Raw genomic sequence first — 72,089 nt, 5'->3', positions numbered from 1 at the left:
GCTATCTAATGCAATCCAATACAACAGCTCTGCTGTAAATTCTACTTTTATGAAGCTTTGGTCATTGTCAGAAAGGTGATAATTCTACTTTATGTTTATTATTGAGGTATTAAGCTTGCTGTTGTATTGGATTGCATTAGATTGCACATGCTCCTAATAAAGTGCACAGTGAGTGTATACAACATTACAAAAAGAATTCAGGCACACAAAGCGTCCATTTTACAGACACACAAACACACTAAAAATGAACAAATATTAAAATTATCAACAAATTGAATTTTAAAGTTCCTCAGTGGATCACAGGTCTCTAATTTCAACAACACACAACGGTCTTATCGCTGCGTGGCTGCCATTCCAAGTATTTATACTGAAACTTTGCAAACTTATCTCAGATCACAAGGAAGTCAGTTCTCACTCAAGTTTCGGTTGAAACAAAGATTTCCGTTGATCAAGTACGAACATCAAACCTTGAGAATGAAGTACATTTAGTCTTTTTTGGATTTGCAAGGCATTATGTAATTCTACTGTTGACATAGAGGATAAAATGTAACTGCAGTACATCTCTATTTCATATTATCATAAACCCATGTGCAGTGTGTTGGTTTCTTCTTTCTTCTTTGGAGCTTAAAACTCATGGATGTCTTATTCAAACCGGTCACCCTTCATCACATTTCATCATCTCAGCAACATGGTCCCACCAACCCCTCGTGGCCCTTTCATGCAGTAGATGGTGATGTTATTCAGGCCGTTCATTGTTCAGGCTTAACCTGACGTACCAGATGGTTTGTTACACAGAACCGTCTGATAGGTCATCCTTGGAAACTGTTTGGAAAAAGGCAGGCACTTTCAAAAAATACTTGGCAGGTGATTGGACTCTCTATCACCGTCTATCACCATCTTATCTTGTGAGGCAGTTGGATTCCTAAGAATCCTCATAGGACGCTGATTGGTCTGAACCACCGGTGGTGTGTGTGGCATTGCGCAATACTGTTCTCACTGTCAACATGTTTGTGTCTATTAAAGCTCTCTCTGCTTTAATGTCTATCATTCATAATTCATGCCCTGTAGCCATTACTACAAGTCTGTAAAGCTCTAAATCTTAAATTGACTGTACTTATATAATACTTTTCTGATTTAATTGACAAGGCAGATTACAATTTGTTGTTTGCTGTCATTCATCAACTCTCACACACACACACACACACACAAGTTGAACACAGCTTTGTATGGAGGGTACATGGATCTCCGGTCCTCTTGCCGGTTAAAAACAACGAATTTGGTATTTGCAAACATAAATGATGTCTGCGTTTATTTGCATATAGAGCGGGGAAGTGCGAACCAATCACAAATGGTCACTCAAGATGCATGTGGAGGCGCATGTTAACGCCAGGTGTAAACAGGGCCAATGTTTTTTGGTTCACATAGGTAGTATATTATTATGGCACACAGAATGACAGAAATGAAAGGACACGCCCCCCCAACCGCAGAAAAATGTAATTTTTGCAGTGAGCTGTATTTCGCAGCTCTTTGGTGTGGTTTCAGTGTCAGGATTCAGCAAACAAGCAGATCAAGCAGTAGCATTATTTGAAACCTTTGCATGTTAGCATGAGCCCACCTTCCCTTATTTGTCTCTGTTCTTTTAATCCTATTTTTTTATGATGGTATGCATATTATTTCAAATCTATACTCACTCAGAAATAAAGGTGAGAAATCAAAGACAGGGTTGAGTTATCATACGTTGCCTTTAATCTGGTTCATCATCATTAAACACTCTGGTGAGCAGCACACACTGTGAGGCTGATCTTTGTCTATGGCAGTGTCTGCCTAATTCTGAATATCTGCTTTATGCATGACTACATTACACAACCATTCAAACAGAAAATATCCCGGAAATGTAATGTGATACTCTCTGTTTACCAAGCCGGTTGCTATCAGGGTACTATCTGACTTTCTGCTGAAGTTTGACAGAATTCACAGCACTTCCAACGAAATTAAGAAACCACATTTTCTCACCAATACCTCTAATAGTAGTAGCCCTGCAGACACTTAAAATAAAAACTATGGTTACATTTAAACAAGATGGTCTACAGCCATGCTAGCAGCTCTGTGAGGCTGTATAGCAGTACTTTGAGCTAAATGCTAATGTCAGAATGCTACGATGCTCACACACGCTCAAGCAGATAAAGATGATCTTATTTTATTATATTTATCCTTGTTTCACTGATTCTTTGCTCTAATGTTGAACACTTTGTGTTGCATTTTATGTATTAATTTGGATATAGAGATAAAGTTTATTATCATCATCATATTTACCATGGTCATCATCTTAGTTTAGTGTGTTAGCATGCTTACATTTGCTAATTATGACTCACATGTAGAGCTGAGGCTGATGGGAATGTTATTAGTTTTGCAGGTGTTTGGTCATAAACCAAAATATTGGACAAATTTAAATTTTGAGCAGATGGTGGATCCTCTGGGAGCCGTTAATGTTTGTACAAAATTTCATGGAAATCATTCCATAGTTGTCGTGATGTTTCAGTTTGGAAGTTTTGGATCGACTGCACGTTACTGCATGGCTAGACTCCAATAGAGATAAGTACAAGAACACTATATGTTGTTTTTTTTTTGTTTTTTTTAAATTTGGGTGACCTTTCAACACACCTGTTTCATGGCTTAAAATACTTATTGAAGTAGAGCTGCTCCAGGGCTGCTTTGGCTTTATTGCCTCCACCTCCTGGATTACTTGTACTGTGTAAGGACAGTTCAACATCAAGTTGTTGCATGTCTTACTGTTGGCAAAGACAGCAAGTGTCAAATGGAGCATTAGCTCTCTAATTTACATTTGGCATTGAACTTGGTGCAAATGAGCCATTCTAGGTTCACATGCCATTTAATATTCATCAATCCACACACTTTAATTTTCCCACAGAAATGCAAACCACAAAAATCAAACATCCTGTTTGGCCAATGTGTGTGTGTGTTTGTGAGTTTCTATCAGATAAGCTCTGTTCTCTGAAATGAGATGGGATGCCAAAGAGATGTCATCCTGCTAAAATGATAATTTTTTTCCTTGATAAGAGATTATTTGCAGCATGGAGAGAAACATCACTCTAGCTATTGCCCTGATGTACTTGAGGCGGTAACAGCACTGCTCTGCCCGTCGTGGGTGCATTCCCATCCTCCAGACCTGAGAGGATGAGTACTTCTTCCACCACTGCGTATCGGGTACAGTCTCCATTCCAAGAGAAACAGCAACTGCCATACCTTTTTTTCACCATAGTTTCCGATCAGCATATGTCGGGATCGTTGACTGTAGATAAATATTTATGTACTTAAAATTAATCTTTATCTACAGTCAATGGTTGAGGTGGCAACTGCTGCCATCATCCACCAGCTGTTGCAAGATGAGAGGACATCTTCCAGAGGGCGAAGACATTTTTTTTTAGTCTTTTTATTATCAAAAACACAAAATGCATTTCTTAGGTATAGACCACATCAGTACACTCCTTATATAGTGATCCTTTTGTACAAGTGCATCAAATATCCTGCGTTATATTGTCATTTGCCAAATTTCACAAGCAAATGGCAATACAATGCACAGTAACACTGCAAGTATTATTGAAAGCCTGTTGTGCATTAATAGAATGTATCTGTGGTAATTACATTTGTGTACAAACATTAATGAATGTTTTTCCACTGAAACAAAAAATGTGTTTACCTTTTCCTTTATAAGTCTGTAGTCATAAGTATAGTTAGCTCATTCCACTTATTGGGATATAACAACCAGAGGTTGTGAACACCCTTGTCTGGAGATATGAAGGATAACAATCTAAACAACTTATAGAAATTCCTGTCCAAAACAATTGGGCTGTTGAGCATATATATATATATATATATATATATATATATATATATATATATAGTCTTTGTAAATGTCTTCTCGTTTTGCATTCTTATGTTGAAGCTGCACGGTTTTAGCAACAATCCCACGCCATTTCCCCCTCATTCATTATCATCCTCCAGCCCTCTGCCCAGGGGCGGATTTAGTGATTTGGGGGCCCCCTCTCTCTAAATGGGAATGTTTGTATTGGCAATGGTAGAAGAACTACCAAAACCTTTCAGTAAGTAAGTTAGTAAAGTAAAACTATTAATACTGCATGGTAAAAATATTGTAAAAGTCCTGCATTCAAATTTTCACTTAAAAGTGAAGAGTGACAGAGAGGCATTATCCGTACAATGTACTTAAATGTACTTGCATTCAAGGTGGACTTCTTAATTCTAATATAATGCTGGATAGATTAATCAATAATAATGCATCATATATTATTTGTTATATTTGAACATAACTAGTAACATTTATGTCAGGTAAATGTGGTGGTACAATGTTTTCCTCTGAAGTAGAAGTATACAGTTTATTAAGTGCTTTGGGGGCCTTTTGTAAGTTATTTTGGGGTACAATGAGTTAGCATAGTTACATAATTCAGTTTGTCATATCTAAACATCATAATAAATCTAAAGGTGTTTGGGGCCCCTTTAGTTGGGAGCCCCAGACAGTTGAAACCTTGCCTAATGATAAAGGCTGCCCCTGCCTCTGCCCTGGACAGCTTCTCCACTGCTCCTTACACCTCCATTCCCCACATCCTGGCAATAAAAGCTTTTAATCATCTCCATCTTTCTCTGAGTCTGCATTTGGGTCCACCTTATAAAACCATAACAAACACGACTTAATGAACAAAGTTTGCTGCCTAAATCTACTCAGGCAGGTCATTCCAAAGTCTAGGAGCATTAACTTAAAAGTCAGACTCAGAGTCATCTTTGTGTCTAGAGAAGCATTTGAGGATGTGAGGGAGTATTGTGTAAGTGTGTTGTGTAACATACAACATTTACAAGATCCCTCAGGGCTGTGGAAGTAGTCAGTAAGATTTTGTCACCAGGGAACTTGTTTCTTCATTCTATGTGCTTAGTTTTGCATTAGCTGTAAAAAATTTTTGAGGCCTGATAGCAGAGAGTTACACTACTCCAGTCAGAAGGTGATGGTTCAAATTTTGAGACTCATTAAAACAGTACAGTGGACAAAACTAATGGGATGTCCATTTGAAAGTGAAGGGGCCTAAAAAGTTTAGTGTGACTTGAACCTTGTGCCCATTTTTTTATTGAACATTTCAAAAGATTTTCAGCAAAGGTTCTATATTCTTCTGTACATAATCAAACTTCATAATCACTATGTTTACAACTGATACAGACTTAAAATCTGTTTCCATCCAGCGGACCACCCGCTGTCACCATGTGAGAACAAATGTGTCTAACCAGTCGTCACCACCCCCACAGAGAATCCAAAAAATACTTTTGCCTCATTCTGTAAAAAATGTCTTTTCTAGTCGTGTGCCAATTAGCCTTTGTTCAACCTTCCGCAGAAGAAACTGAGACTTGTCACTGAACCCATATGTTTCTAATTTCAGTACCAGCCCTCAAACAAAGAGATATTTCTATTTGTGAATCCTTGAGTTGGATGACAACCAAAGAGGTTGAGCAAAAAAATACTATCTATGAAAAAGGTTTGATCATAGTGTGACCGCAGCAGACCACAAAATATGGTGAAGTCCGTCACATATGGACCCTAGAATCAAACTCATAAATTATGAACAGTATAAAATGAAACCAATATTTTTGACCATAGCTGACATTTTTTTTTACCAATATTTATCTATATGCAAAATACTGTATGTATCAAAATGTGGCAGTATTTGTACCAGAAAATTTCATATTCAATGTAGAATTGAACATTAAAACTTCAGACTGTATCACATTTGCAGATGGATCCACTGCAAATAAAAGTACCAGAAGTGTTTTTTTTACAAGAGTAACTGCTGATCTGGATAAATTCAATTTTTGCACAGGGCTATCTCTAGTTACTGTGATACAGTAACTGCCTGAGAGGGAGAAATATCTATATGAAACTGGTAGTCAGGTTCCAGTTGTTTTTCAGTACTCACTGTTGTTTGGACAAGATTTCTGTCAGTTAACAGCCTCATAAAACTGTACTGTCAGAGGCACATTAGTGGAGGAAAGACACGTACTCAAGTGGTCCGATCTTTGTGTGCCTTCCACGTAAGTATGAACATGCAGGGAGCCTCTAGATATGAAAACAGATAATAATGTCATTGCAGCTGAAATATCAACTTGTCTAGTTAGGTGAGAAAGGCAACTTTCCCAGTCCAACAACCCCTTGAACAGTTCACACAAACATCTTTTACTTTTACTTTTCAGCTTCCTCCAACACAACCGTCAACACAAGGACCTCCTGTGCAGTCACACGTCACTGTCTGTATATATGGTTTTTTGCCTGTCACGTACAGCTTTCAGTTCTTGCATTTAGTTCCCCTTTTCCCACAATCACTTCTTTAGAATTGGGGTCACCATGTATCATGCACTTCAGATAACCTTAATATTTCTTCTTTCCCAAGTTCTTATGTATGTATAATAAGAGCTGGATAGGGCGCCACCGCTGAGCCTTGCAGCCAATTTTTCCCAGTGGTCACTCACAGTTTTGCAGTGAAAAATCCCCTTGCGACCCAAAAAGCATTTTCCCCATAGACCATCATTGTAAAAAAGACGTCTGTAAAACTGTTGACAGGACACCTCGAACTGCAACAAGGTCAGTTATGACTCTTTCTATTATGAATTTTTGGTCCATGTAGGTTTTATATTTGTAAAACTTTCCTCGAGCTGAGAAAAGCGATTTAAAAATCTGTGAGTTAAACTAGTTAACAAGTTAAACTATTCCCAACTCTTAGTTTGGCCGCACTTCGTTGCAGAGGGTGGCGGCCGTTGCGAAGTACAGCTGCTGCAGGTTTTCCATAGAGATTGCATGGCAGCTCGCGGCAGGACGCACTTCGCCGCTCTTTGGTGTGGTTTCAGCCTTAGATAATCACATTTATTACTAATTGGACAGATCTGCTTGTCTCTTCTTTCTGTTCTTGATGGTTTGTGTGGGAGTGAGTGGAGACTATTGTCGAAGTCTCCACTCTGCAGCAGGGACATCGTTGTTGTGGGAGTTCAAGGGCAAAATTCAATTCCAATTTGTAAAACTTTCCTTGAGTTGAAGAAAGCGATTTAAGAAATCTGTGAAGTCATCACAACGTAAAGTCTATGGGCCGAGCGGGGACTTGTGGGCGAGACCAGCAGGGGAAACCCTACTGTGCATATTCAATGGGCTGTACAATGCAGAAGCAAAACCGGAAGCTAGAAACTTTTTTTGGTGCCAGCCGAGCAATTCTTATTGAGCTGAACGGGCACCATTTTCGGTTCGGTATCTAGCTCTTATAATACATCCATGGTAGTGCCTGGTTTTAAAAGTGAGGCCAATTCGGAAGTGCCTTAAACCTGCATTCTCTCTAATGGCCAGATGTCTGATCATATGGAAGTCCATGAGAAAATGACCCTGCTTCTCACTTAATTTATTACCCCAGTAAACACTTTGCTAATGAGTTTATGGTTCAATCTCTAGTTTCAAGTCTTCTTCAATACATCATGATGTTCATTTTGTAAATTATGGCCACATTTAAAGTAAAATAGAGATAAAGCAGTGTATGCTTTAGGATGTGGTTAACTTTTGATTGAGAAGTCGCTACCATGGCGAAAATCTTGATTATGTGACGTAACCAATGCATAACCCCAGATTCACAGAGTATAGGCATAGCCTGCTGCTATTTCACAGTGTTTTCAGTTCATGAAGGTTAATTGTAACATTTTGGTCACCTAAAAAAGTCTTGTTCAGTGTTTGGTTGTGATAAAAGACCCTCTAAGGAGTCGGATGTTCAGTTTTTCCAGTAAGTACATTTTGTTGTAATGGTTTTAGGCCTGTTTTTCAAAAGTGAAAATTGGCATTAGCATTATCACAGTTAACCATAGACTGTAAATGCTCTGTGCTAACCAAGTTAGCAGCTAGCTCTAGGGTCAACTCCACCCTCTTGTCCAAATATGGTCACTTCTGGCTCCAAAAATCAAAGATGGTGATGGTCAAACCCAAGATGGCGACGGTCAAATCGCTAAACTCGAGGCTTCAAAATGGCAGTCCACAAACCAGTGGGTGACGTCATAGTGACTACGTCCATAATTTTTACAGTCTATGCTCCTAACAGACACTTATTTCATCTACACAAACAAGGTGCAAGACATCTCGACAAAGTACATCTTACTTAAAACAGAACAATGTGGTTATAGCATATAAAAGCTCATAGATAAGGTCAAGAGTGTATCATGTTCTTTTAAAGGCAAAATTGATCTGTTGAATATACTTCTACACTGGATTAATGATTATCAAAGTATTAATACAATAATATAGTAATCATTTCTAATGTCATTTTTTCCTCCACAGGAGACACACCTGCAGGTAAGTGAACGAGCATAAGAAGTCAGGAGCAAGAACAGAGAAACGTGTTTATTTTTTTAATCTTATTTCTCTATGAAGTGCAGAGAGTTAAGTGTGATTTTGAGATAAAGCTGCAGAACAATAGTGAAAGCAAACTGATTCTAAAGAGACAGAGTTGTTTTTCTTGGAATGGAGACCCTTCCAAGAAAAACAACTCTGAAGAAAATAAAAGACATATTCCCACATGCAGGGCACAAGACTTGTGATGTTGTAGAGCAAACTGAACTGTAATTTTATACTGACTGAAATACAAGTGGCCAAAACAAAGCTCAATGTGGCTTAGTAAACTTTCTGTGACAGTAAATGAGAAATTTAGACTAGTTAGTTCATAGCTTTTATGACTTCTTTAGGTGTGGTGCCACTGCTGACCCTGTGCCCCTCTATGTACAGTATGGGTGTTGAACTGTGTATTCTATGATTTTACTGTGATGGTAGATGTACTTTGTCAGAAGTGAAAGTGCAGACACAGTTATGGTTGTGGTTCATCACCAAGTGTATAAAAATATTTATATACTACATAATAAATCTTTATCTACAGTCAATGGTCGGGAGCAGCAACGGCTGCCATCATCCACCAGCTGTTGCAGATCTTCCAGACGGCCAAGTCATTCTTTTTTTTTTTTTTTTTTTAATCTTTTTATCATCAAAAATACAAAAATGCATTCTTCTTTTTGTACAAACATTAATGAATGTTTTTCCACTGAAACAATAAATGTGTTTACCTTTTCCTTTGTAAGTCTGTAGTCAGAAGTATAGTTAGCTCATTCAAACTTTTTTTTTTTTTAATGTATCAATTTCCATTGTAAATCAATTAAACAACTTATAGAAGTTCCTGTCCAAACCAGTTATGTCTACATATAAAAAATGACACCACTTTAAAATATAGGTAGACTTATTACATATAGGTAGACTTCAACTCAAGTAGTGAGTTGTTTAGTAGGTATGTTAGCACCTTCTAACTTTGCTTCTAAGACGCTGGAGTTAATGACGCCCCTTCCACAAAATTGAACCTTTTACTGTCCAGAAATACAAACTGGCTTGGTTTGCCCCTGTACAGCACTCTGGCATGAAGAATGCAGTTAAATCAGAGGTTACTGCCACATTAAAGACTCTCACTTCCAGACTGAATGTTTTAAGGTGCATGCTAGTCTATGTTGTTGTGTGAGGCCACTTTCCATTTTAAAAAGGCTTGTGTGTATTAAAAAGGCTTGGGTGTATTCCAGAAAATGAGTTTAATGAAGACTCTGAATTTGTTAGCCATGAGATGAGGAAAACTCCAAATTTTCATTTCCAGAAAGAGAGGTAACTTAAACTCTGAGTCAGTTACAGTGGTAACTGACTCTGTGAACCTAACCTGCTCACTGGTACATTTTCTTCAACAAACCCTGAGTATCGTGTATCGAAGCACAATAATTAGCTAAGGTGTCAATCAAACTCCTGGTTATATATTAGTTTTTATTACTCAAGGACTATGTAAAGTTACCATTCAAATATTACACAGCGTGAATTCACCCTCAGCTCAGAATAAAACCTCTGCATGTCTTAGCTTTAGACATGTAGGATCAATGAATAGTTATTTCTGTCACTCATGATGGGATTGGTCGCAATGATAATACAGACTAGTCCTCTCAAGAAAAATGACAGTATAGCTTGTAAATTCAGTCACCAAAATGACCTATAGTTACGTTTGAGTGGCAGATGCCATCTAGCGGCTGTAGTAATTTTTATGGGTATAATGGTACACAAAATTCACAGTTCCTTATGAACCTTGATTTTGGTACCACAGGAAAATGAATTAAGGAAGAAAATAACATGTTGAACTTTTATTTTGAGAAATGTAAACATCCAACAATGGCTCATCGGCCAGAATTATTACTGAAACAGTTTAGTTGCGCTGCAGTGGAAAAGGAAAACAAGCTTTCTGTTTCTTCTGACAGCTGTTTTATGCTGATTTATGGTCTAGCTGTACATAAAGTAGTTCAAACTAGCACGTCCACTTACTGTGCACATTAGATTAAGTGGATTATCAAACTATTTTGACAGTGATTGTTTGGGTTATGGAGTGTATTCTTTGTATGACTGCATACCATAACGTCTGAACCTTGACATTTCGAGATGAATACACATACCATTACACACCCTTAGTAATTATGACCCAGACAAGTGATGCAGTTCAGATGACATCTACATAAGGTGACAAATTTCCATATTCAGAGGAGGCAGGTCTCATGGACTCATGGTTGGGACTCCTTGTGTTTTTGTTCTCTAGGTTACACTTCTGTTGTCCAGTCCTTTTGGCCATTTGGTTGTTCATGTTATTTGAGTTGTATCTCCGACTGTGTCGCATTATTAGTTAGCTTGTAGTGTTGTGTACTTAAGTTTATGTAATTCTGTGACAGTGTCATGTCTGTCTGTGTTCCTGCACTCCTCCCCAGCCCGTTTTTCAAGTTCATTAGCCCTGCCCTGCTCTCAATGTTTTCTCCAGCTTGCTGTCACCTTCACACCTGCCCTTTATCATGTTCGTTTGCCCTGCCCTGCTTTCTGTGTCCTCTTCCCAACCTGCCGTTGTGTCTTGGCACTTGTTCCTTGTTGTCTGATTAGTTATCTTATCAGTTTGTATTTAAGTCCAGTTTGATTTGTTCTGCTTAGTCTGCCTTGTTCCTGTGTCTCAGCTTCTTTTGACTTTTTCAATAAATATTCTGCGTTTAATCCCATCTGCCTGCTGTCTTTTGCATTTGGGTCCACCTGCTCTGCTCTCCTCGTGACAGTGGCTTGGGTGGCTGGTTAGATAGATAGATAGATGGCAAAAAGTGGACCTAATTGCAGGAGACCACTGTTCACTTCCTGTTTCCAACCATGAGTCAGGACAGTTTTTTAAAAACTGTGGTGTTTACTGTTGCAATGATGATGGAGGTTGCCTAATTTTAAGGAAGCAGTAACTTTAACCCAAACCCCAACCAAGTGTTTTTTGTGCCTAAACCTAACCAGACCTTAAAGACATATGTAACTTTCCTGCATTAAAATCTAAAAATGACTAAACCTATGTTATATATTTTGAGTTGTGTACTTACTTTATCCCAAATGTTTCCAACAATGTTCAAACCCAGACAAATCAGTAATTTTAGTCAAGGTAATTAATGGTCCATTTAATTTGGTCACCTGTCAATGGTGTCATATCCCCTTTATCCCCTCTACTTGCTATACCTTCCAGGGAAACATGGGAAAAACCAGATGATATGTCAGAGAGTGAGGAAGGAACTAGTTAGTTAGCCACTCTATTGTTAACTATTGTTTGTATTGCTCACTCGTGATGAAGCACGATTATCGTTGCCGCATGTTCTGTCGCCAAAGCACAAATGAACGGGTGAACCCAGCGACCCAACGACATCAAACTCCATCTTTTGTTGTTGTTTTGATTGAGAGACCTCTAGCGGCAGAAATTACCACAGCGTTGTCACACCACAAAGGATAGTTATTTTTAACAGTGATTTTGTTATGGTTTTGCACAGACAAATGATATTTCGTGGAGGAGTCGTTCTGGAGTGCATGGTACATTTAATTACGAGGACGTGTTGGATAGAACATAATTCCTATAACATTGGAGATTGTATATTAATTTTTCTGAGTGAGCAGGATCATGGTGCATAGTCTTAACGTGTTTTAACAGGATTTCAGTAACGATATTTAAGTTCACTACATTTGTTGAAGTAGTTGCTGACTGCTGTTGAGCCAAGATCTAAATAGATGTCTAAAACTTTAAAATCTACTGTATTTTAACCTTGACACCTTCAAGTGCAAATCATCAAACATTTTACTGGATCAGATTTTAAATCTTCAAATAAATTTTTTCATCTTCATTTGCTGCCTCCTGTGTTTTGTCACCCATCAGATTTAATCTGAATAAATATACAGTATTTAAGATGTAATGTAGGCTATAGCCTAATATACAGTAAGATTCCACCACTATCATCCATTAAAGAAGTTTAATTCTGGTAAATGATGAATAAATGGACTATACTGAATAAAACTTAATTGTGTTAACTTATTGACACTTTTCCTCACTATGACTCAGGCTTTTTTTTTAAGATAAATGTGCACAGTCTGCATACACATGCATTAATATCTCTACGTCCAATGGATTAAAATGGAGGCTCTGCCTTTTATTTATCTGTTGCCATGGTGAATAATAGTATCACAGCTCCATTGATGATGGCTTTTTTCATTCACCAGGGATTTAACTCATACTGAACATATTCAGTGTTCATTGAACAAACTCTAATCAGCTGTTGTGGACCTGAAAACTGAAAAAAGTTTCCAATCTCAGGGTTCATCAACTCAGGTTTCAGGGTCAGGCTCAGAGTTTCTGGAATGGACCCCTGCGGCTAAACATGTTGAGATTCAAACTACATGAAAAACATGTTAGGTTGACTCTTATTTTCATTTCGTTAGGAACCAGGAAGAAAAGGCCACATAATGATACATTAAGCATATAAAACATATTTATAGAATTCTTTGAGTACCCTAACAGTTGATGAGTAGCCCATAAATGTTTTAATTGCAGAAGTAGCTTATAGGCACTCAGCAATTATGCTCATTAGCTTTCCTTTCTGCCAGCCAGGGGCTCCAATTTATAGTGTAGTGATTTATAGATGGCAGCAATCATAAGGCCTGTATGTTAAGAAAGGAAGCTGCTATCATCAAACATACGTGATGTAATTACCACACTTCAAACTAATGAAAGTGAAAAGCAACCTTTTTCTATGCAAATACTTTTCTATCCAGCCAAACTGACTGTTGTATTTGTCAAATAGCAGTTCACTATTTAAAGGATAAAGCCTGAATCATTCTATATTTTTTTTATATTGCCACAAATACCATGAGACCAAACCAACAATGTGCTAGTCCATCTTTCAGTGCTTGTGGGACTCAGCCCTAAGCCCAATTTATTTTTATAATAAGCTCAGTAATTTCCTAAAACTGCTGGGCACTGCACTTTTTTAGCAACGGTTATTGAAACAGGAGTAAATGGTCTATATGTTGGGGACTAATTTCAGCCATGAATTAATACACATGTTGGGCTCTAGTAAGTATTTAAGGCAGCAGGAGGTCTATGCCTCTGGGGAATAATCAGGCTGTCTTTGCCATCTTTCCCCACTCCTCCTCACACTTGCAATAGATTAGATCCAAAGGTTTTAGGTGCTAATCCAAGTACATCAAAATAAACTCTGTTACATGTTTGTGCTATAGGATCACCGGCTGGATACCTTCCATTTATTTAAAACTATACATCACTTAATGCAAGGAAATAACTGAAACAGCACAGTGGCTCAGTGCATTGTTGCTTCATAGCAAGAAGGACGTGGACTTGGGCCTCTCTGTGTGAAATTTGCATGATGCATTTCTGTCTGGGCTTGTTTTTCAAGTGTTGGTTTCCTCCCACATTCTACAGACATGCAAATAGGGTATTAGGCATTCCTCTGCCATTGCCCTGGAGTAAGGCACTGGCCCCCAATCTGGAGTTTGCTCCTGGGTGCTCTATTGTGACACTTTGCATCTGTCTTAATGTGTCAAATGCAATTTCCCCATTGAGATGCATAAAATATAACTTACCTGATAAATCATATATCAAGTATGGCTACAATCCCAAGTATTTTCATGAAAAATGGGTGTAAAAGGTAAAGGAGGAGGTGATGCCTGGTTGGACTTGGATGTCACCTGATTTACAAGTGAGGAAAATGCCTTTAGTACAAACTACTGGTGTGCAGCTTTTAGCAGTTAAAGTGTCTCAGCTCTCAGCTGAAGCATTTAAAATTTCAAAAGCATTCTCAGACTCCAGTAAAAAACACCCTGCTATTTACTACATATACTATATAATTTAGTAGTTGTTTGTCATGTTTAGGAGGTGCTTTAGCTTTTCTATAGCATCAAGGACACATATGGTATAGCTAGAACACACTGTACATGAAGGCGGCAAGAAATCCCACAGGTCTCTGTATTCTTTCAGGAGGTGGCAGTGGCTTGGTTCAAACTCAATTTGGAACTGCTGCGTCTGTTTTTCATATCCTGCTTTCAGTCAGATGAAAACTGACAATTGATATTGTGGATACTGGCATTTTTCATAAACAAGTCTAACAGGGACTGAATAAAATGAAAGATTTAAGGTATTTAAGGTATATATCAAACTGTTGAAAAGGCAGGCTTTACCATCTTTAAAGGCTCTGCTGCTACTGGGCCAAAATGTTTTTCATGAACAGTAAAGCAGGAACTTTATCCTTACCACTCCCAAACAGATGTTCAGCAGCAGCTCATGCTATAGCCTGCTGCATTGGGCAACAATGATGGAGAAGGGAATAAAAGATTAAGTTGCTTCAGGGTTGAAACCTTTACCAAGATGTTTTTACATTGTTTTGTCCCAGTACAGTCATATGCACACTGTATTTGACTGACAATCTTATGTAGGGTGTAAGACTTCAACACAATTTAGAAAAACCATTAATTCCAGTTGCCATGCAATTACTGTTTAATAATCTTATGATGTTATGATATGAGGACTTCAGACAGTAGAATAAACAAAATGAAGGTATATATTGTGTTACTGCAAGAATATCTGCATCTGTGTGTATGTAACCTGAAACAATATGTGGCATTAGTGAGATTATTATGATGATGATTATTGTTATTATTTAGTAAATGTACTAACTATTAAAGCCAGCTTTGTCCACATGAGGCTGAAGCTGAGTGACCACATCTTCACAGCCCTTTATCATCAACCAGTTTTCTTCACATTTGACTATTTTACCATTAGATGACGTCAATACTTTGAATACAGAAGATACTGAGCATTTCAGATGGTGTGGGGGAGCTGATACTCATACTGTATGTGTATACTGCAGGCCCTCCCTCTGTGATGTGACTTTCATAATTTACATCAAAACATTTACATAATTTCCCCAAAATCTACTGTAGATAGCTTGTGTAAATACATGAACATCACCTTACATTTCATACTGCCTCCGCAATTAAGTTTAATAAACCTACCAGAAATTACATTTTAATGTGACACTGTTTTAATTCCACAACTTTAGCCCGTTGGATCAGAACAGATTAGTTCTTCACAAACACAAACAGGTGGCAGTCTAACAGAAATGGTGTGTTAATAAGTACAACACAGACCATTCACATATGAGTCATTTTTAGCCAAATCACTTTTAAAATAAACTGTAAGTCTGTTAGCACTCTCTTAGTAATGGGATAAAATATATCTGCCGTCAGATACAGTCCTAATAGTGTTGTAAATCAGCAGACCATAATTGGCATTGAATTATTAAAAACCTACTTTAATAATGCTTAGTTTTTTTAAATTGAATTTTTCATTTAAAATCTGAACTACAAATAAAATGCTAGCCCTTTATATTGTGCTACATTTAAATAATTATTAAATATCTTCAATTCGTTATGACATATTTGAAGCTGATCTGTGCACAGACATGCAGCTTGGTTCATGTTGGTGGCCATTGTCTCCAAAACTCTATACATTTGCACTGAGTCAGCTGTATGTAAGTAAACCAATCAATAGACAGAAGGACTTAAAAAGCAACATGTGCCCAGGCAGCTCGACCTAAATAAGCAGACCAGCAGAACGTCGTTTATGATGGATTTTGAGGTAGGATGTCTGAATACTTTACATCACAAGAAATCCATTTTAACACCTTATTGCTACTGCTGTGTTGTTTTTCAAAAGATCAACCTGCTGATCCGCTAATATATTGACACAGTTCTGACAGTTTATAAAGCCAGTGAGCTTGTATCAGGAATTTTCTTGCATTTAGTGTCATTGCATTGTTGATATGCAATGAAATGTTTTTACAGCTCCGGGCAGCTTACTTTTATGAGGGAGAAATCTTGTGCAAACAACCGCTCTGTGCTGAAAAAAAAAGGGCAGGAACCTGATCACACCAGTTACCAGCGATATCTCTCATGCTCAGTCTGTCACAGTGCCACCAAGAGAGTTTATTACTGGCTATATTACATATAATGTTCATTATATTGACTTCCATCTAGTTTAATGTGGCTGTTTATTTAGTGATAAGGCTTTATTACCATGGTACTGGGTCAAACTGCCGTTATGAAAAGGACTACAACTTTTCAAGTGAGTATTATGAAGCATGTGAGGCTACTTGAGCATTTCTAATGTATATTCATGCTTACTTTTGTTGCTCGTTTTAGTCCCTTAAAGTGTCACCCAGTGTGTTTGTGTGTTCTCAGGGAGCTGTGTGTGTCCTGAACAGCCTGCAGAATAATACCGCAGTGTTGAAGCGACTGCAAGAACGTCAAGACAAACCTGGCCTGCAGCTCCAGGCCATGCAAGGATTCCTCCATCGGACCGGCATCACTGTATGTACAAACGTCACACTAACAATCGTTTCATCATCATCATCCAAGTGTGGGTGGGATTGTTTCCTAATTGGGTTTGATTCCTGCACCAAAACAGACACACACATGTCCGGTGTATTTGTTATCATTGTGGTTTCTAAAGTTGGAATCTTGGTAATCTTGTTATTGAGGTAAACCTCAATGTGCAACATAAGATCCACATTTTAAGTCTGGAATTACACTCACTGGCACGCTTGGAATATCAGAAAGGAATGATGTAAATAAAAAGGCAATCTTCTGTTTTCATTAAAGCCCCTGAAAACGTATTTTCAAATTTTTATAATATATTTGTGACTAAATAAGTAACAATCAAACTTTTGTGGTTTTATCACATTTGTTTGACAGTGCTGCAATGAGCTTTGTGAACCCCGACAACTCTTTTCACATTTAGATTCAAATGCTGCTAGGCTTTGATTGGCGCACAGAAATTTGTGACATCATCTTGTGCCAAATGAGCCACACCCACTTAAATTCAGGGCAAAAATACAAAAATCTTTAATGTGAAATAACCAAAACTGTTGCAACACTGGCAGAAAATACTGTGTTCATATAGGACATCAACAAATGAAAAAAAGTAACTCAAAAGCAGTTTACTTAGTGAGGTGATGGATAATTCAGTGTTAGAAAAAGTATTTAGATCCTTATTTAAAGCTACAGTGCTGCAGTGCAGGACTTTCACATATAAATAAACGTCCGTTACCAAACATTCACACAATACTGATTCAGCCCATCACTGCCCGATAGCTGTGTGAGACCAATGTGTTGACATTGTTGTAATTATTTTTTTTATGGCCCTCCAAAGTGCTATGTTATTATAAATAATATATTATTTGGTTATTATTATAAATGCAGGGCTATATAGGCAGAATTGAATGTTGTAGCTGGTCCAGGTGGGGCTATTTTGAACTCTTTATATACTACTGGGTAGTTAAGTAAGTTAAGTGATCATAGGCAAATGTAATAGTTACAATATTTCAGAAATGTAATGAAATTGAAGTATAAAGTAGCGTGAAATGGAAATCCTCAAGTAAACTGTAATTGTAAAAGTTAATTTGCACCACTGCTTTATAGTATCCTCTCATGCTTCTTGCATTTTCTCAATGTAAACATGTTCACTGCTGTAACTGGACCTGTAACTTTCCTAACTGTTATTTAAATGTCTTTAGGTGGGTGAACTGGACAAACTCAACATTGTCCATGTTACTGGGACTAAAGGAAAGGTATGAAGCGCCAAACAAGTCTTCTATTGTATGAAAGTTCAACATCCAAACATCACCATGCATGTTAAAATGTTTTTTCCAGGGATCAACATGTGCTTTCACTGAGAGTATACTGAGGAATTATGGCTTTCGGACTGGATTTTACAGGTATTATAAATAAATGACAGTGATTGACAATGATTTTTAAAAATGTGAAATTCTTTAAGAATGAAAAGTTATAGGAATATTATAGTATCTGAGCAGAAATGCTATGAATTATACTCTTTATGTATAGACTCACAAATACCAGAGGAGCATCTATATTAATATTAGCAAGAAATATAATAACAATGCAATACAAAATGGAAAATTATCAAAACAAATATTATGAAATCATCATGAACTCACACTAATCCTAAGTCTTCATTGAATGTTATTGGAATGTGAAGTCTATTAAATGCTCGAAATAGAAAATATTTTTATCATTCCAGAGGGAAATTTGTTTTGTACATAAAAACCTTTATGATTACATTACAATCCAGTACAATCATATGATATAATATGTATTTATGATGGAGGGTAATGACCTCTAACAGCAACTGGAAGTCAAATGCAGACAGGTTTGCTCTTCAGTTTGGAGTCTGGACTTTTGCTCTCCAACCAATTAATGGTTAACCAACAATACTGTTACAAGCTTGACCCGTCTGAGAGATAGTAGAGTTTATCTCTAGTTTGCTTTGGGCAGGAACAGTAATGTCCATAGTCTTTCAACTTCAAAGACCCTGTGTGTGACAGGAACTGGCTGTGGAAAAATGACATTTGTCAGAATCACATATAAGGAATTTGCCTTGTTGTTGTGGTGCCTAAAATATTCACAAAATTATGTAATCTGAAATAAGATAAGAAAGAAATAATTTACAATAAAAAATATGTAAAATATATTCTAAGTGAGAAAAGCAATGTGACTAACGACTTTAAGGAGGGGCTTTGAGTAGAGACACGTGTAAACAGGTCCAGGGAGTTGCTGCACAGTCCTATGGCAACAGTTAGCTGAGCTGTTGTTGTAAAGTCCTTAAATGATCAAGATAACCACTGGTGAAGACCAGTCAGTTTGTGATTGGTGTGAAATGATGTGAAAATGATGCTCATGACTGTTACCCTGTTACTGTTCTGTGGGTTTTTTAGTGGCACATTAGCTGTATGTCTTTAACCTCATTGTTCAAACCCACAGAACTTTATTATAAATCCCAGCGGATTTTGGATTGAATTTTGGGGAAATCTGTATAAAATGATGCACAAGACATCATTATAGTAAAATAACATTATTTAACAACCTTTGATAGTTATTTATAATTTAAAAATGAATCATTTTAAAGACCTTTTTCACAACATACATTTTGGCATGTCCTAGAAGGACAAGCACAGGTGTTACTAATAACATTAATGATTACTGCATTACATGGGACCTTTAAATGGAAATGAGCAGTCATTAATGTCATTAATTACACATGTCTTTCTGACTTTGACAAACAGATTGACTCTGATAGTTGTACTCAATTACCTACACTGTATATGTCTAAAGATTATCAGTCATCCAGGTCATGGTTATTCAAGCAGGGTTGAATAGAGGGCAAATGGACTTGGTTGTAGATACTTGAAGGTGTTTCACCTCTCATCCAAGGGGCCTCTTCAGTTCTAACTGACTGGTGGGGAGTCCAAGGTATTTAACCTCTTTGGGGTCGTTATCAAGGTCATTGATACCTCTTGGTCTGCAGTGCTCCTGGCTCTTGTAACAACAGTCATCTGAGGCCAAGTGTAAATGATAGTCATTGGAGTTGTCACATGAGGCCAATGTGAATGGTTAAGTCTCCTTGGAAGAGATGAAAGGACAGCATTGTAGGTGGGGGATAAGTGGTGTTGTAGACCTCCTCCTCTGTTGACAGATGGTTTCTCTACTTTGACCAAGATGGTCTCCTTCACTCCTCTTTTAAACCCTCTGTCCTCTGTATCCAAAATAGGTACGTTGTTGTCCTCAGAAGAGTGTCCCTTATCTTTCAGGTGCAGGTAAACTGCAGAGTCTTGACCTGAAGAGTTGTTGAGTCATACATTTGTTTAATGGTTGTTCAGTTTTCCCGATATACAAGTCTGTGCATTCCTCACTGCACTGGACTGCATATACTTGATTGCTTTTCATGTGTTTGGGTGAGCAGTCTTTCAGGTGGACCAGCTTCTGCCTTGTGTTGCTGGGTTTAAAAAACACAGGGATGCGGTTTTTGTTGAAAATCTCAGATATTCCATACATGTATGGAATCTTTTCTTCACCACCTGCAGTCTTGGTGTTCCTCCTGGATCTTGTGTCTGTTTTTCACAAACGTCCAGTTAAAGTATCCACAGGCTTTAAGTGCATCCTTCAGGTGTTTGTGCTCCTTCTCTTGGGCCTGGGCACTTGTTGGTACATTATCAGCTTGGTGGTGCAGGGTTCTGATAACTGGTGAGAGACGGAAAGTATTGGTCTGTGTGTGTGGGTTTCCTGTATACTCCAAAGTGGAGGCTCCTGTCCTCTTCAGTGTGTACAGCACAGTCCGAAAAGGCCAAGCTGTTGTTCCTGATGTCCTCTCGTGTGAATTTGATGGTACTGCCCACTGAGTTAATGTGTTCTGTGAAGGCTTGCACTTCCTGGGTTTTAATTTTGACCAGTGTCATCCACATATCTAAACCAGTGGCTTGGTGCTGTTCCTCTGAAGGAGTTCAGGGCTCTGCTTTCTACTTCCATGTAGAAGTTGGCCGCAATGGGAGACCTGAAGAAACCTCTTGGATGAGAGGTGAAATGTCTTCAAGTATCTAAAACCAAGTCCAGTTGCCCTCAATTCAACCCTCCTTGGATCAATTACCTACATTCTCAATCGACATAAATTGAATGATTTGTAAATCAAGAAATTTATCCAAAAAATCAGTATTTAAACTGACTAGATCAGGCTCAGGAGATGTCAGTTCTACGGGTTCACAGTGAATTTTATTAGCATCAAATTTAAAATACTTTTCTTGGTGATCTTATTTCAACATGAGTTTAATTGGACAATTCAACTTTTGGTGCTTATAAAACCTTGAAAATGAACGTAAAAATAAAATATAAAACAGTCAAGGCTGTTTTTGGCATTCCTGGAAGTTCACACACTGTTTTTTTTTAGAGGTAAAATAACCCCAGTCTCTCTGCCCTCAGTTCTCCACACTTGGTTCATGTCAGAGAGAGAATTCGCATCAATGGATGGCCAATCAGCAAGAAGCTTTTCACCAAGTACTTTTGGGAGGTGTATGAGCGGTTAGAGGACACAAAGGTACATCAACTCATGGTTTCAAGTCACTGTAACTTAAACAAAAGATGGAAGCAGGATGGATTTGTTTAAAGTCTTTCTCTCTGGTTGTAGGTGTAGGTGTAGTTGTAGGTGGAGCGCTCCTTTTAAGGGGTGCCATCTGAGTTTGCATGCCATTTCTCTCACTTAATTTCCATCATAAACTGCTTCAAACTCCAATACCAATGACGGCCTAAACTCTGACAAAAAAGAAAACACACACACACACACACACACACACACACACACACACACACATACATATATATATATATATATGTATCAATCAGTGGAACCAGATCAGACCTTACTCATGATAAAGCCCATAAAGCACAAACTTATTGTTTCTTGATTTACAAGAACTAAATGTTATCAATAAAGATGTAATCATTTACTATGCATTCCATTATGTGTCATGTAAAAACATGATGGGTTAGGCAATTACTTGTATCTTGTTATCCACACCTATCAGCCACATACAGGATGTTTTAAATCATGGTCTAACTGTACCTGTTGATGATTTTGATCATTAAACAACAACATTTCAAATATGTAAAAAGTAAATACATTTTATCTTGATTTAAAATTATTGAAAATTTGAATTTCAATGCCAAGAACATTTTTTATATTCCTCAAATCAGCCGTTTTTTCCGATAATGTTTGCTAATTAAGCTAAAGATTTTGCTGAACATTCAGAGGTGAGGTGGCAGGATGCTGAGTCCTGTTAAGCTCATGTAAATCCTGTCGGCGGCACTTATATTGTAATATAGTTTTAAAAATTATAATAAATTGACTTCCGTGATTCCACAGGACGACCATGGAGGCAGCATGCCCTTCTATTTCCAGCTCCTGACTCTGCTGGCCTTTCATGTCTTCCTGCGAGAGCGGGTGAGCTGCAAACAAACACACCACTACAGCATACCATACATAACTCACTCCCAACCCACACACAACCACACACCCGCCCAGCCTTAACTGTTCTGAGCAGCACTTTTGTGAACACAGGTGGATTTGGCAGTTATTGAAGTAGGGATTGGAGGGGAGTATGACTGCACAAACATAATCAGGTAATACCAGCTGAGTGATGTAGAAATGGCTTCAAAAAACACAAAGTTTTCTATCCCTCCTTCAGTAGAATAACATCATATTGGATCCACAGGAAGCCATGGGTGTGCGGGATCACATCACTCGGTTTTGATCACTGCAGTCTGCTCGGAGACACCATGGAGAAGATAGCTTGGCAGAAAGCTGGGATATTCAAGGTGTGTTACAATTTATTAGGAGAAATAACAACATTAAAAATGACTTTTCTCACCTTACACAGACACACATCCTCTCTGTTTCCACCACTGCTTGCAGAAATCTTCTCTTCTGCACAAAAAAATCCAACTACAGTAAAAGTACATAAGTATTATGAGCTTGATGTAGTTAAAGTATTGCGGTAAAAGTAGTGGTTTGGTCCCTCTGACTGATATATTATTATATATGACATCATTAGATTATTAATACTGAAGCATCAGTGTGTAAGCAGCATGTTACGGTCGTAGCTGCTGGAGGTGAAGCTTCTTTATATACAGTTGGTTAGTTCAGTCCAGTGGTTCCCTGTGTTGTATTTTAAAAACTTGTTATATTATCCATTGTGTCAAATCTTCATCTGAAAAGTAACTAAAGCTGTCAAATAAATGTAGTGGAGTAGAAAGTGTAATATTTCCCTGTGAAATGTAGTAGAGTGGAAGTATAAAGTAGCACCAAATGGAAATACTCAAGTAAAATACAAGTAAAATTTTACTCGAAGAAACAGTTTTTGAATAAATGTACTTCAATCAGGAGAGACAAATGAATGGAGAAAAGATGATGTTTATTATACAACTCAAAATGATAGTCATAAGTCTTTGGACATCATCCCTGAGATCATAGAGCCTCCCATGGAGTCCAGCAGACACTGGTGGTGGTGGTGGCTGATGACTTCAGATGAGATTGATAGCCGATGAAGTGACGGGACTGATGATCCTGCGGAGACTGGGTGGAGATGGGGAGGTGGAGGGACACGCATGACAGCTGCATGCCAGACTAATGCACAGAGAGAGAGAGAGAGAGAGAGAGAGAGAGAGAGAGAGAGAGAGAGAGAGAGAGAGAGAGATACTTAAAAAGACAGCAACTAGATGATAGGCTAACAATGAATATGTGTCGCTGTGCTATTGGATTGAAGTGATCAGCTGGTGACAACTGAAACTGAAACTACGCCCCCGGGTATGACAGGTAGGAGATAGAGTGAGCAGGTGTAAGAGATGAGTATGACAGAGCAGTGTGACACCTGGCATGCAAAAGATAGTCTTCCTGAACTTTCTCTAAACTCCATTTAGTTACTTTCCACAACTGTACATGAAACATTAGTATGATTATGAGGCAACTGCTGAGGAAAATCCTGTACTATGCATAATAGCACAAAAGGGGGCGCTGTTTCTCCAAAGACAACGGGGCTAAAGCTCCTCCGACTTGGTGTAATCTCCTCCAAGGTTTTCATTCTCCTCACTGAAGCCCACAGCCTGATTTAGATGGTATTACACTTCTTATCCCCTCAAGACATGTGTAAGAATTGTTTATTGTTTATAAAAAAGACTGCTTTGAATAATTATATCCACGAATATGCAAATATTGTTCATTTCAAAAGTTTAACTGCAGGACACAAGATGTCTCCTACTTCACTGAAAAGTCCATTCTTAGTGAATGTGCACTGGAGGCTTTAAGTCTCTACATCACATTTGTGTAAGTTCCATAAACTGTAAGTGGACCATGATTGGCTTGATTTAATAATAAACATCATTCTGCACAATGAAGCTCAAACAGCCAAGTGAAGGAACAGTAGACAATAACTCATTCTGTACTGCAGGGGGACTTTAAAGAAGCAATAGAATTGACCATTGAGACTCTAATGTTGTTAGAAAAAAACTATTGTGTTTGTATTTCAAAGGACAATATGAAACTTTATACAGTCAGCTCTGAAGAGTAATTAAGTAATCTGAGGTACTTAAACTTAACTTGAGTATTTCCATTTTATGCTACTTTATAATTGTGAGTCCACAACATGTCAGAGGGAAATATTAGCTCCTGCTCCGCCAATCACAATATTAAAAGGCTGCTCTACATTTGATAATCAGTAATTATCTAATAAAACATCTCATAAACACTCTAAAAGAACCATTCTGCATAAGAACTGCTTTCACTTGATATTGAAGTACATTTTGTTGTTAATGCTTCTGTTTGAATATATGGAGTGGCTCTTAGTATTGTCACACTTTCTTTAAAGCTCAGAACATGGCACATTCACACTCCATACAGACATACGAGCTGCTGTAGAGGAGTGAACTCCAAACAGTGAGGCCAATATCTCTTTATCTGTTTCACACCAACCTCTAGGAATTGCTGTGACTACTCTATGCGTGATTATACCCAAACAGACATATCAGGATGTGTTTCTTTGTCCTTTGTTTCTCTTTCACACAAGAACATAATGTTTAGAAACACAAACATGATTTCTATGACTGTCACTAAGCATTTTAATCTTTCACAAGTTCACACAAGCATTTTATACATATTCATGCAACAATTTCCCTCATAAGCTCAAGACACTCGATCATTGGGTTCAGCACTTGGCCCTGCTGACTGCCACTTTCTAGGTCCAGAGATGCAAGAGGAAGGTCACAATTAATGGGGGGTCATGAGAGAAATTTGGAGATAAACGTGTACGAATGACACCACACTTCAGTATCATAACCAACTTGACAACACTTTAATGCCTGCCTCTCTCCTCCTCAGCCAGGTATCCCAGCGTTCACTGTCAGACAACAATCCGGCCCTCTGAGAGTCCTGCAGGACAGAGCTGAACAGACCGGGGTGAGGATGATAAGTGTCTAGCTCTAAATATGTAACTGAAGTAAGCAAAGCTGATTGGTAGCATTGAATGCAGACATGCAAATATCTCATGAAGCTGCACTTTCATCTTTTAATATACAAAACAATCCAAAACGTATGGGACAGAATGCATGGCTGGATTAACCAAAACCACCAGGCCCCTGCTGAAGACCAGAGACATGTTTCTGTTGTGTTTTTGTGTATTTGTGTTTCCAAGAAGTATTCAAGTTTTTAAGTCAACCACTAAAACCTTAATGGCTTCTTGGCTGTACTTGTGTAGCTGTAGGCTGGGACTGAGTGATTCCTTAACATTCATTGCATTCATCAATACAGCCAGCTTGGTTTTTGGATTACTAAAAAACATCTCCATTGTGTCTTAGCTGTGCTGGGGTCTTTATCTGGAGCATGAATTTGATGTTCTTTTGAATGATCTGTGTAATAAAAGACTGTGACTCATGAATTTCTATTCTCCGTCAGTGTCCTCTGTGGGTCTGTCCTGAGCTGGATCAGTATGAGGCTGCAGTTGGTCCTGTGAGTCTGGGACTGGCAGGGATACACCAGCAGTTAAACGCATCACTCGCCCTGCAGCTCAGCTACAGCTGGCTGCAACGCCACAAGGCTGCAGAGAGAGGAGGTAGGTGTATGGTTTCACTTTTAAAATGCAGTATGCAAGTAACAAGATGTCCTTCAAAATGTATAAGGCGGGCATATCAAACAAAAAAATACATAAGTTGGACATATAATTGTCAGTTGTCAGCTTGAAAATGTAAATATCATGTCTCATATCATGGGAAGGAGTGGAGAGCTGTGATTATAAGGATATTTTCTGATATTGATAAACAGTATATCATGATGTGTCAAATGGGTGGAAACTGACTTGTCACCAGTGTTTCAGCTTTTAGTCAAAGCTAGTTCAGAATGATCCATTTGGATTACAGATATTTGTAGAATGCTAACATGATGAGGCCATATATATCCTGTACATATCATCCAGATAGGATTCAGTTTAAGGTTGCTAAACGATAATGTTGAACGATCACCAAGCCTTAACTACACTACAATCCTTTCATTTTAACTTCTTTAGATCTGTGGGTGTGCTAACCTTCACTGCTCAATATCAGCAAAATTGAAAGCAGCAGCCTCCTCTAATTATCACTTGAGGCAGCAGAGGCTGCTGTTGCCACTACTCATTAAAAGTTACATAGCCTGGCTTCAAGTAAATGTATTTTATAGAGAATCAGATAGAAAGAATGAGGACATAAAAAGAGACAAAAAGAGAACTAGTTTGTGTGTAACCAAAGTTCTTTTGTTCCTTATATTTCGTTTCCACAGGGCCTTTTCCAACATTAAATCCAAGTCCATGAACCAAAAACACAACTATACATTCACAAAGCTAAATACTAATTATACAAACAAACAGATATTGATATGAATGAAATAATTTTATTGTTGGGAAGGGTGTGTGTAAGGTTTCCAGAGAGGCAAGTCTGACTTTGTTCACGTGCTGGTAATAAGTTTGACACTTGTTGGTTAGGAGGTACAACTTAGTTGGAAGGACTTGAAACTGAAGGACTATTGCACACTGGGGAAGGCATTGCTGAAATATCTGTGCGTTATTTTCTCCTTTGCTAAATTTTGACATTGAAAATTGAATAAAAGGAACAATTGGATTGATTTATATGCACTATAATCCGATGGCTATAATATGTCCACAAGAAATACTGTCCTACTGTTCCTGTAAAAAATACACACACAATTTTAAAATAAAGTACCACAAAGGCATAAATGATTATTGATGATTGTTATATATGTAAAAAAGAACCCACAATATCAATTATAAATGACAATTTATCAATTCCAACTGAACTCATAACCCATTACTGAAAAAGCCTGAGGTCAAATTCTACAAAGTTATTACTGAGCTGCCTCTCCCTCTTTCCTTTGATATCTAATTGTGAGCCAACACCTCACTGTGTTCTCTTTCACATCTACATTCTTTGGTGTGCAGATATTGCCTGTGTATTCTTAAAGACAATGTGGACTGTGGTGAAACCTTACAGATGTGACTTCTTACGGCCAGAGTTTAGCTGAAGCGGCCTGCAGACCAGGCTCCCAGGCAGTCACTTTTCAACCCAGCACAGCCATGCTGCAAGGCAAGTTTAAGAACAATATGTTCATCATTTGTTGATTTGCTGCTCTCTGATTTCACTCCCAAAGTGTCTCCAAAGCGGTGTGATCAAAAGTTTTTTTTTTCCCTCACCATAATATCATTAAGTTGATTCGTTCTCCCACATCATCATTATCATTATTTATGAAATACTTGCAGGAATATTGTTTATGCCCAACTCTCTCTATGTGCAACTTTTTTTTTTATCCACAATTACTTTTAACAGTGATTGAAACCTGACTGATGTCTTAATTCGACACTTGAAATGTCAAGTGTTATTAAGAGTATTACTTTGCTGACAATCTTTTTCTCGCCTCCAGGTCTCCAGGAGACAGAGTGGCTAGGACGAAACCAGTCACTGAGGCGTGGCTCTGTCACATATTACCTGGATGGGGCGCACACCACAGCCAGCATGCAGGCCTGTGTCTCCTGGTTCAGACAGGAGACACTGCAGACAGACCAGACTCGGTACGAGAGCACGAATAACCATCTCCATCTTCAACAGCCTTAAGATGGAGATACATTATGTAAACACACGAGCACATGATGCCAAACATAAGGTGCTGTTTTTTCCCCTGGCATCTACCACTATATCCATACCAACAGTTCTCACAGCTCTTGCAACACTGAACTCTGAAATGTGCGTTCATCAGTGTGATGAGCGATCATTTACTATAAACTCTAGCGTAACATCCCTCCTCATGTAGCTGTTGAGCTCAACTGGACCTGCTCATATAACCATTTCTAGCCATGCTAGTAGCATGCCTGCCTATCTGTTGGTTAAGTCCTCCCCTTTGGCCCAGACTGACATATTTCAACAACTATTGGATGAACTTCCATGAAATGTTGTACAGACCGTCATGACATCCTAATGATACATTTAGCCAAATGTCTGAGCAACTATTTGACGTATCTTCCATTAAATTTAATGCAGACAGTCATTACTCCCCCAAGGATGGCGATCCCTTCACTTTCCATATGGTGCCGTCATCAGATCAAATTTTCAATCATTTGGTTAATGACCAAAAATGAATGACATTCCCATCAGCCTCAGCCATGTCAGTTGCTTAGCTGAATCATGTATGGAAGCAGCTGCATTGGTTGTACAGCTTCTCCACTCATTTATTCAGGGTTTTCCTATAATTTGTCACCCATCCATTGTATCCAGAGTCAGTAGATAAAATAACAGCATCAGTGTATGTTGGTTTAGTACTGGCATTTATATTATAAAAGATTTGAAAATGAAACTGTGAGGGAGACATATTTTAGGGCATTCATGTGTTTAAGAGAGAACTGCATTGGATTTCCTTGTGTCTTACAGGGGCCCTGGGCTTAAAATCCTGCTCTTTAACACAACAGGAGAGAGGGACTCTGCTTCTCTACTCAGACTGCTGGCGGTGAGTAGAACAGACCCAACAGTGCTTTTGTAAAAATGAGCAAAAGCACTATAATTTCATGTGTGTTATTTTGACGTACATCCTTAAAGCAGAATATATGTGACTCTGTGTGACTTGCAGCCCTGCCAGTTTGACTACGCGCTGTTCTGCCCCAACATCACTGAAAAACCTACCAACAATACAGGTGAGATGAGGTGGCCTGATGTATCAAGGAACAATTTGTCAAGTTCAAGCTCATATGTACAGTGAAAGAGGTTTTCCTCACAGTTATCATTCCTCCTGTTCATACTGACTATTAAAAGATCCCCTTTAAATGTGCTTTCAATGTAAGTGATGGAGGCCAAAATCCAATTGCTTTGACTTTTCAACAAGTTTGTGAGGTTTACGTGGTGAGCTTATTTTAAAATGCTCTGCTGCTTCAGTTAGAGGAATAATTTTCACATGTGCTCGTGTTCTTCATGTGCTGCTGCTTTCTGCAGCTCATCACAGTGTCTGTGGGAGCGTGGAGCACATGTTGGCTCGCTGCAGAGCAAACCAGAGCTGCTGGCAGAGCCTGAATGCAACAGAAACAATACGTCGCCACCTGCTGACCAACTGCAGGAGTCACAGCCTGGTGTTCCTCTGCATCCTGAGCGCCCTCCAGTGGATCAGTCAGGGAACAGAGGCGTTGTCAGCCCCTGCTGGATCAAAGAGCTCCTGCAGGATCCATCCTTCTCAGTCCGATGACAGGCTGAGAGAGGCAGGTCACATTTCTGTGCTGGTGACTGGCAGCCTGTACCTGGTGGGAGGAGTACTGAAACACCTGGAGCCTTCACTCGACTCATAGTAGACCAATTGAAATGATTGATTATGGTGATTATGGTTATATTCCTATTTAATCAGAGAACTTTATAGTCACTATGAGCCTAATAGTGAGTATAGTTTTCCTTGTTTGGTTTTGTAAAACTTTTATACTCTAAAACAATATTCATCTTGTGAATTCAAGCATGTTTATGGTAACTACTGATTAAACATTTAACATTTTATGGTTAATATTTAATTATGTTTTTTTATGTCAGTAGCATCAATACAATATTTCTGGGAACTTTAGATGATCTTATCGTTTCTTCCCAGTAGTTGTTTTGTAGTGTCCTTATTGTGTTACTGTTACTTTATTATAATATTTCTACAATATCTCTCTATGCAGATATACTATGTTATGCGTAATAGTCAATATAGTAACAGTAACACTTTATCTTCTTACTGCCTTTGTAATTGCTATATTGTGATTATATATCACAATATAGCTATATTCCTATAGAGGCTATAGTGACTTTATAGTGACATGATTTTATATGGTAGAAGATCAAGTAAAATCTCCCAACATTATTGGAAGATTTTATCTGATATCAGATGTATCGGTATTGGATATATGGTGGCCAGTAATAATAATAATAACAAGAAATTCCAAAGATGTGTTTGAAGTATGTGTGTTTATGGTTTGCTATGTGTAGTTTATTATCCATGTCAACCGTAGTATTACTATTCCATCAATGAACCATAACAGTTTTTGAATATTTTCAATCAAAAGCTTTACACATGTGATTTTAAATATTTGCAATCTCTTTGCAAACATTTCCAACAGATTCTTCCCGTTCAGCTGAGCTGTGTGTCTTTATGTGTGTTTTATTTCCATTTCAAAAATAATGGTCACTACTTTAAAGTTGTGTCTGTTTGTTTATGTGACTGTTTATACACTGAACAAGTTATGATGAAATTGAATACATAAAAAATGACATTTACAGAACAATTAAATTCTTACTAGAAGGTATGTTGAACTCTTCAGTTGGAAGGAAACGAAAGGACAGATGCTTTTTGACAGATGCTTTTGATGCTTATTGATTCTTACTTAAGATTTCTCTCTGTGCCTTAAAGCACTTTGGATTAGCTGTGTTGTGTGTTAAGTGAAACATAAATAAAGTTGAGCTGAGTTAAACTAACGAGGAGAGAGGAAGGAATCTGGAGGTCATTAGGTGCCCACAGCTCCTGCACAAATGCCCCTACCAGGTTAATCCTGCCCCGAACAAAGAGCCAGAACGTTTGTTGCTCAGTCTTGTTGTTTCATCTGATATTCAAACTGGGTTGCCATTTGCTAACATCAGCATTCTAACCCACTCACAATGACAATGCCAACATGATGATGTTAAGCAGGTACTTAATATCTTCTTAGCATCTTCGTTTAGTGTGTTAACTGTTGCAAATCAACACCAGACACACAGGACTGTTGTGAATTTCATGTCAAGTCAAATTTGATTTATAAAGCCTAACATCACAAATTTGCCTCAAGGTGCTTTACAATCTGTACAAAAGCAACAACTTCTATCCTTACACCCTCAATATTGTAAAAAGGTTGTAAACCATGTGACAAATTGAAATTTGGACCTGATGATGGTGCTAGATGAAAAGTCAGTATTAGGTATTTATAATTCATCCTGAGGGGAACATGAACACCTGCACCAAATTTCAAGGCAATCCAACAATGAGTCATTTCACTCAAAACCTCTAATGTGAACCTCATGGTGGTGCCAGAAGAAAAGTCAGGGGTTAACGTTATAGTTAGTAGGATTCATCCTCGTCTGTACAAAACTTCATGGCATGGTTCACATATACCGACTGACTGATGACATCATCAGACTGATGACATCAGACTTGATACATAAAACACAACTGTTCTCTGATAAACTGACCTTTGCATGTAAAATCAGTAAAGTGCCTCTTTTGGTTAAGTATTACACACTTTTAATTTGTAAATGTATGCAATTTCCTATTTATGCTATGTTGCAATTAAACACAGCATTTGTTTATGAAAGATACTGTATAGAACAACTAGGGGTGTATCTCTACACATCCCTCATAACAACCACCACAAACCGAAGAGCTTCTGCTTCATAACACAGTAACATTTCTGCATCAGAACAGAAAAACATCTCTGTCTGGTCTGTCCTCCTTCCCCTGCTGTGAATTCCCTGTAGTAATGTCAGAGCTAAGCTGACAGACAGACACAATCTTAAAAGTTAACTGGAATGCAATGTTTTACTATTATATTTACCTTCCAAATATTACTGGAGGAAGTTCACTTTGATCCCTCACAGCTTTGTTCAAATCCCTTTCATTACTTGAGCATTTGAACAGACATCCTTGAGGCCAGGTTTGGGTGATGAAGGGTTAACGGGGGATGTTTTTGGAGGGTCGTGGGGCCCGCTGGGAGGGCTGCTACTGGGAGCCGCTGTCTCTCTGGCTTATTAGCCCCTCATCAAGATTACCCCAGACGAGAGGCCAGAGGACGGCACAACAGATTGAGGCCTGACAATCTCTTTATACCATACAGAAAAAATATCATTAGAGAAGAGGTCAGCTGTTTGTCTGAACCGCAGACATTCTCATGTTGAGCTCGGAGACTTAGCCATACATCCGCCTGCTTTATTGGAAAGTATATTGTACTGTATGTTTCAGATTCCAGTCAAGCACGGATGACATCTTAATAAGAGCCTGGGTAGAGCAAAGACCCTCAAACAGACAGGTACAGTAGAGCAACAGTTAGTGAGAAAGGCCCCAGTTGGCCTGTAAATCACTTTATTGTGCTAATCAGGTATTAGAGACAGCCGGAGTAATTAGTGAAGTCACAACAGAGATTTGTTTTGGTGAGCCACTGTCAGGTGACAACATTTCTCCCTGATTGAGAAACCTCAGGGATTTGGTCATGTATCTTGTGCTGCTGTTCTTTAAGATGCTTGAACTGCCCAGAATCCTCTTACTGGGACTCCCACTATCCCCACTAATTCCCCCCTTGGAGGAGGTGAACTGTAGTGCTGTAAGTTATCACAGTCTCTCATCATGGCTTCCACTGTCAGGCTCCTGCTTTCATTTAACCTATATTTGCAGAGGGAGGCCTTGCTGGGTAACATGCCCCTAATAAGCAACATTCATATGGTTACATGCAGTCACAGCTTTTTTTTTTTTTTTTGGTTATGCATGGTTATGTCTGTTGGTCTACCGAGTTTGAATATATGTGAAGAATAGCAAACATACAAATACATTTATGTAGCACAGAATAGATTTCTGTTCACTCCAATTTAAATATTATTTGTGTGACAACGATTCCACCACAAAATACATTTTATGTGCTTAAGATGTCCAATCACGCACTCAGGATTGAGGCACAATTACAGTTCCATTTCATACTGTATCTGATAATCTAACAGGCAGTCGAGGTGCAAATTATGGATCACTTTGCTGATTCAAATCATTTTGTGGTTAAAGACTCATTCATACATGTACTGAACACCTTAAATAGGCAGAAAAAATGTTCTGACCAGATTCCTAAGCAGGTAAAACCTTTTTAAGGGCCTCTCCAGAGGTTTTGTGTTGCCCCTCCATCAAATTTGGGGACTGACAATATACAGATTAAAAAACAGAAAGCAGCAGAGGCTGAGATACCCTGACTTTTAACTCCTTGTATGGATCTCCATAATGAATGCTGGATTTCCCATAATGCAACTCAATAGGGTTTTTTCATTAGAACCCTCCTACCTGGTAAATCTCCACATTTTTCAAACTCCATGCCCTCAATTTGTAACACAGGTTATTTGATGATGATTTTCTGTCTCTAGGCCCAAGTGGAGATGTGTAGAATCGGTGGAGTGCCTCTTTAATTTTATGACCTTTAGCCCGATGCTACTCTGTAATAAACATTTCTAGTATTTGCTGGTATCAAGGTTTGTTCAGACTGAGAGAGAACCTTGCCTCATACGTGCAGATTTGACCACTGGACCATTTGTATTTATCCTCCCAATGCAGCCAAAGCTGTAAGCGCTGGCAGAGCGTCAGGGGGTGTGAGGGGTGCAGTCATATCTCACTGTAACAATGATTGCATATACAGTTCCTTATATAATATAATATAATATTTATATATATCCCTGATATAATGCACCACCCATGGAGCACGCTAAGTGACCCAAATCAAACTCCTCCACCCACCAGCAGCCCACAGGTTCATTCACAAACGTAAAACTGAATGGAAAAACACCCAGTGCGTTCATCCAAAATGCTGCAACCTTACAAACACAAGGAATTTGGAGTTTCAAAATTGAAGAAATTAGATTTTTTCTGCTTGTTTTGCATGGTCATCAACCCACAGTGAAGTCTGCTCTGCCTTTCTACTTTTTATGACAATTCCTGTCACTGTGACTGCCCAGTGCCAGAGAACAGTCCCAATGAAAAACACTGAGCCAATTATTTAGACCAACAAATAAAAAAATCATTCGTGAATCATTTTTCCTGCTTATATTTATTATATTCACTGGTGAGCACAACTTTTTCCACCTCAATTTCTCACACCAGTTTAGGCCTCAGGGGATTAAATATATCCAAACAAACTCAAACAAATTCAGTTTGAGCTGTTGTGGTCATGTGAACATGGACGGGAGTAATGGTGGATCAGTTGTTATGTTGAGTTTGAATGCCTCCCCATCTGAACTCTAGCAGCATTCTTTGTTGGCAGAGTTTTAAAAAAAGAGGTTAGTGGGTGGGGGGGCGGGGGAGTGAGGGGGGTGAAGTTAAGGGTCACAAGGCAATTGGGGCTCTTTTGAGATGCCATTGTTGTGGAGGGCCAGACAGGAATGGATGTTAAGATGTGGAAGGGAGGGAAATGTATGTGTGTGTGTGCGGGGGAGAGAGTGACAGAGTGAGAGAGAGAGAGTACCCACAGCAAATCTCCCTTCTGGAACTTTATAAGGAGCTCCATAAATTATAAACACCCTTTTCCCTTTTCTATCCTCTCTCAGAGGAAGGAAATGTGGCTGGCATTTTTTCTGAAAACAACACAGATTCAGACTCTATCAAACTCTCACTCTCCTGAAAAATCCCTCTTATTGTTGAAATGTCTTTGTTGAACCAGCACCGCACTGACATTCTGACTTTAGTATACAGTTGTGGTCAGAGTGTTAACAGATTCACCTCAGTGGGCAATGATTGACTGTCATAAACCCCAATTACCATTCAATAGCAGAATTAGCATTTGCTGCCCATTAGCAGCCAGCTGCTGCTCTTCCCACAGTTTGTAAAATACCACCAACAGTGTTTCCCATTTAACTGCTTCGTAATACTGGAAGACGGAGGAGCAGAACAGCAGCTAACAAAATGTGAACATTTTTATTATTATTATTCAAACATACCTCAGTTTAAGTTTAAAATTATTTATGATAAATACACTTTAAACCAGTAAATCTACACCTGTAAATGATTTTTGAGGAACTTCTACCTTCAGTTTCCCCCAGATTGTCATAGTGTATATTGTGTCCCACCACTGGCTGCTGAAACTGTGTATCACTGTCTGATTTATTCTCTTAATGTCAAGAAATTCCACAAAAAGACCAAAACCAACAATGTGTCAATCCTTACATCAGTACTTTCTGACTTCATGTTTTTGGCACTTAGGTCCAAACCCATAGGTTCCTATTGAAGATCAAAAGTATATAGTTTTATTTTTATTTTCTGATCACTGTAGTTTTTAGCAAACATCACTCAAACAGGAGGAGATAATACATTGGTCGGGGACTATTTTCAGCTGCAAATTAATCCACATTTGGTTCTCTGGTGAGTATTTGTGGCAGCAGGATGGTGTGCGTGGGATTGAATCAAAATAAACTACAATGTATGTGTTCATGGTGATGAAGGAACATGTCACGCAATGCAACAACGAAGGTCCATGGCACTGAGGAATAAGAAATATTAGGCTTTGAATGTACAGTCAATACTTGAAGAAACTAGAGTGTAAACATATGTTGTTCTTGGGCATTTACTGAAACAACTGATGCAGCTGTTTTTCTTCGAACAGTCTCCATAAATTAACTTTTAACCATCAAACTGTGAAGCAAACTCTCAGAAGCTTAAGAGCTCCATTCATAGTCCATTAAGAACAGGTCATATGGATGCAAACATGGCCTGTGATGTGACAAGAACAGCTGAGTTTAATGTCATGCAAATGATTAGTAGCACTGAGACAAAAGCACCAAAAAGATTTTGTTGTTGATTCTACTTTGTGGATTTTTGAAAGAGCTTTGAAAAAGTTCTTCTTTACAGTCTACATGCAACAGATCATATTTCTAGATGCTTTTAATGTTGTTGATGTGGTAAATTTCCCCGTGTCACTCACTGTAAGTCATTCTATATTACCATACAGTGCTGCTGCAGAGGAGGAGGGAATGTTGGCAGCCTGTTAGTAGCTGTAATTTTCCAGGTGTGAAGTTTATAATTACTTGTGACTGTATTGAGTATTGTAACATGTTTGTTTACCCACACACCACTTAGCTTGCAGCAGATCCCTCCGATCGCTGCTCCGTATGGCTCCACGGGTAAGCTGCAAGAGAGACAGATTGTCTTGTTGTCTTGTTAATCTGGACAGTATTTGTTTATAGAGATGACGACCCCCCTGTGATGTTTTGTCTGTGCCCTGGATGAAACTGGATTTATCTGGTTTATCTGGTCCAGTAGCAGCTAATGGGGATCCAAATAAATGAATAAACAAATATTTATGGCCTAGCATCTAATAATTGTCCCTTATATCTCCCAGGTATGAGAAATCCTAATGAGATTATGATTTACCGTCTCATAAATGTTCTCATAGTTTGTAATAATTATGAAATGCTATAACTGATGCCATTCTACATTATGAATATGAGACTTAAGGTCATAATTACTTTTACTGAATATAAAATCAGTTTTTTTTCTTCCACAAAATGATCATATACAAAATATTCATCTTACGGTTTGCAGGAGAAAAGTGAAAAAACAAAGAAACTCTGCAGTAGGACGAGTTCCGGTTCATGTAGTATCAATAGTTTTTATTGCCTTTTGATTGGAGGAAAATCGAATCAAATCCAAGAAAACCAAGAAATTCAGCTTTTTACCTGTAAATTTGCTTTTATGAATATGAAATTTAGTCAGTAAAATTAAAAGATTTGTAGTATATAGCAGATAATTCAATTTAGAGTTATCTTCTAGTATCCCAAACAGTACATGTTTGCAAAATAATACAAAATGTCCATGAGTATGGTTGTTGATAAAGATACACACATTATTCCAAAAGGACTCAAGGTCATAATGATGACCTTCTCTATCATATGAGACACTATTAAAGGAGGTGTTTCTTTTTTCTTTAGTTAAGTTTTTTTCTTTGCCAGATGTATCCAGTGTCTCTGTAGAAGCAAATAGTTCTGCATGGCGCTGTGTTGTCTGTGTGAGGTTCCCCACAATAAATCAGCTCTGCCCACACAGAGGGCTCGGACAGTTTTCACTTCCATAAACCTTACAATAAAGTGGGGGCCAGCTACGACTGTGGACTGCAGAGGAAGGGAAACAATAAGAAACCCAGTCTACTCTAGCGTGATACCCTACTGAACTGCTATTTCATTTCACCTCATTCATTTGGTCTAACACTGTGGTCAAATTAGCTGATTTCTGTTTGTAAAAGGAAGTTATTTGCTTTGTTTTGCTCTAACTAGCTAGAAGCAGATAACTTTTCACCGTGATCGAAGAAATGCAGCACTTAAAGGTTTGTTATATCTGTAAGCCAGGTGCGTTTTGTACACAAGGGCACAAGGATGTAGCTATGGGTAGCTAGCTAGCTTAGTAGGAAGCTGACCCCCACATTCTTAAAACCATCAGCTATAACTGGTCAATTACAGTACTATACTTTTGACTGGTACGGTATTTCACCAGATCGTTTTGAATCACTGAACAAATCGGGAAGAAGAGGGACTGACAGTGTCACATGACAAACAAACAGAGCTGAAGGTGTCAGGAGGTGCTAGCTTGTCTTCTTTTGATGTACAAAGTTCATCATTGAAAAAAAAATGTCCTCAGCAAAGGAGAAACACGGTAAAGCTCGCAGCTTTTCTTTATTCTTTATATTTAGTTTTGTATCACTGTGGTTGAAATGAAATCAGTACAAACATTATCAGAGAAGACTTTTTTCACACCAACTTCCCTCCAAAATATATACTCTCGTTGAACATTTATGCAAACGTCATCAGATTTTGAAAAGTTCTACAAATTATAATTATATTATCATGGTGGAAAAACATCAGATAATGAAGAGGACATGGTTCTACACTACAACTTCATTTTGAAATATTCATTAATAACAATTCCTACTAAATATATCCATTATAACTTTAAAAAAAAAGCTTTCAACATCTTTAAATCCACAGCCAATGCTAGCAAATTACCTACCCATGTCAGTCATGTGACCTTTGTTATGCTGTTGTAGTGGTCCCACGAGAGTCTCCGAAATCATGTGGGTGATGATTTTAGAAGCCTGGAACCCTCCTCCTCTGTTTACAACATGTGCTCTATATGTAGTGTTGTGTTAGACTGAGAATTAAATAAACTAATAAGTCTAGCTAAGATTCCGAGAAAAACATGGCAACTCAGTGTGTATTAAAGACATTTGTACCTCCATATTCCCTGATACACAGACAGACAGCATCCTCAGGCCTGCTCTTTGTGTGGCTGACCTGGCTGAGACTCCATGTCAGCCTGACATCTATTTCTCTATTGTGTGGCGGCTTTAATGAAAGCAGCAGCCAGTCACTGAGGAATGTGAAGCTGTAGAGCTGCTGTGACTCACTACTTTACACATTTGCATGTCACTTGTTGAAGGCGGTGAAGTGCGGAGGTCTGTCGCCCCTTAACGCCTCCCCTCCTCCCTCTCCGAGTGTTTAATTAAACTTTTTTGTTGTAGTGAACGCAGCAGGTTGGATTTAAGCCTGACGCTGGGCTCGGGGCCTGGGGTTTGGGGTGGGAGTGTGTGGGAGTGGGGGTGAGTGAGGCATTCGTCCAGCCGCCACAGGGGCCTCCACCAACCAGATAGGTGCTGGATAAGCTCCCTCCACCCCTGCCTCTCTAAAGCTGGGGGTGGGTGTTGATGGGGACTGGGGAGCAACAATCCATTGATCCAAGACGCACACTCATAATAATCCTGGACTGGACTTCAGGCTTAGCTCCTGTGGGAGCTGCTGCACCATAGCAAACTTGTCAGTGAGCATCAGTGAGCACAAGCATCTCAAAAGTCCTGCCCTCACAGTGGGCCTGCAAGGTGTGCACACTTGTGTGAAGAAAACTCAGAAAACTCTTTGATGCTAACAAAAGCAAAATACAATATGTAAAAAGACACACGGTGTTGGAATTTTAAAGTGTTTTTGATGGAGATAGGCTTCTAGTCTTTGTGAGGGATAAGAACATAAATGTCCTGGACTTACAGTATTTGTACGTTGTTCCTGATGTTTTCCCAGTCCACCAACATGGGTTAGACTGACCCCTTCAGAAAAATGATGGAATCAGAAATAACATATATTTACTTTTAAGCTGTAGGAATTATGACTCTTGTCCATCAGGAGCAACTGACCTCCAACTGCCTTCCCTAACTTAAACCACACGGTTATTATTGTAACCATGACAATAAAGGTCCCCTGACTTTAACAAAGTGCTTATTTTAATCCACACCATGATCTTTTCCTGTACCTAAAGCTATAACCAACCCTTAAACATAGTGTTATCACTTCATATTATATAGCTTTGTAATGGTTTTGGAAAAGACAGTCAAACTATGTCATCCCTCTGCTGACAGGGACGTCAGATCAGGAAACACTTGTATGTGTTATAAACAATGTATTATTTTATTAGATTTGGAGGACTTCTCAAGATGGATACAGATGTTCCATGTCTGACCTGAGAATTATTTGAAACTAAGAACTGAAAAAAATATGAAAAATTAAATCCAAGAAAACTTTTCAAGGAGCAAAATGTAAGTGAAACTGTTTAGTGGTATACAAACCGATTTTTTTAAGAGACTGGGTTGATCCATAGACAAACAATATATTCTGTGAAAATGTCCACAGTGCAAACATCAATTGATTAAAAAGTAAAACATAAAAGAGTGAACTCTCTATTTAGAATAGTTATCTATGTCTTGTGGGAGGGGTTGACAGCTCCTTAATTAAAGGAAACTGTTGCAACAAAAAAATCTGACATTGATGAATTTTTGCCCCCAAAAAGCAGGACACTGATCCCTGACACTGTGATTGCAAAACCAAAAAATGTTCAGTAATAAGAGTTAAAACAGTTCATGGTTTATGAAATGAAGTTAGGTGGCTATTTTATCATTACATTACCATTGCGTGCATTATCTACATATGCACTGAAATACAGATAGAGTAGCACAGTCAACCCCCCCCCCCCCCCCCCCCCCCAAAAAAAAACAACAACAAAAAACCCCAAAACAACCATAACAAACAAAACAGACAAAACAGTATTTCTCCTATAGACCACATGATACAAACAGTTAATAAGATACACAACAGTAAAATCATCAACAAATGTGCACATAAAAACACAAGGATAAAAGAAAAAAGTGCATGACTAGAAGATGCACTTAGGCCCGACCCGTAATGGAAGTCTAAATCTGGCCCCATTTATTCAAATTTATTTCTATCATAATACAAGATGCTGAATCCAAGCATTACTGTGATTGAGTTGAATGACTCTGGATTAGAATTCATGTGTGTATTAAAAATATGTGAATGTAAAAAATGAGTAAATGTAGAAATTGAGAGACGTCCCATCAGTGAAGCGGTGGTTGTGTGAGTCCGCTCCAGAGCTCCATCCCGTGTTTTCCTCCCATCACTCTCTGCTGGAGTGATTACTCTGCTTTACTCCAGCCCAGCTTGGTCCCCAGACACCTCACACACACACACACACACACACACTCCAAAACATTCATACTCAAGAGTCCCAGTGGTCCGGCATGGAGGTGCTGGTGCTCACTCTCAGCTAACTTTGAGCAGCCTGGATTGAGTGCTGCAGCGTCCTGGATGGAGAGCCTTTGGAGTGACAGCATTGCGGTACACTGACTGGAAACCTCAGTAGCTTCACCATGGAGTTTGGAAGAGTTTGGTCCAGATATCAGAGGATGTTGCTGATCACCATGATGATGTTCAAACTGGGTAAGGCTGCTTCATCAGCTTCAGTGCAGTTTACACACCTTACCTCGGTTTACATCATAGTTATGATTTTTAAGCTGATTTAAGGTTTGTGAGTGATATGTATGTGTGTATCCGGGCTTGTTTACTGTATGTGTGTATTGATGTATTGTGTGTTTACAGCCACTACATGACCATACTGCAGTAGTCAATAATAGTTTCCATATCTCATGTTTGTTCAAAGTTACCAAACAACATCAAAACTTTAGTATAGTTTCACTGTAAAACAAGAAATACACAAATGTTTTTCATACAGTATATTCTAATTCTTATAATGTCAATAACCTGGAACCAAGTGATGTGATCAATGAGACATTTGTTTATTTAGTATCTGCTTAAGATTTATGGCTTTTCTATGTGTAAGTGAGTGAGTAACTTTGGTGTGTGAGTACATTTCTAAACTTGAATGAAAAGTGTTTACAACTCTTTAATTCATGCTATAATAGATAACAAACTAATTAAACAGGATCTAAGTAGCTGGTTTCCTTCCGACTCCCTCGTGTGTGATGAATCCGCAGCTGGTGCAGCACCAGTCCCGGGGTGTGTCTGAGGGTGGGGGGTTGCTGGTCGACCCCTGCACCTTATGAAAACCCAGTTGACCCATTTTTCCCGCGACCTTCATTTGTGTGAAGCATCTGAAGCTCGTTTAAACGGTGGTAGACCGACAGCAGGGATTGGCTGTTTGGCATTGTTAAAGATCACCATGGTAACGAGTTGAGCGTCCGGCTGCACTGCTGCACAGTTTTTTTTGTTGTCTCAGCTTTGAATGGAGGGAGTGATGGGTATTAAGGAGCATGGCAAGAGACCTGGCACTCTGAGCTCTCAAGGATTTAAAGCAGAATACACCCGAAAACACAAACAAGAAGCAGAGATTTTAAGATGCAGGGTAAGCTTGTGTTCACCTTGTAAGAGTACTGTAACCAAAACTTGGAACAACCAAAAACGTTAGGGATTCCAGAGGAAAAGGGTAAATGGATGCATGACTATTAGTTTTAAATCAAGACTGAGCAACATCACTTCCAGAAAAGAGGGTAAACTACAAGACCTCGGGAGGAACCATCCTCCTTCTCCTCTTTGGGCCTCTTATGGCTGCCATCTCCAGATGGCACACAATGTAAAACTGTGACTAGATTAAGGAGGATGTGTTCTAAAAAGAGGTGGAAATTACCCAAGAATTATTAAATATGGGTCTACAGTGTTTACGGTAAATGCATGTAAAAGCTAAATTCTTCTGCAGTATTCTACTTTTAAAGGAAAATCAGTGGGAGGATTACTCTCCTCATGTTGTATGGACCAGCCAACTGATAACTGCTCAGTAATGACTCATTACTCTTACTGTTACTCTCAACTTGACTAGACCTACAAATGTCAAATAAAAGCCCTCACATGAAGTTGGATTTACAGTGCCAAACCTTTATTTTTTTACTAAACCAGACACGAACATTATTAGAAATGACGCAGCTTACCCAGGAGACAAAAGGATGTGCGTCTCAGACTCGGTGTGTAACTGTGACTGATTCAGAGAGGATTTGTGCATTTTTTTGTCTAAAGCACGGCAACCACCTGCTGTGGAGCCTTTTGGAGCACAAAGCTGAACTCAGGCATAGCTGCCAGTCTCTTGTGGTGATTCAATAAAATTCCTCTGAGCTCAACTTGTGCGTTAGCCAGGGGCTTCCCTTTCTCTGTGATTCATAGCGTTGCTGCTTCCTTTGCCCTGCAGCGTGACTCTCTGTTGACTTTGTGTTGCTGTTACCGTGTCTTGGGGTAAACACACTTTCTCCCTGTGCCAGTTGCACCTGGAGAGAGTGAAAAAATCCAATTTAATTTAAGAGTGTCTTTATTTCACTATAAGGCATCAAGAGGTCCTTGAAAAGTCATGTAATACATATGTGATACATGTATGCTATCTGTTGTACTGTGTACTATAAGTACATTTTATGATACAGTATTTTTATGGTACAGTATTTTTGTGATTATTAATATATTTCTTACAAATACCAAACACACACATACAACCTAATCTGCATAGATTTTGAAATATTAAAAGGATTAATCTGGAATTATAGTATATTTTTCATTAAAAACTAAAAAAACTTTGATTTCCTAAAACAGCTGGTCACTTTAGTTTTTAGCAAACGTCACTCAAACAGCAGGAAATGTTGCATTTGTTAGGGACTATTTTCAGCAGCAGATTAATACATATTAACACATCCAGTGCAGCGGTGTGGCTCACTGGTGTGTGTTTAGTTTTTGGACAACAAGGGACCTCTCTAATCAGTTCATCAGTTCATTGTTAAGGTCTGCACGTGGGATTTGGTGACAGTAAGAAAAAAATATCACCAGCTGTATCCTTTAAAAAAAATTCTTACAACAAGTATCCTGTCTGAAAAACACAAATGTGTGTATTATGTCCTGTTTAAGTTTATTTTCATAAGGTTTTTCATTTTTAAGTGTTTCTGCTTCCTTTTCAAGTTATTATACTTTGTTTGTTTTTGAATAATGTAAAAAAAAATCACACTCACCTAAACAGCTGGTGTGAATACTCTTAAATCTTGGTAATTTCCTGGTCTGCTCATTCATAAACGAACAGTGTTCATCATCTATGTTTAATAGGAATAGGGCTGTTTTTTCTGCCTTACATCTTTCTTTATGGGTCTGAAGACCAATTTTAGCAATCAGTATTGAGAAACTTGTAAATACTCTCAGTATGAGAATCAGAGTTTATCAAAAAAGGATGAAGCAACAGAATTACATGAGAATCAACCCCCTGCTTCTTATCAGTTGAAGTATCGGCATGTCTTTGTTAAACTGAACCTCCCCTCAAGAGATATGGTGAGGTATCTGGAGAGCGTCTGCGGTTTGATCCTGACATCCTTCTACCTGCTAACAGTCACCAGCTCTGCTCAACGTTATCACTGGGCTGAGGTACTGGTACCAGTCAGTGCCAGGAATCAACCCTGTCTGGTCATAACCATGATCTATGAAGTGATGCTGGGGGATGGGCTGTGTGTAGGAGGAGCTGTTATCAACTCCTAGGAATGTGTAAGGGGTTCATGGGGTTGGGATGGAGGGGTGAAGAGTGAGGAGAGGAGAGGTGAAAGAGAAACACGATAAAAACAAATTGTTGCTCACTGTTGTTCCTGATGAAAAAAGAAAAGAAAAAGAATCTCAGTGCAAGTGAGGGAGGTAGGAAGGAGATGTAAAATAGATGATGCAAGACACAGGAAATGACACTTCTTGTGCTAAATGTTTAAAATTATTAATTGATTATAAGTAAACACTGACAGAGTCTATAGCTATTCTAAGAAGACACTAGAGAGCCTGAGTTTTAAACTCATTGGTCTAAAGTGCACAGTGCTTCTTAACAAAACACGTCCAACGAGAATTCACACATTTATCAAAGGGTAAGGAACCTAAAAAGAGACTAAGTGATGCAAAAATGTACATGAAGAAAGTGAATGAGCCCAAAGAGTGGGTTATAAACACTATGCTGGAGCTTGTTACCAGCATTCAGATTGAAACAGAGGAAACTATGATGTATCAGGTATGGGAAGCATGGAGGTGGTGGGAGGAGAAGTGACAGACTGATGTGAGGAGGAAGTCTTGGTGTTAGAGCAGAAAAAGGAAGTGATAGCGTGCATGTCAGAGGAACTGAGGGTGTTAACGTGGATGCAGCGTGAAATTAGGAGTGTAGGTGTTGCAGGGAAGATAAATATATTGTTACTGGGATGTCGCTGATGATTTGCTTGCAGAGGATCACAACTTCTGCCATTTTATTGGGATGATTTTATCCAAAGCACTCCATAGTAGTCCCATGATTCCACGCATTTCTGCATGTGGTTGCTATTGGTAGCACCTTGTTGGGATACACAAGAGAAAAAGGTGTCAGAATCGGTGTGGTTAAAAGAGAATTGACTGACTAATTTTAAAGGCAAACTATGTAACATTAGAAAGAAGAAATAACACAGTCTCCCTCTAACAAATGAAAAGCTGAATTTGTAAGCAATAAAATGCCCCCATGATCAACTCAATACACTCAGAAGTTTTGCTGACCAGTAGATTATGGCGGCTAATATTGAAAACAATAAAAAAACAAGATGTAAACACATATGACACAGATATGCTCGACAAATTTTGTATTTTCACATGAATAATGGTGATGATGGAAAGGTCGAAGGGCTCATCAAAAGGGGCAGTTTTATGACAATGAGGCCAAAGTTGTTGAGACTTCTTGCACTGGACCAAAGTGTCAGACAGATGCATAGAGAGACTGGCCCACTGTAAGCCTGCTGAACGAAAAAGCAGCACCTGTGTGGTTAATGTTTTCTATTTATTATAATTTATAATTTATTTCAAGTGTTTAATGTCACTACTGCCCTTATACGTCACAGTCTGATGTCTCAAACGGTGTACAAACAGTAGTGTGTAAAACTTTCATTGACAACACTGACAGCTGCTAGCATGTAATAAGTTTACTTTTAACACCATCTGCTGTGACCTTAAGTCCAGAGGAGAGAGGGGCTTTTTACTCTTCATAACCAGATTGGTTTCTAAGCACCTCTAAAGGTCAGTTATAGGTAACTGTATAAGCTCAGGGTAATGCAGCTAAAGCTTACAAGGGAAGGATACTTTGCTAACGGACTGGTTAACAGTTACGTCTTACAATATACAAACTGCTCATTCACAGTTGTGAAGTTGTGTACCTTTAAGTCAGCCTCAGGGATCTTTATTCTTGGGGATATATTGGATTAAGAGAATGTAAAGGGGTAATCTATGAGTTCGTCCATATTTTTGGTGGCACTCATACTACTTTGGTGTTTTAATAGCCCTTGTCAATCAAACATTGTTGGTGGTACTGTGATGTATTTTCCTTTGAATTTCTACTGATGATGTGTGATTTTTGTTGATGGCACTCTTGTCTTTGCCTGTTCAGCCATGTTTGCTCGTGCTAACTTCACAGCTTTTCCTTATTTCAAACAAACTAGAAATGTAGCTAAATCCACAGTATTCCCTAAGAAAAAAGGGAAGGTATCTAGCAGAGTTTCAGGAGCAGGACCACACCTCAACTGCGCCACATCCAGCATTCCTATAAATACCCACCTAACCCTCTCCTCCTCTTTCACTCTCCTATTCTGCACCAGAACCGAGCAACATCGCCTCGATCACTCTCAGAAAAGTGAGATACTCCTTCATTCTACGGGTATCATCCATCCATTTACATCACCTTAAGTATGGACTTTGTCCACACTGGAATTTCTGTACAACCATCCATCTCTCTTGAATGCAAAAATCTTCAGTCAGCCATAAATAAGCCAGAGTCTGTCGACCACCTGCTCACCAAGGAAGTCAAAGAAGGCTTCATGATTGGCCCATTTGCTCATCCTCCATTCCCTAACTTTTGTATCAGCCCCCTCGGTATCAAAACCAGGAAATACTCGGAAAGAAACGCATTATCATCAATCTCTCAGCACTTCATGGCAGTCCCATCCCCAGCATTAACAGCTTGATTCCAAGCAAAGACTTCTCCCTTCACTGCACCACCATCAACCATGCCATTTCCCTCATCAAACTTGTCGGGAAAGGGATGTGGCTCTCAAAAGCAGACATCATCAGTGCGTTCTAAGATCCCCCAATGCACACTGACTTCTGGCGATTGTTCTTCTGCATATTACTTTGCCGTTAGGCTCACTTTTGGTTGCAAAAGCAGCCCTAAACTCTTCAGCACCCTGTTGGAAACCCCCTTCTGGATCCTGTCAAACAACCATAAATTTCCATTCCCTGTCCATCTCTTGGATGATTTCCTTATCATTTCTCCTTCCTCATCGCCACCCACTTTTGTTAATTTTGCTTGAGTCCCAAAACACTTAATACAACTTGGTCCTCCCAGGCGTATCACTGCTACATCCATTCAGATCTCAAAGATCTCAAATCTGCTCAATCTTAAGTAACTGGAAGTTTTGGGGATCTGTGGTGCTTGGGTGCTACGGCGGATTCCTGACCGAAGCTTCCCCACAACGTAAACAGCAAGCGGAAGAACTACAAGCAAGTTTCATGCCTCGCACACCAATCATTTTCATTAATAAATCATTTAAACACCTCTTGTTGATGGTGTGTCCTTGCTAGTGAATGGCCACTTAGGGGCTGTGCAACAAGCTGTAAACACCACACTGACATATAATCAAGTTGATATGGCTAACATGTTAGCAAACAGTTGTGTTTTTAACACCTCCAGCAGACACAGAGCAACATTAGCATTTATTACCAGAGGAAAGAGAGGCATGATAGAATATTTATGAGACTATTTTGTATTTCCCTCTTCTCTTGGGTTTTGTTCAAACATGTGTATATGCATTTTACACAAACATTTGATATAGACAAACAAGGTGAATATGCCATCTCAAAATTTTTGGCAATGTGGTACTACCTCTGTCCATCCCAGTTTGGAATTTAGGTTTGTAAAAAAGACAGACTGATGTAGGAAAATACAGTATTGTCTATCGCATCTTTAATAGCAATTTGTTTCCTTCTTTTTTCAGGCCTACTGTGCACAGTGGCAGGAGACAAGTGTCTCTCGTCTCCCTGCAACAACGGTGCCACCTGTATCGACCACCTGGATGACTATGTGTGCGTGTGCCCTAAAGGACCAGTGCGGTACATGGGCAAAAACTGTGATGAGCTGTATGATGCCTGCATCATGGCACCTTGCACAAACTGTACCAGCAAACTTGGGACTGATGAGTTCACTTGCCACTGCCCAGATGGCTTCACAGGCCTCAATTGCACCCAGGATGTAGATGAATGTCAGAGCAACCCCTGCATAGGTGTCCGGTCCTACTGTGTCAACGGAGTCAATGGCTATTCATGCCACTGTCCCTTTGGATTAGGAGGGGAAGACTGCCAGGATAACATGACCACTTGCTCAGAGGAAACATGCCAGAATGGTGGCACCTGTATGGACATCCCTGACACTGGGCACTGGTGCCAGTGTGCTGCTGGGTACCAGGGGACAAACTGTGAGGAGAACATAGATGAATGCCAATCTGAGCCGTGTCAGAATGGAGCCATCTGTAAAGATGGGGTCGATGCCTACCAGTGCTTCTGTGTGCCCGGATTTCAAGGCTACCACTGTGACTTGGACATCAATGAGTGCGCCTCCCGACCCTGTCAAAACAATGGTACATGTCTGGATGAGGTGGATCACTACAGGTGTGACTGTGCGCCAGGTTTCAAAGGTAAGACACTGTCTACAGTAAGTCAGTCAAGACATGAAGAAGTAAAATTGTCCAATAATACACAAGAAGAGATTCCAAAATTAGAAACAATAAATAACATATTGGGGCCCATGACTCAGTTTTCCGTCATCGCCCTTAAGAGGGTAAATCTGGCCCTGCCTAAACCAAACTTGACCTACACTTGATGTTCTTTTTATTGGATTGCAGTAAGGTTTAATACGGTAATGCTGCTGATCATGCTGTTATCCAGTGTTCTGTGACAGCATTCAATGAACCCTAACCCTTTAAATTTGATCATTTTAGGAGTATCTTTGAATGCAAATCTACACCTTTGGGGGTATAGATTATTACTTCCAGTGCAGATAGCATAGTGCTTTATTTTTACCTTTGTACAGAGAGTAAGACAGGTTGAGCTTTTATACCTATTAAATATATGAAAAGAGGCTGCATGGCTGTGTTTAAGTGGCATTAGTCTGTGTTGCTCTTGTCCATCTGCAGCTGAGCTCTTGGCAGTACCAGTGTCATTGTGTTGTATCTGTATGTGTGCTGAGATAATTAGGTGTGTTGCCAATCTCATGCCTTGGCCCACTGCCATTCCTGCACTGTACCCTGCAGGGATTAACTGCGAGATAGAGATAGATGAGTGCGAGGTGCAGCCCTGCCAAAACGGCGCCACCTGCCGAGACCACATCGCCATGTACACGTGTGAGTGCATGGCCGGTTTCCAGGGCCAGGACTGTGAGGTCAACATTGATGAATGTGCCAGCATGCCATGTCTGAACGAGGGCAAGTGTATAGACGGGGTCAACAGGTAGGACTACACACACACACACACACACACACACACACACAAATGCATGTTTATACTGTCTGCACATACCCACACTTGTGTAGTTTGAATGATTTGAGTTTTTAAAAACACCGATACATAAGGTGTGTCTACTGGAAGACATATGTTTGAACAGCAGCAAAATTGCCTGAATCCAAACTACAGTAGCAATTGGTTAAAAAAAAGTACGGGTTTATGTCAAAAGGAATGAAACATAGACGATAAAACAGTGGTCATAGGCTGAGACTAAACAACAATTGTTAGCTCAGATTCACATACAGTACTAGCTGTTTCAAGATCTTTTAACAACATCTCAGTTATGCAACTGAATTTATGATGGAGATAAATCAGTCGTCACTGTGTGATAACATACAACAATGACATGATGAACATATGTTTCACCCACCTCTCTCACAGTGTTGCAATGGAAAAAAATTTGCATATTGATAATTGTGTTGTGCACAAAACAAACTGAAGCAGAAACTGAAACTTAACTATTTGGTCTTAGTTTCATTGTAATTTCCTACTAAATACAGAAATATAGTCAGGCAGTCTATTCACACAGATCTCTTGTCCTGCTGAATGTTGAGAGGTAGTGATGGTTACCTTGTGTACAATTGACCCACTTTGACCCACAGTTATAATGCAGCACAGACTGTGCCAAGGTTAAGGTAATTACTGCAAAAATAGTTGCTAAAGTTACATAATTAATATTTAGAATATTTTGCCGAATCATATGGTTTCCTTGTGGAAACTCTGCATTAAGGTGGGCAGAAAATATGTGTTTTTATTGATATTTATATGTTGTGTTAACACACACTACATGTTTTAATTGCCCTTTCTACACAGCCAGAACCTGCGACTTTTATGCTCGTACGTAGTGCAACCAATTTTGTCCAGATAAAAATCCAATAAAGTTTATTCAAACAAGTTGACCACATCGTCAACAATGTTGACAAAAAGAGAGGAAGGCAGTATTACCTTATACATGTAAATGTAAAATATACTCCAAAAAATATTACAACAACCTCACTATAGTTTAAAACTGATCTTTTGACAGCAGTTGTGGGAAATCAGACCATGAAACTGCTGAAACTGCAGACAACAAAGCAAAATTTCTGACCTGCCAGAAATCCAACCGATAATCCTACAGCCAATTCTGCCCAATTTGGTGGCAACTAATTCATGATTAAAATCTAGCTTAATCTGTACAGTACACTCTGCCCTGTTTTAGGGAAACATTCTGTGAAAATACTCAGTATCTTACAATTTGAGTAAATTTCTCTGACGTCATACTAGATTAATGTTATTGGTGAGATATAAATTATGTCAAATACCCAATTATAATACAGGTTAGGCCCATAAACTGAGCTAGATTGGTGGTTGTAAGAGATTATCTCGATATTATATGTAACTAATATAATAGAATTAGTGCTAATTGCTAATAACTTCTATAACTCTGTGTTTACATCTCCCTCTCATGTTGAGCCAGTTGAGACGATGTGTCATCCAACAGTCTGTTGTGTCAGTCTGGTGCTGCATAGCAGACATTAAAGTTGACAAGGGATAAGAATTAATCCACTTACTGTTAATCATTGTGATGAGTCACTGGATGTCTGGAGGTGCTGTGAATACCTGGTAGTAGCACTAGTGGGAAGAGCAGGGAGTCAGGATGTTATATTGTAAATATCCTTAGGGACGAGACAACTCATGTAAAATGGTCCAGAAAACAGTATAAATTCAGCACATATGTTCTGACAGGAAGTGAAGTCGATAGACCATACCCATGATCAGCTGATCTCCCAGAGCAAAACGATACAGCTATTCGCATAGCCAAGTGATCTTTTTGAGTGCCTCTTTAAAAGACTAACTCAATGACAAGTGCAGTATGTCTTAACTGTATGAATCTACTGAAATAACTTTTAATCTTATTGATCACCAACTTTGCAAGGAGCAATGTATTTGTCTATTTATACATGTTTAATAAATACAGTATATATTTATGTATTATATATAATCCTTAGAGACTTTAGTGAGACTATGCAGTGTTTTAAAGAAGAAATAACACATTTGTCCTTTCAGGAAAATTAAAAGTTAAATTCCTTATTAATAAAATGCACTGCTACTCAGTTTAATACACCTAGAAGTTTTGCCACTGCAGCCTTAATTAGTCTGGTGTGACCAGTAGCTTATGGTGGCTAATGCTAGCTAATGTGCAAAATTTCTGCAAATGTATATTTCTGTATAACTGCATTACTGTGTCAGCTTGCTGACTCTTCTGTGCTTGTGCTAATGTGCTCACTGTTTCCTCCACTCGCGCTCAGCCTGGGTGCCTGATAATGATGTCTTTAAAGCAACTGGCTCAAGAGAATCTTGGGAAATGAGGAGAAATTAAACCTGCAGTGCGGAACTTTTGTCTCCACCCTCCGCCCTGGTGACGCGACACGGTTGGGTCGTACTGAAGACAGTTCTCCTCGGTTGACGCTTGCAAACCAATCATTACTGGTTGATATAAAATGCATAACTACCAGCGCGCCAGCATGGGAAAGTCGCCACAGACACAAGCTTTAAAAACTCTGTCATACTGCGAAATACAGAGAGATTTACCTGGTGGTGACAGGCTAAATCAGCATTGTGTGAACCCCTTTTGCTGAAGGTTTGAATGTAACTGACATTCATTTATATATAAAAGTCCTGCACTCCAGCTTTAAATGTACCATCATCTGTAATTGCCACTTGTGGCCACAGTGGCCACTGTTCAGCAAAAGTTAGAGTCTCGCTTTAAATCTTTGTTGACTCATGATTTTTCTTTCTTTCCTTCCTCAACAAGAAAATTAAGCTGTTTAGAATCTCCTTTTATGCCATTCCAAACAGTGAATCTAGATATATTTATCATCTCTTAACTTGTTAACAATCATATAAAACAGGCTTATATGTGTCTCTGTTCTTTCCTAGCTATGAGTGTGACTGTGAGGGGACGGGCTTTGTAGGTGACCACTGTGAAGAGGATATTCCTGAATGTGCTTCTGATCCCTGCCAGCATGGAGCCACATGCTCGGAGGGGATCAACCAGTACAGGTGCCTCTGCTGGGCAGGTAATGTAAAATAACTCTCAAACATTGCAGCAGTAACACATACACCCACTGTTCAGTACAGGTTATCAGAATATATTATATACACATTACACTCTGCATCACATAGTCGTCACGGTCTGAACAATTCTTTGATTATTGTAACAGTCACCATGGATCAGGATCTCTGCTTGGTCACTAAACTGGAACCAGGAAATGAAATGTATATTCAGATATGTAAGGGAAAATGGTAGCAAGATCTCAACACATTAAGGTCTTCTTGATGCTGGAGGTTCCCCACACATAGGTCAATCTGAACAAAAGAGTTAAATAATATGCCCCTTGAGTTTCGAGGGCAAGAAAGGGCTAAAGAGAAGGGCTGCAGTATTCACTATTTGTGCTACAGTTATAAAAACAGCATTGCAGCACAATTTTAATTCTTCAGGGCTGTGATGAATTATGCAAAGTAATGCACGAGCACATTGTGATGGAGAAAAATGCAGATGTGTGCAGTCTTGCTGTGATTTTTGCTGTGATGATTGTTTTTGTGAGTGTGTGTGTGTATATGTGTATGCTGTTGTGTACCTTATGCTACATTTCCCAGATGAGTTTACAGAGTTAAAGGTTCAGATTTAAATAGGACTGACTTTATACATACCTGCCATATGTATTATATCCTGAAACTATTAATTATTCTAAAACTACAAACTACTTAATATTCACAATTCGGATTTTTTAAAATTTTTTTTAGCTTATTAATGCTTTTCTTTATTCTACATTGACAGTTGGAGGAGGTATGTGGACATAGTACACATGTAAGACAACAAAAGAAACAGAAAAAAAAGAAATTACTAAGCAACAGCGTTACTTCTGGCCCAGCAATTAAAATCAGACTCAATCGACAAATACATTACAATCAAGAAAAAGATGATAATTAACAATATTTTAAAAATAAACAAATATATAAAAGAACAAGCACGTTCAGGTAAATTTTAATTAGCTACTTAAAAGTAATCATCATTATCTTAACAAACTGCCGTTGATATTTTTAGGATTTTTCAGATTCAACAATGCATGTACTAATCCTATAGTACTGTGTTACTTATCTGTTTCTTGGATCATCAATCAACATATGATGTTACTTGTCAAAAATAAAGTATACGGTCTTGGAACCTTGTCATGTAAATATTTATATCTTTAAATATTATTATAACTGGTATATTACAGCAGCTGCAGCTAACAGTTCAGCTCTCGCTAACTAACAATGGTAAAACAAACAGAATGATTAAAGCAACCAATAAATGATTACGCTAACTTCTACATAACATGTGTTTTCTTTATTCATATCTAAACATCTTTGTGTGCATATATGTGTGTGTGTGTGTGTGTGTGTTTGTGTAGGTTATGAGGGGGAAAACTGCCAGGTGGATATAGATGAGTGTGAGCAGCTTCCCTGTGAGAATGGTGGCGAGTGTTTCCAGCGCTCAGATATGAACTACGGGGCGTTACCTGAACTCAGCACAGCTAATTTCAGCTATGAAGAGGCAGCTGGTTTCATCTGCCGCTGTCTGCCAGGGTTCACTGGTAAGCCAGTTCACAGCAAAAACCTTATACCTCATCAACAGTAAGTCAAGTGATGAAGTAATGATAACATACAGTAGATGAGAACATCATTAATATGTTGCTCTTGCAGGAGAGAACTGCTCAGTCAATGTGGATGAATGTGAGTCTGCTCCATGTCAGCATGGAGGAAGCTGCCAGGATCTGGTCAACTCTTATCAGTGTTTGTGTCCAGATGGCTTCACAGGTAGGAAAAACTACTTATCTCCTCCTTTTCTCTTATCTCCTAACAAAACGCTTTTGATGAGCTGCTCTTCCTCCAGGGTTGTGTCTTGTTCCTGTATTTTGGTGTTGGCACACGGCAAGGAGTGCAACTCTGAACTGGCAGTTTCCTGGAGTGCACTGAGATTATTTCATTGACTGCTCCAGTTTGATATGTAGGTGATATGTGCTCTAGTGGGAGGAGAAGCCCATTAGGGGGTGTGGCGATCCAAATCCAGCGCTATAGGCTACTGCAATCTTGGTACCAAGAATGAGTGCGTCTCACGTGGTTCACCACCCGTCTGCTCAAAGCAGGTCGAAAGCTCAGTGCACTTGTGTTCCATAATATTTTGGTCACTTTATTTGGTGAGGACAAACATCAAACAAATCCCCTTTCAGTCAGAGATATTTGTGTCAAGGAACTGACCATTTACGGTTAAACAGTAAGATTTGGTAGAAAGGGAGCTCTCAAAGAATCAGAGCAGCCAGGATTCTGCTGAGAGAGCTCATCCCCCTTAATCATATGTGAACATGAATCTTAGTTGAATGAACCCTGAAATACCATGCATGGTACTGCTGTGGGGTGATGGAGGGAGTTTGGGCGACACATGGGATTGGAATGAGGATGATCAGAAGACTAAACAGTGATAGTGTGAGGTTATAATGTCCACACTGTACATCTGCATGAATATGATTTAATGTTACTGGACACACACAGCTTTGAATGAGCCCATGATTGTGAATAACTGATGTCAATCCACCAGCACAAGTAACCAACCTGCTGGGTTCACAAAAGTAGATCCCTAAATGTCAGTGGGCCTACAAGGCAGGCGCTTCCTTACATTTGCTGTCGCATGGGTTTGTGGTCAGTGAGCTTGTACAGGATGATGACGCTGACCTTCCTTGCTTTTCTACAACTAAAGACATGGTTGGTGATTTCAGAAAAACATCACCTGCACTTTTCTGGGTGGTAAAACACCTGAAGGTCAACCTCTGAGTATTGGCAAAAAACACATTTTCTGCAGAGGCTGTTGTTAACATTGGCAGAAGGTTGATGGTGTTACTTTACAGATTCTTCACAGAATCAGTCTTGACCTGTTCATCATTTCTGTACTCACCAAATTATTTACTGAGATTTGAGAACACAGTGACATCATTACAAGGAAGTAGAACAAGGCAAAAAAACCAACTTTAAACCCCCCCCCCAAAAAAAACAACAATCAGACAGGTTGTAAACACACCAACAGTTCAACCAGATGATCTAAAGCACTTATTTGGAGGTAAAGGACTGAAAAAGAGCACACCTGAAATGTCAGTAATATGATGCTAATTAACTTGGTAAGTTTTCAAAAATGAGGTGCAACATGTTCAAAGGTTTATTATTCCATGTGCAGTAAACACACTTAATTCAAATACTGGAATAATAGAAACACAGACAAGCACTTTATTCTCATTTTGTTGTAGATTTTTTAAATCACATGCACAATTAAGTACATGTTCTATTGTAGTATGTTTTCAGATGAGATGAAATGAGACTTCTCTAAAGTATGTCTTCCTACATACACAGAGAAAAAAATGTATAATTATTGTATTTGCCCACCGCTATCGTTGTTAGTTTTTACTGGTTTTGTGTTTGCTTTGCTGCAGAAAGAACTTTAATTTGTGGAAAAATACAGATCTGAACCGAACTAAATGTCCCCAGAGCAGACAGATAGCCTTCACACCAGGTCTCAGAATCCTCTTGACCAAACAATAAAGAGTTAATCTTCCTCCAGTTGATCATACCTCATGGCCAGCCATGGTATTAATTCCTCATTAGAGGAGATTTGTCACCGCATTGTTCAAAACAGGAGGAACCGCACCAAAAGCTGACCTTGAAATACAAAATCTTGACTTAGAAGTAAGGAATCCAGCCAAAAGCTCTCATCAACAAAAGGAGAAGCTAATTTGCTAACAGTATTATGGCCATGCAATGTAGGGGCCACAACAGAGCAGAGGATAGGAGGGGATGAGGGGGCATATGGTATGGAGGAGCATAGCAGAAAACAACAAAGCCAATAAAAGGTGCCATATGTCAGCTGGCCATCTTGGGCATTAAACGGGGGTCTCCTAAGAAATATTTCAGGGGGAGGGGAGATTACAGTAAAGCTGATTAGGAGCCCAATTAAAGCCTGATGAAAAAACAAGGATGACACAAGAAAGCAAAACGAGAACCTTATTCCAAATGATGTGCATTTTATTCCTCTGGTATGCTACAGTGTAAACATACTGTTCTTGTGCAACAGCAAGCAAAGATAGAGGAAAACTTCATATGGAGCAAAAGTATAATCCTATTAAGTTTGTATGGCACGTGTGCAAGAGGTTGACTTCACACGTGCATGAGATGTTAAACCATAAAGATGAACCCCTCCTGTGCCCTCTGGCCATGCTTATATAAGTTAAGAAGCTAGAGTTTGATCGACCTGAGTTCTTGAAGGTTGATGAAGGACATTTTGGATTAAAGACGTCCAGGGTTAGGGTTGGATTTAAGGTTAGGGTTATTCAGTCATACATCATTTACAAATCTATGAGTGAATGATGCATTTCACAACGTGTCTTCTACAGGTTCACTCATCACATTATGAGCAACAGGTGTATGCTTTAGAAGCTTACTGTAGCGTCCACTTTGGTTAATTACAGATCATGTGACAAAACATCAGTGTCACTGTATCATTTCCAATATTGCAGATGCATTCACTGTTTCTCTCAGAACTGTATCAGTGTTGGGTGAAAACCCCTCTGAAGCAACTTTTATACCACCGGATACTGTAAGAGAATACTGTCAGTATTGCTGTTATGAAAGAAGATGATGGAAAAAAGATGTCTGATGTGAATCTTAGAATTATGTGAATAAAGGCAGAATTAAAAGATACTGTAAGTGTCACAATTGCCGGCATTGGGAGATTAAAGCAAATTCTGAGAAGAACATACAGTATAATACATATAATCCAGTCACACTGTCAATGAACCATTATTCCAAACCCCCACTTTCCCACCCACCCCTGAGGTCCAATGATATCAGTTTTAACATTAGTAACATAAACTAAAAACATATTTTTAGTCAGAAAAACAGTACTTTGATTAAACTTAGAAATCAAACAGCAAAGTCAAAATGATGAAGTCTGATAATTTAAGACTTAAATGTTACGTACATATCAAATTTCTGACAGTTTTCTCAAAAATCTGACTTTATTCCCAATCATAATACAGAAAGTATCATAATACAGAAAATCTGTTACTTTAGCAATTCAGAATTCTGAGAAAAAAGTTGCAGATTGTTTGTCCTTATAATACATTTTAGAACTTAGAAATTTGAGAAAAACTGATCATAGATCATAATCCTACAATCAAACACAAGTAGTACAAGTAGATGAAACTGATAGCTGATATCTATATTAATAAAAGATCAATATGCACTCCATGTTTTGGTCCAGCTGTGCTCAGGCCTGGCCCACCTGAAGACCTGGTCCTGCAGCACCTCCTGCAGGTTGATTCCAGCAGCACCTGCCGCTAGTGGGCATCCACAGGCCAGCACATAGATCAGAGAGGAGACTGCAGCACTGCATTCCTCTTGTCAAACACTGACAGGAGCCAGCTGGAGGCTTACTGCTCTGCTAGGGCTGGGCTGCAGACAGGAGAGGAGTAGGGCATGTGAGGGAGGGAGGGACGGACGGAGGGATGAAGGAGGGAGGAAAAACAAAAGGTGGGCAGGGCTGTAATCAGTCCTGTCTGTCTGCCTAGTACAGAGTGGAGGAGTGGAGGCACTTCTGCTTTGTAAGCTAAAGGGAGAGAGAGACAGAGAGAGAGAGAGAGAGAGAAAGAGAGGGGACTTGGTTGTGTCACTTGTGTTGACTCAGTGGATCATGGGGGGAAGGAGGTTGATGCTGCTGCTGCTGTGCTGCTGTGGGCCCTGGAGGCTGACAGGTACAGTATGGTACAGCACTTTTTAATGCTACATTAACAAAGAAGAAAGTTGTGTGCTTGTGCATGAGGTTGGAGTGTTGGCACAGAAAAGAAGAACAGCTTTAGGGTTCCTTGGGTGTAGAGTATTTTAAAGGACTATGCTAATGCAAGTTGACTGCTGCTGCCAGGGCTTAATGTTGAATGCGATTTGATGAGGCGGCTCCAACTACTGAAACCAGGCAGAAAGACTGTAACTCTGGCACAGGGTGTTGGTGTTCGGTACAAATTTATCTGACAAGCATATAGTGCAATATTTCGATGTCTTGCTAATACAATCAGTATGACAAACACTTCTTTAATTGTGTTAAGGAAGACTGCAAATCTAATTCACCTCTAATTTTGCTATTACTTGCTATTTCCTCCAGTCATTTCCTCATCTGCAAATGACAGTAATGGGAACATGCATGTATTGCCTCAACCAAACCTGCCTGTTCATCTGCATGTGTGCATGCTGAGCTCTGTATCAAATTAAGTCATTTAGTTTGACTTTCCAGGCAGCAAGTACAGTCCCCTTGTTGCTTGTTGATGAACTATATTTATGTTATTAAATCAATAGATTATATTTTACTCCATGGTGATCCAATTGAAAGAGGCAAGGGGAATTTGGATCAGTGTTGTCGAAATTAGTTGTATTAAACATCAGTGCCTCTCCATGCAGGTGTGCACTGTGAGGTGGACATCAACGAGTGCGACAGCAATCCCTGCAAGAATGGTGCCACGTGCGAAGACGCTGCCAACTCCTATAGGTGTCAATGTCCCGAGCCAGAACCTGGCCAGGAGCCATGGGGTGGGCATGACTGTGACGTCAGCCTGGTCGGCTGCCAACAGCACCAATGTCAACATGAGGCAGGTTGTGTTCCCATACTGACTGATAATGGTAAGCACAGCTACACCTGCCTGTGTCCGCCCGGCTGGACCGGAGAACGCTGCAACACCTCCACCACCTTTTCCTTCAACTCTGAGGGCTACATCCACATGCTGCTGCCTGTTTCCAAAAACAGGACAAGGCGAGAGACTGATGACCATGGTCTACACATGCAGCTCCGATTCAAGAGCACTCTGACCGACATGGTGCTGTACTACCGGGGCACCATGGTGCGCTATGTCTCCCTGGAGCTAGTTGGGGGTTCCCTCCAGGCCAGGGTGAAGTCAGAAAAGCTGCTGCAGGTCATTTACCCTGGCCCAGTCAATGATGGGGAATGGCACCAGGTCACTGTGACCATGGATGAGAGGCTGGTTCTGATTGTAAAGGGACCCGGCTGTGAGGAAGGGTGCCAGGTGAAGAATGAGGGCCAGAATCATCTGAACTTCCTCCACCCCAGCTCCTTTCAAGATCTGTATATAGGAGGGGCACCACAGGAATATTTGGCCCATGCGTCCAGTGGCAAGGGGTTCATTGGCTGTATGGAAGACCTTCAAGTTGACCATAAGCTGCTCCTGCCTCAGGACCTCATCAGAGAGGAGAACAAGGGCTTGGAACTGGGATGCACCAAAAAAGACTGGTGTCATGATGACCCATGCAAGCAACGTGGGCAGTGTGTTGACATGTGGGTTAAGGCCAGTTGTCAGTGTCACCGGCCCTACTATGGAGAAAGCTGTGAGAAAGGTGAGCATCATTACGGTATACCTTATAGATTTGCAGGAATACACTCTACTTTTACAGCAAAAATGCTACAGTTGGTAGCATTTGTTCCGTATGGCAAAATAAAATGTGTGAATGAAATCTAAACTCCCTCCTAATGAGCAGTCATTGAACACTGTATCCAGACAAAGCTGGATGTATCAAAGTCTGAGCTTCTTTACCTCCTCCATTTTGAAACCAATTTACCTCTGCTGTTTGGGGTTGCCATGCAAAATAACATAATTCCTTTTAAAAACACTTGATGGAGAATGGTTCAGAAACAACAAAACATATAAATGCCAAATGTTAATATGAATTTGAGAATGCAAATATAATCACTTCACTTGTATGTATCAGTTTGACACTTTTTTTTTTACAGAGTTTACACCTCTGTCTGGGAATGTTATCCCAGAGCCATATCAAGCTATTGTTATTGCTCAAAGAAATATTTTTGTCAGATCCTCTCTGTCTAGTCAATTTCCATTTCATGTCAAACTAAATTCCTACAGTTTGTAATGCCTGGTTTTTGTTAAGAACGTGTTGTGTTCAAGCCCAGGCTGAGACACCCAAGTGACTTGAGTGATTTTCTCAAACTTGACAAAGCTCTAAGAAATTATGCAACTGTTCAACTAGCTGAGAAGTATTCCTCCTGACTAGTACTGCGCACTGACTGAAAGCTAACTGTAAAACTATAGTCCCCCTTAAAGAAAAATTGAATAAAGCATTGCTGATACAGGTGTAGCATGTGTTGGTGTGTTGGGGTAAGTACACTGACAATGCTGTGTTTCTCACCTCCCTCTCAGAATTTCCGTCCTGGACCTTTGGTCATGAGAACACCACCAGCTACGCTGCCTTCAACATCTCAGAAACCCATGGAGAAAACTTCACAATCTCCTTTATAATGCGCTCCCTCAAACACAACGGTCTACTCCTGCAGCTCCATCAAGAGGAAAAGCCTTACCTGACAGTCTACCTCAAGGAAGGCACAGTTGCTATCTATAGCCCTCACACCACACTGCTGTCAGAGGCCAAGCTTGTCACAGATGGCAACAATAATTTGGTGACTGTAAAGGTGCACTATGGCCATGTGGTCTTCCCCAAAGCAGGGAATAGGCGTGCTTTAGGGAATGTGAGTGTAGAGGCAGGGGATGTAGCGTATGTCGGAGGACTCCCTGCAGGCAAGAACATGAACGCCTGGGGTGGAAACTTCAAGGGATGCCTGCAAGACATTCGACTGGACCACAAGCATCTGTTCACTGTGAATCATGCAGAGGGGGTGGAGGTGTACCAGACAAGTGCAGAGGAGAATGTGCTGCCAGGATGCCAAAGTGACAACACATGCAAGGTAAAACAGAAGTATGGTATACAGTCTACTGTATGAGAAAACATGAATATTTGTGGTGTGACTGATATTTTTTTTAGTTCAGTACAATGTAGCACCTTTAAATATGACTTTTTTCCTTCCACAACATTCCATTAAGTTATAAGAAACGAGAATACAACAAAACATCCAGTCATCCAAGAGGCTGCAGTGAAGCAATAATCTAGATTATTGGATTAATAAAACTGTGTACAACTTTGGTATTCTTTTTCTCCTGTGGGGCAAACAACATAACGTTTGTCCTTGGATGTGTCACCAGAGGATAGACCACATTGTTACCTAAATCAAAAGGATTTGCTCAGCTTTCATCAGTCAAAGCTGTATTTATCTGCATATGATACTAAGGTTTGCATTAATGCAAAGTACAGCTAAGGTTGATCAGTTTTTAGTCATTCTTGTCATGAACTGTGTTGGGCAAGTGGAAAGTCTAACCTGTTGGTGGCACTAGATGAAACATCAGTGTATCAACAAAGTCAGGAGGATTCATCCTCTGGGAACCATGAATGTCTGAACTAAATTTCATGGAAATCCCTCCGTTTGTTGAGAAGTGTTGAGAAATGTCATTTGGATTAATATGAAAGTGGACACTCCAATCTCTAGAGCTACAGTGTATATCATTATAACATTGCTAAAAGTCAATTAGGCTGCATTTTAAACAACATGTCAGAGATTGGCATCACTACCTCCCTGATATTAAGTTTGAATGAAACACCCTATGTTTTTCCTGTGTTTCGGTCTAACACTGATCTGAAGTTAATTGTGTTAGAATCTTGCAGGGCTGTCTGATAGCTGGGCTGCACTGTGTTGCCTCAACCCTATTAACATTGATCTGGTTGTGAATCCCTTTGATCTGTAAATTAGCTCTCAATCCCCTCTGTGGCTTTTACCTCCACGGTTGCATCAGGTAAGAGATTTTACAAGTGATCATTTAATCCATCCATGTGTGTTTGTCTGTACACAGGATGAGCCCTGTTCCAACGGTGGACAATGTAGGGTCACCTGGAATGACTTCAAGTGTGACTGTTCCATTAACTACTCGGGCCGACTGTGTGAGACACGTTTGTGGTGTGTCGACAACCCTTGTCTTGATGGAGTCCAGTGTGTGGACCTACAGGACGGTTATGAGTGTGAGTAATCCTTTAGCAGTGATTATCAATCTCTTTATCAAGGCAGGGCAAGTCAAGTCAGGTCAGGTCAAGTTTATTTATTTAGCTCTTAATTTCTTAATTAGGCTTACAGTCTTGAAAAGTGTCAGAAGGACTATTTAACATTAAATGGTAAGGACAACCTGCCAACCTTAGACCCTCACTGACATCAAAGGGAAAACTCCTTAGTACAAAAGAGGAAAGGAACTTCATGGCCTCGGCAGTCCGGCTGTAAGACGAGCTGAGAAAGCAGAATATCCAACATAGTGACACACAGAAACAATGATTATACACTATATTTTATGGTGGATTATTTTTCTAGGTAGCAGAGATGAAATGAAAAAGCAGAAGCAAAAGAGGCACATGGGAAATCTGATAATGACAATACAAGGCATGAGATAGTCTATCAATCACCCTACCATGTCTCTTTATTTTATTTTACTGAAATTGCATCAGGATCATGATGAGTTTACTCATCTTTTGATTTTCATGTTTGACTTTCTTGGGATTTGAACTCCTGACTGTGTTAGAGTTATCGAGCCACTGTACATGGGGCCACATGGCAAAAAGATTTTGGACTCCTTAATAGATTAAATAGGTGTGAATATTATTTAGAAACATTGTTTAAAAACACTGTTTTCACTGAGAAGTACTCCCCAGGAAGGTGGAGTACCCCTTTAATTGTGATACCTCAACATGATTACTGTAAACACATGAGGCCTGGTGATTGGTAGCGTCTATCTCATTCCTGTGTCATGGTTTCCATCAATGCTGTTTCTTCCTGCAACACCGCCAAGCTTACTGGCCCAGTATGTTCACACTTAGACAAATTTGTTTCAGATTGCCAGTAGCTCCCTATCTACTTACAGTCAGTTCCAGAAAGATGGGAAAAAACAGTAGTTACCATGAGTGTGTCAATCCTGATGTGGGTGTTATGAATATTCTGCTGACTTCTCTTCATTGGATGCTAGCTCGATGCGGAAAAATCAGCCCCAGACCAAAAGTTCACAAAAGTGTGTTTTGCTTCCAGCAGCTCAGTGCCTGCTATCAAAACAATTAATTAATGTTATAGCAGTGACAAAATGGTAAGCTTTGTTTTACCATGTAACTCATACACAGTTCTTGGTTTCAAATGATCTTCTCTTCCCACAGGTTTAACTGAAGCCACTTTTCAAGACAACGCTCTCCAGTATGTTGCCAATGGCTCTCTGCTGAGCCCTGTAACCGACATCACTATGGACATAAGAACGCGGGACGAGAATGGGGTCTTGTTGCGGGCCTCCAGCGGAGCTGAGGTATTCTGCTTTGGCTTGCTCAACTCCACCCTTCTGGTCAAACTGGACAGCGGGGCGAGTGCAGAGCTGCTGGCTTTTACAAGTGACAGGATTATTGCAGACGGGGTGTGGCACCGCATCCAGCTGACCATGGTTGACCCCTCACAGTCATTGTCCCGGTGGCGCCTCACAGTGGACGGGGGGAGAGCGGGTGGCAGCTATGGCGTTGGCGGAAACCTCAACTTCCTCAATGATACCAAAATCTGGCTTGCTGAGAAATTCACTGGATGTTTAGGCGAGGTGAGAGTGGGTGGAGTCTATCTGCCACTTGTAAATGTACCAGATGCACCTCAGATGAGCCACTTCTCCAGACTGGGTGGGCATGAACCAATAATAGGATGCCAGGGTGCCCCAATTTGTGATTCTCAGCCATGCCTCAATGAAGGTGTGTGTCAGGACCAGTTTAATGAGTTTAACTGCAGCTGCACCCCAGGATGGGAGGGGGAGCTGTGTGAGACAGAGATAAATGAGTGTTCTTCAGACCCCTGTGTCCATGGCACATGTAAAGACCTTCTGTCAGACTACCAGTGCGACTGCAAGCCTGGGTACATGGGGAAAGACTGTCAGGACGAGGTAGATGACTGTCTGGAGTTCAGCTGTGTGAATGGGGGAACCTGTGTGGAAACGATGGAAACTCACACGTGTTCATGTCCTCCTGGATACAACGGCAAGCGCTGCCAGTGAGTACAGACTTTGGTTTCTCTACAGCATATTTTGGGTCTTTTAGCTGTTGAAGCTCTCCAGTGTCCCACCAATTTGAGATTAGCTCTTACGCTTACAACTTTCCCATCTGCTTTTTGCCACACAATGCAAGAAAAGTTCACCTGGTGAAATCCACACTGCAACAAAAGACATTATTGAGCTGCATTATGGGAAGTGTAGGAAATTGGAGCTTGACCCATACTAGGGACTAAAAGTCAGAATATATCTGCCTCTGCTGCAATTTTACTTCAAAAGTGATTAAAAGATTATGTCCCTGAGTTTTGTTGACATTACTTGTCTGCTAAGAGTATTGTAATTAAAGGGCCAGTCCACCTAACTGTACAGTTGTACCACAGAATCATACAAATATACGTATAATAGAGCGTATGTTTATTCCAACAGGTGGCGTTTCCCTCCAGTGGCGTGTGATGCCAACACAGAGTGTCTTAATGGAGGGGTTTGTATAGGAGGCGACTCTGGAGGCAACTGCACCTGCAAGCCGGGATACATAGGTGCCAGGTGAGAGTTGCACACTGCACATTCCTCACCACACACCTGCTGCTCAGAAGAAAGTGTGTCTGAATAACATCCAAGTGCAAAGGTCAGGAGAGTGTGTGTGTGTGAGAGAGCTGCTGCTCTGTCAGTCAGCGTTGTGTTAAAGCCCTGCTGATGTGTTTCAGGTGCGAGACAGAAATAGACGAATGTGAGTCCAGCCCTTGTCTCAACGGTGCCACCTGTCTGGACAGACTCAACCACTTCCAGTGTGTTTGTGTGCCGAGCTTCAGCGGCAGACTGTGTGAGAGCAACGTAAGTGACAGTGTCATTCATCTTCACAGTTCACATCTCCATGTTTTTTATGACAGATTTTTAATAGTTGTATTATTTGGTAGTAGTAATCAGTTAGCCCTTTTAGGATTTTTTTATGTTCACTGTGCATTCATTTTCAGTGTTCATTTGTTTGATTTGTGCCTGTGCAAATAAACAAATTCAAATTCAAATGGCTCCTGGATGAGGAGACTCTTTAGACAAGGACTGTAGAACATGTGGATGAAAATCCTTTTATTAACATCTCAACATGTTCAGCTGCAGACTTAATTAATTATGGAGAGTCAAAGTGAAAACACTAAGAAAGTTATTAAAGAATTCTCAGTCAAGTCCTATTGACATACAGTAGTAACCTAAATAACTAAATATCCAGACCTTCTTAACTGTGTTGTGTTGTTTACTCTATTTTTATTCTATTCTATCTATTCAGACAAGTACAGTCATTAAAAAAACAATCTAATATTGTTTCATTCAGTATTTCTGTTTTGTGGTCTTTAATGAACAGACATAAACCTTGACTGTAGAGGGTTTAATGTCATGGCTCAACACACTGAAACCATGGGCGAGTTGAGGGGTTGTGGTTCGTTTAGACATGAACAGCAGGGCAGAGACGACTGAACGATGTAGCCTAGTGGTTTTCAGACAGCAGAGATTAAAGCTAAAAGTATGAAAAATGACATCAAAAGAAAGTGTTGATGAATTTTATATATATGATGACATAAGAACCCATAGGTCTAAAATTCAGCCAGCAAAAATGCCTTATAGTTACATTTACGCCATCTAGCGGCCATAGTAATTATGACCCAGGGACACGGTTCAGATGATGTCAATATAAGGTGACAATATTAGGAGGAGGCAGGTTGGGTGGATGGCTAGATAGATAGATGGCAAAAGTGGACTTAGCCACTGTTTGCTTCCTGTTTCCAACCTGTTTAACGTTGCCATGACGATGAAGGTTGTATAACTTTAAGGAAGTAAAAACCACATTTCAAGTGATCATTTTAACTCAAACCATGATCTTTCTCTGACCCTAACCAAGTGTTTTTGTGCCTAAACCTAACCAGACCTTAACCACAGTGTTGTCACACCATAAAAAATCATTTGTTTTAACAGTGATTTGTAATGGTTTTGGAAAGCAGCATATTTTGCTCCTATGGGTCACTCTGGAGTGCAAGTACAATCAATCTATGTAGTCGTTTAATTATGAGGATATGTTCTAAATAATACATCTTTGTTTAACTTGGTTCGCAAAGGGTTCAACTTCTATTAGCTACTGCCGTAGTGGAGTCAATTTGTTCTAGAATATGTAAAGCCTTTATAAAGGTTGTCTTATTAAAAAGTGGAACAAAAGAGGGTTTTTGTGATGCAAACACAATATTTTCTGTCCTGTCCTCTTGCAGAAAGAACAGTATAAAGAGCGAGTCCCCTGGCTGGCAGTGACCATCCCGCTGACCACGCTGTGTATGTTACTTGGCATCCTAGTGGTGTTTTTCCTCATCATGACGGCCCGGAAGAAGCGTCAGTCAGAAGGCACGTACAGCCCTAGCTCGCAGGAAGTGGCTGGTGCCAGGCTGGAGATGGGCAGTGTCCTCAAAGTTCCCCCAGAGGAGAGGCTGATCTGAGGCCTGCAGCCCTGCCTCACAGCCTTACATCCAGAGGATGTGTCTAACTAAAGGGTGGAGAGAACAGATGCTCTGCACTGTCATGCTGCTGGGCCCTCTTGCCCTACAGGGAAGTGATGGAGGATAAATCAATGACTGATCCTCTGCCTGGGAAAACTACTGACATTGAAGCCTCAGACATGGACAGGTAAAAGACCAGAGGAGGAGAGAGGAGAGTGTGTCCAAAGGATTCTCTGACTCTGGTCATCATCCTGAAAAGAGTCTTGAGGATAATATTAATATTTAATCACATGGGACTTAAAAGATGTGAGGATCTCGTGTAATAAGGAGTGTATTCACATAGGCTGAAAATCTCTGAAACTAAAATTCTCTGATGTCCTGTATATGGTCATGTAAGGGCAAGTAATTCATCATTTATGGTTTGGCAAAGCAAAACCTTATTTGCATTCAAAACCTTCCTCTGTAGACCTTCCTTTTGCATTTGCATGCCAAGGGAAAGAGGAACTGAGAAAATACATTTGAAACAAATGGTGTCAATTTGCAGAATTTAATTTGCATGAGTAATGGCTTAATATTATCAGGGAGTCATTTCTTCACCAAAATACTTGTAATTTGAACTAGAATTTACATATCACATACACTGGAGGAATTTCAGGTTGGTATCTGGTTAATTTTGGTACAGTTGGACAGTTATTTAAAGGGGCACTTCACTGATTTTCCACTTGAAGATATCTTCTGTGGCTTTGCAGTTGCTCAGGTCTAAATAACCCTGATGATGTCATCATGATGTCAATAGGCTTGATGATGTCAATCTGAGTTTGGGCTGGGAGACTGATAATTTACAACAGAAAGCATGCATTAAAACCAGGAGTGTGGAGTTTGAAAGAGATGGGCAACTGCATGAAGGGTCTAATAAAGAGATGATATCATGTTGCAATATGGGAAGTGTAGGATCCAATGTATTTGGAGATTAACCCATACATATAAAGGCTAAAAGTTGCCTTTGCTGCACTGATTTCTACCATTCATATTTGAACTTTTCTCTTGCAAGTCAACTTTATGGAAGTATAATATTAAATCACTGAATCTTGTCACAAGTCCCTCAATGACACTGAACCTGCATGACTTAATCTGCCATAATGTCTTTTTTCCTCACTTTTTACTCCTCTTCCACAGTTCATTTTGTCTCTTTTCTTTATATCTTAAAAAAATGGAAGTTGCAAAAAAGTTAAGAAAGACTTTGAATGTATATACAGTATGTATATTCTTTGCTGAATCAGAAATTTTGAATTTATACATTTTGTTGTGGGGCACCAGTGATTTCACTCGTAATGCTTGTACCATGAGAGAAGAGCATTTGAAGTATCCCTCCATCATTTGTTTGTTGATTTTTATTCAGCCAGGCGCTACTGGCTTCTGTCACCGAGTAGCTCCTAATTAACTGAGCTGTTGCAGTGTTTGGTTTGAAGGAATTTGTGCAAAGAGTTCATGTGATGGTACATAACTCGATGTGCTAATGGACATCATTTCAGCCACTGCAGGAGTCAAAAACTGCTGTTAATAATTGCTGTATTATTCTGTCAATGTGCACTGTCTGTCCCAGCAGGCAAACTACTCTGCTCACTGTTACTGTGTAAGTATGCTGTGAGTGTTTTATCCATGTCTTTGTGTTGTGTATAATGTGCTGCAAAAGTTAGTCACTGTATTTTTTTTTCTTCTTCTTTTTTGTAACATATTCGAGCGGAACACTAATTATTGTGGTCTGAGGTGGTCACATCAGTGTTTGTGGACATAAATAACTTTATTCCAGTGTCAGAAAACAAAGAAAGAATTTAATTCGGCAAAGAATGTCTACTTGAATTGTAGAACATTTAGAAGAACAGTTCAACATTTTTGGACATACACAAGAGCTGAGAACTATCAGTCTTTCTGTATGTTAAGTACAGAGTTGGAGTAAAGACATAGTTATCCTAGCTTAGCCTGGCTCTGTCCAAAGTGAAAAAAATACACCTACCAACACCTCAAAAGCTCACTAATGAACACATTGTATCTTGTTGTATCTAAACAGACATCAGATTGATATAAATCCTCTAATCTCACACAAGGAAAGAATGAATAAATAAATTTATTCTCTAATTATTTTAATTTATTTGACCAGAGCTGCTCCAGACATGTCTACTAGCAACTTGGACTCTTCTCTGATTTCTAGCTTTGGGATAAAGTTTTCACAAATACTGATCAGACTGCACTAGAATTTAAAAGTATTGTGAAGAATTCTTCATTTGTTTGAATTCTTAAACTGAGAATTTAAACTCTGACGCCACTGTACTCACATCTGTACTCCAGGAAGTCCCTCCGCTCACTTGCCTTTCACTCTGTACTCACCAGTGCTGCTAACTTTACTAAACCACTAAACCAGGATGCTTTTACAGTTAACTAAAGGTGCTGAATCTTTGCAGATTGCACTGTACCAGGGTCATATTCATGGAAAGTATCACAGGTGAATATGAATTAGAAATACACCGGTCAATACTATTGCATGTAGTATTAAATGTAATTTTAAAGGGGCAGGAAGTAGGATTTTGATGATGATCTGTGGAGTCACAGGTAGAGTTTGTACTGATGACTCAGTGATTATTTAGTCCACCTGACCCAGTATTGCTCCCACATGGCACAGATTAGATACACTTTGTGGTCAAGAGTATATGAATACCCCTGTCCACATACTTTTGTGTTGTTTTGGTCTGGGGCGGTTTTTCCTGCTTTGAGCTAAGCACCTTAGTTCCAGTGAAGAGAAATCTTAAATCTGATTGTACTCATCAATGTTTGTTTACAGGTGTTGGGGAACACTACTGCATTTGTGAGAGAAGTTGTGTAAGCCTTTTGTGGCTTCAGAGACTACAAGTTTGAAAAGTAAAAAAATCTGTGTGAGTGTGGAGTTAGAAAGAATTGAGGTTACAGACCTCTGTAGCCCGCTCCTCATCTCTGCTTGAGGCTAGCAGCTCCAGGCTACATTAGCCGCTACTACCTTTACACACCTGAATCTCCAACCCAACTGTCGGCAGTTGAGTTGCATCATAGGTAATGTAGGCTGAAGCTTTTACAAGGAAGAAAAACGTTTGGAATAAAAAAGGAGATCTCTGTTGTTTTTGCTGCATCAATTTTTATTCTAAAAAAAAACAACTGTCCAACAGTGTTACAGCAGTGGAGGGCTAAACCAGCGGAATACTCTCTTAATGTTACAGCACACAGTGATACCTAAGACAGTGGTGTTCTTCCAATGTTGTGGCAACAGTTTGTGTTTGTCCCTTTTCCTGTTTCAACATGACAAATGGTTTTCAGTCTGAGCAAGAACTTGACATCCAACAGCGTTGGGATGAACTGGAATGCTGACAGGGTGCCAGACCTCATCACCCAACATCAGAGTTGGACTGCTCTAATGTTCTTGTGGATGAATGGGAGAAAATCCCTGTAGCCAGGTTCCAACATCCCAAATGTGGTAGAAATTCTGAGACCAGGAGAGTGCAGGTTGTTATAGCAGCAGATTGATTATCATGGTTTTGGAATGAAATATTCAGTAGTTAAATATGGGTGTACTGTTCGGGTGTCCATATACTTCTGGCCATGAGGTGCATCTATGAGGGTATGAGGGTATTTCCTCATAAAGTGGCTTCTTTATTCATCATCTCAGTTTCAGGCCTCTATAGCTTAAGATGTTGGTTTGGGACTTCCAGAAACTAAATGCACTCACAGTTGGGTGTGTCTGGGGAAAGTGCATGTTTCTGGTTATAGTTAGTGAAGGTATTCTGTATTCTCCCAGCATGCAGCTGCTTCTCTATTGTTGCGCCTGCTGGCTGCCTGGAGTATTCCATAAAGGTCAGAAATCACTTAGTGTCCCTTTAAAACGATTGCAGGGAACATACAGGTAGTTAGTGCTAGTACAGTATGTGCCTTCATGTTCTCCTGCATCCCATCAAACACAAGCATCCTCTGATTGTTTTGATGTTACTTGTTCCTGTTCAGACAGATAACAGCCTTTGTGTTGACTGATTTTCAAAGGAGAGGTCACTGACAGAAACTCACCATTAGACGTGTACAGGGACGCAGCTCTGCTGGTATTGAAATGCTGTTAAATTACACAGGCAAAAAGTGTTATACAAAACTGTGACTTATACAACAAATCATGTATACAGGAAATATGAATATTCCAGCTATGTACAGAATGGTAGTGATTTCACTGGAGTTGTTTTTACTTAAGCTGTACCATGTACAGCACACTGTAGATCAGTGAATGAGGAGTTATATTCCAAAGTATTATATATTCACTTTAGAAATAATAATCATCCCCTGTTGAGTTTTTGAAAGACAGGATTCTGCCTGTGAGAGAGTTACTATTGGGTCAATCTGAGACTTCTAATGTATCAAACATGTTCTTTAATTTGAAGTGTTTCCAGGCTGCCAGTCATTTTTAAGCAGTCACCACTGCTTTCAAAAAGTGGATATCTCATTTTGGAATAAAATTCTTCATTGGTACTGTGAACACGTCTATATGGCGAGGATTTTTTTATGTGTCTGTAAAGTGAGATGTATACTTTCAATCAGAGTGGATAGTTAAACTGTAATTTTATGTATATAGAGGGAAATGGCACTTTTCTTTTTGGAGTGAAGGTCAGCGGGTATGAAATCTGTCTTATACAGTGTTCAAGGAATAATAAAACACGAAAGAGATAAATAATCTGAATGGAAAGTGTTTTCATTTTGTAAAATTACACAGTTTCTTTTTTTCCCAGGAAATTATTTGTAAGAAAATTGAAACTTTAGAATATGGAATGAAAGCCTGAAAATATTGAATGAAATATATTTGCTCAGACATGATGACACAGGCACCATGTTTTGTTTCAGATATGTAATGTTAGCCTATCATACACTTCATACGCAGGTAGCAACAGCACCTGTAAATGATAGAAGTGAGTCAATGAGCATTTATAAACTACTAATTTGTAAGTCTTTGCTGTATATACTATGTATTCGCAACAACATCACCCAGATTATATTTTTATTTGACAATATATTCTGTCTGCAAAATTGGTTTGTGGCAGCAAAAGCACGATTAATGTTTTTAAAGTGACAGCACTTTGGTTATCTTGGTTAAGTATCTTAGTAGTGATTAAATATTGAAAAAGTCAGCATTGACATGGTGTGTGGACTTTTTCCACGTTCTTGTGGCCTAAACCTAAACACCTAAACCTAAATGTTAATGCTTGTTGTTGACTGTACAAAAAAAAACAACCTCCTCGTCATCTCAGAATAAGCAGATTGCTAAGAATTGAAAATCTGTTGGTTTTTTTAGTCTCTTTCTTAAGTATCCAAGAGAACTTACTTAAAGCCAAATACAGAACAAAATCAAAATAAAAGAGAGAGAAACCCTTCAGCTAGTTTACACCTGTCACATAATGGTAATACTGATGGATTTTACTTTCTTATTTTGTACTGTATTAAATTGCATGTACACTTTATAATCCACCTCTGTGATCATCT

General features: G+C 39.4%; 2 protein-coding genes across 2 annotated transcripts; both read left to right on the top strand.

Annotated features, from left to right (window-relative positions):
• Positions 1-16,376: 16,376 nt before the first annotated feature.
• LOC122967445 (folylpolyglutamate synthase, mitochondrial-like) lies at positions 16,377-30,826 on the top strand. Its single transcript, XM_044332114.1, has 15 exons — positions 16,377-16,580; positions 16,697-16,825; positions 18,031-18,084; positions 18,167-18,231; positions 21,284-21,398; positions 22,224-22,301; positions 22,419-22,480; positions 22,573-22,675; positions 25,230-25,307; positions 25,803-25,959; positions 27,386-27,478; positions 27,813-27,960; positions 28,814-28,889; positions 29,010-29,073; positions 29,369-30,826. The coding sequence occupies exons 1-15, from the start codon at positions 16,533-16,535 to the stop codon at positions 29,713-29,715; spliced, it is 1,617 nt and encodes a 538-aa protein (XP_044188049.1). The 5' UTR covers positions 16,377-16,532; the 3' UTR covers positions 29,716-30,826.
• A 9,906-nt stretch (positions 30,827-40,732) lies between these two features.
• LOC122989725 (protein crumbs homolog 1-like) lies at positions 40,733-68,869 on the top strand. Its single transcript, XM_044362778.1, has 13 exons — positions 40,733-40,930; positions 47,503-48,198; positions 48,814-49,009; positions 51,983-52,122; positions 53,500-53,682; positions 53,792-53,905; positions 58,580-59,527; positions 60,346-60,887; positions 61,885-62,050; positions 63,221-64,082; positions 64,507-64,623; positions 64,785-64,911; positions 66,330-68,869. The coding sequence occupies exons 1-13, from the start codon at positions 40,861-40,863 to the stop codon at positions 66,549-66,551; spliced, it is 4,383 nt and encodes a 1,460-aa protein (XP_044218713.1). The 5' UTR covers positions 40,733-40,860; the 3' UTR covers positions 66,552-68,869.
• Positions 68,870-72,089: the final 3,220 nt, after the last annotated feature.

The sequence above is a fragment of the Thunnus albacares genome, chromosome 2 (genome assembly GCF_914725855.1).
Source record: "Thunnus albacares chromosome 2, fThuAlb1.1, whole genome shotgun sequence".
NCBI classification, from domain to species: Eukaryota; Metazoa; Chordata; class Actinopteri; order Scombriformes; family Scombridae; genus Thunnus; species Thunnus albacares.
This window is presented reverse-complemented; position numbering and strand designations above follow the sequence as displayed.

Excerpts from the sequence above, each read along its gene's own strand:
- LOC122967445 (XM_044332114.1), top strand. The coding sequence starts at position 16,533 with ATGGTACTGGGTCAAACTGCCGTTATGAAAAGGACTACAACTTTTCAA. Across the intron at positions 22,302-22,418 it reads ATGTCTTCCTGCGAGAGCGG|GTGGATTTGGCAGTTATTGA; the intron begins GTGAGCTGCAAA and ends TTGTGAACACAG. Across the intron at positions 22,676-25,229 it reads AGAAAGCTGGGATATTCAAG|CCAGGTATCCCAGCGTTCAC; the intron begins GTGTGTTACAAT and ends TCTCCTCCTCAG.
- LOC122989725 (XM_044362778.1), top strand. The coding sequence starts at position 40,861 with ATGGAGTTTGGAAGAGTTTGGTCCAGATATCAGAGGATGTTGCTGATC. Across the intron at positions 48,199-48,813 it reads CTGTGCGCCAGGTTTCAAAG|GGATTAACTGCGAGATAGAG; the intron begins GTAAGACACTGT and ends TGTACCCTGCAG. Across the intron at positions 64,624-64,784 it reads CCGGGATACATAGGTGCCAG|GTGCGAGACAGAAATAGACG; the intron begins GTGAGAGTTGCA and ends GATGTGTTTCAG.